Genomic DNA, 72,089 nt, shown 5'->3' with positions numbered 1-72,089 from the left:
TTGGATGTGTTGAAATCTGCCAAATATGAGGGGGCAGTGATTAGAGAGAAGAAGCCGCTGTAAACTACATGCTGACACACTTCATATTAGAGGGCCTAGATAGGCCCCCATCAATATTTGGGGAAAGTCAAAGAGGAAGTTGAGCAATAGTGCCAGAGAGAAGGCTTAGAAAGAACAGGAGCAGCAAGGAATGCTTTCTTCCTTCTTTCTATCTTCCTTCTTTCCTTTTCTTTCTTCTTTCTTCCTTTCTTTCTTCCTTCTTTCCTTTCTTTCTTCCTTTCCTTCCTTCCTTCCTCCCTCCCTGCCTCCCTCCCTCTTTTCTCTTGTCTTTCTTTCTTTCTTTCTTTCTTTCTTTCTTTCTTTCTTTCTTTCTTCTTTCTTTCTTTCTTTCTTTCTTTCTTTCTTTCTTTCTTTCTTTCTTTCTTTCTTTCTTCTCCTCTTTCTTTCTTCCTTCCTTTCTTTCTTCCTTTCCTTCCTCCTCCCTCCCTCCCTCCCTCCCCTCCCTCCCTCCCCTTCCTTCTTCTTCCTTCTTTCTTTCTTTCTTTCTTTCTTTCTTTCTTTCTTTCTTTCTTTCTTTCTTTCTTTCTTTCTTTCTTTATCTTTCTTTCTTTCTTTCTTCTCTTTCTTTCTTTCTTTCTTTCTTTCTTTCTTTCTTCTTCTTTCGTTCTTTCTTTCTTTCCTTTCTTTCTCTTCTTTCTTTCTTTCTTTCTTTCTTCCTTTCTTTCTTTCTTTCTTCCTTTCCTTTCTTTCTTTCTTCCTTCCTTTCTTTCTTTCTTTCCTTCCTTCTTCTTTCTTTTTCCTTTCTTTCTTTCTTTCTTTCTTTCTTTCTTCTTTCTTTCTTTCTTTCTTTCTTTCTTTCTTTCTTTCTTTCTTTCTTTCTTTCTTTCTTTCTTTCTTTCTTTCTTTCTTTCTTTCTTTCTTTCTTTTCTTTCTTTCTTCTTTCTTTCTTTTCTTTCTTTCTTTCTTTCTTCTTTTCTTTCCTCCCTCCCCTTTTTTTGGAGGGAAGGAGACATGGCTATTACAGGAATTATTTTGCATGACTATACATATTTTTAATGGGGTTTTGTTTTTATATTGCTTTCTCAGTGCATAGGGAAGGTGAAGGAGAAACAGTATTTGGAAATGAAAATAAATTAAAATAGAATAAAAAAGAAAGATTATGGGAAGAAAGAGTGGGTAATTCTATACTACCCATAAGGGAATGAAATGTAAATAGCCTGGAGAGGTGGGGAAAAGAGGATAGTAATAGCTAGCGTTTCCATAACATTTTAAAGTTTGCAACGTGCTTTATATACCTTATTTCATTGATCCTCCTGACAAATATGGGAAATTAAGTTGATAAGAGTTCTAGGCCTAGAGTCAAGAAAATTCATCTTCCCTGAATCAAATCTGATCTCAGACACTTATTAGCTGTATGTTCCTGGGCAAGTCACATCACTCTGTTTGCCTCAGTTTCCTCATCTGTAAAATGAACCGGAGAAGGAAATGGCAAAACACCCCAATATCTTTGACAAGAAAGCAATGAAGAGTCAGACGTGACTGAATAATATGAAACCCAAACTGTCATATTTTTCTATAAAGGTATTAATTACTATAGGAAGCATCAGTTCTATGTGACTTTTCCTTGGCACTAAATGGGAACTTAATACATGTTTATTGATTGAGTGATTTTTAAAGCAGGAGTTCTTAACCTGGAATATGTGAACATATTTTTTTTATCATTGGTTTTCTTTATAATCCTCCATATTTTATTTTATGAATTTAATGAAAACATTAGTCTGAAAGTATACATAGGTATCAGCAGACTTCCAAAGAGTCCTCGATACCTCAAATTTGGGGAACTCTTGCTTTAAATGCTCATTACCCATTATTATAATTTTCTTTCTGTTCTTTGGTTGCCCAGGACAGTGATCTCCAAAGTGTGGAGGGCATAGCCACTGGGAACTCAAGCAGCCCATAGCCTGACCGGAGACAACTCAGGCCTGTGATCAGTTTATTAGACAGTTGTTCAAGGCAGGAAGGACAGCTCTCAAAGTCTGATTCTTGGAAGTTGCTTTTGGCTGTGTTTTATTTTTGTACCTACACTCTCTAAATGTTTTTAAATATTTTGGATTGGATTAGCATTTTACCTGGGCAGGGAGGGGCAGGGAATATTAGGAAAAGGCTTCCATGGTCTCTACCCAGTGATTGTTACATTTAAGTCTTGCAGGGGATTCTGGGACTCAGATGAGAGAAGCTTTATTTCAGATATCTATGCTTTTTCTTTTAGAGGAACATCCAAATTTCATCCTGACCTTTACTTTGTCACCACAGTTACACATTGTACACTTCAATTCTGAGAAATATCAAAGCTTTGAAGAAGCCCAAGACAAGCCTGATGGATTAGCTGTGATTGCAATCCTCATTACGGTAAGCTGAAGTTGTTCATTTTTTTTTACCATGGCTGATTGAGCTTGACAGGCTAGCTTAGGACCTGAAAGAGCTCTTTATTTCCCTTTCCCTGTTCATTCTTTTTGAGATAGGACTAAATTTATAGTTCCCAGAAGTTTTAGACCCTGCTCTGGGGTCATTTCTTTCCCCATTCCCTGCTTAACACCACTAGCTCACCCCTTATTATCTATTTCAGTGAACCATTGAAATTTGGGGTCAGCTTTGAATCATGTTTGAAGGACAGAAAGTAACCAGTCCTATACACAATGATGGTGATTCCAACATGGTCTAAAGTTAAACATGAAAGCTTTGTTAGAAAGATTGGCCATTTTCTCATGTTCTAGTATATATAAAGGGGAAAAGTGGAATAAACATTTATTAAACTCCTACAACCTTGAGAGGCAGGTGTTGTTAATTATCTCCATTTCACAATGGAAAAAACAGGCAGACAGAAGCTAAGGGACTTGCCCACAGAATCACAAGTGGGAAATGCTTGAGGCTGCATTTGAACTCATTTCCTGCTTATAGGTCCAGTGCTCTAGGACTACATTACCTAATTATCTCTAGTCCTATGTATGATACATGTGGAGGGCTGTGGAAGTGACACTGGGTGCTTCCTCAAACCGTTGATGACCACTCATATTTTCTTTCCACTTAATCCCCACCACTTCGTAGCCAGCAACAGAGTTCTCTTATAATACCTTGGACCTGGGGCTACTGTCTCTTTTACACCTTGGTGACATCTCTCCAGTTCCCAGTTTCCTCACAAAGACACTACTAAAGGCCCTGGGATGAAGCAAGAAGAGCAAATAAGAACAAACTCCATCATTGGGGGAGGGGGGGAACAACAATTATTAAGACACCGTGCTAAATGCTTTACAAAGATTTTCTTATCTCATTTGATCTTCATAATAATTCTTTGAGGCAGATTTTTTTTTTTGTCTTTCAGAAACTGAGGCAGACAGAGATAAAGGGATTTGCCAGAATTCAAATTTGTACCAGAACCTTAAGGTTTTGGTGCAAATTTGAATTCAGGTCTTCCTGATCCCTGACGCAGGACTCTTCTGCACTATGGTGCCCCATTATTGCTTCTAGGAGAAAGAGCTGAATTTGTCCAGTTTAATATTGCTTAAAACAAGCTATCTTAGTACTGATGAGGATGAGATAGTAATACCTAGTTTGAAATAAACATATGATAAATTTATAAGGGCCATTCTCTTTGGTAAAAGGCAGATTTATTTAGGGGAAACAGGTCACAGACAAAATTAGGAAGCAAAAATAAGTACCAGGAGTGGCAAATATGAAATAAAGTTGGGAGAGTATATAGTTAGACTAACCAGAGTTAGCCAGAGTAAGGAGAAAGATGTCATTAGAGGGAAGGCATCATGAGGAGGGACCTGAAAATGATTTAGCAAAGATATTCATCATAAGCAGGTTTTTTATAGGGGAAATTCAACCTTGGAGTTATTTCTTAGGCAGGAACTCAGAGGGAAGGAAGGGTCTGGAGCCAGATGGAATGCACCTGGCTGACCCGGTCCCAGACCGGTCCAAAGATATGCTAATCAATGCCTCAAAAGGTTTGATTATACCCAGAGGTTGGGGGATGGACAATGGGGGTTGATAAAGAATTCCTTCCTAGATAGTCTGGGAATTATCCTTTCTGATAGGGAAAAGACTAAGTCACATCATTGCCATTTAATAATCATTTATGGCTATTCTCCTTAGGGCAAGAAGTGTAGAAGGCAATCTTTGATCATTTAATACCCCTTTCCCCATGCAAGTCATCACTCTGAGAGGTAATCTGGAGAGGTGGCCAGAACCTTGTGGTCCAATTCATATCTTGCTTTGGCTACTTAGAGCCATAAGATCTTTTTTTTTTTTTTTTTTAAATTTCATTAAAGCTTTTTTATTTTCAAAACATATACATGGATAATTTTTCAACATTGACTCTTACAAAACCTTGTGTTCCAAATTTTCCTTTTTCTCCCTACCCCCTCTCCTAGATGGCAAGTAATCCAATATATGTTAAACATGTTCAAATATATGTTAAATCCAATATATGTATACATATTTATATAATAATCTTGCTGCACAAGAAAAATTAGATCAAAAATGAAAAAAACGAGAAAGAAAACAAAATGCAAGCAGCAACGAAAGGAGTGAAAATGCTATGTTATGATTCACATTCAGTTCCCACAGTCCTCTCTCTGAGTGTAGAAAAACCATAAAATTTTGAGAAAGTCAATGTCCTTCTTGAATGATTTATATCCCAGAGATAAAGGTTAGGATCAGTATAAAGAATGCCTTTGAATCATTTTGTAGCTAGAAAGTGCTTTGTGAAAACTTTTTTTAAAAAATAAGCTTTTGTTCATATTTTGTTTCTTTTATATCACTTGGTGTGGTACGGAAATGGTGAGGGCTCACCATTTAATAAAAAAAGCTGGAGAGAGCTCTAGAGAAAAGCAAAGTTTATTGTACATTCTCGCGAGAAGGGCATCCCACCTTTCGAGCAGACTTGCAAAACACCCCCTCCAACCACTGACCCTCATCCTCATTGGCTGAGAGTCTTACATTCTAAACGTGAGATCTGCCCATGAAATTGAACTTGACCAATAAGTACATAGTTGCCCATATTTGGCTGAAATAGGGAGATGATATCATGGGAGGGGAACACAATTATGCCCTTGACTCGATGTTTAGAGTTCTTCAGGCCTACTCAAACTCTGAAGTAGATGAAGCCTTACTCTATTTTCACAACTGTCTTGAAAGATCTCACCTCATCTCATTCAACTTCCCTACCCAGAGAGTTATTCAATATTACAGACAGTAACTTTTTCACAGAGGGATAAAAAGCATAACTAATCAGTACATTGAAAAAGCCCCCAAAGCTGTGCATTATGGATCTTCCACCTTCAAGAAGATCTAGACTGGCTGGAACTATGCCAAAAAGTTATCAAACTGTGCATACCCTTTGATCCAGCAGTGCTACTACTGGGCTTATATCCCAAAGAAATACTAAAGAAGGGAAAGGGACCTGTATGTGCCAAAATGTTTGTAGCAGCTCTTTTCGTATTGGCTGGAAACTGGAAGATGAATGGATGTCCATCAATTGGAGAATGGTTGGGTAAATTATGGTATATGAAGGTTATGGAATATTATTGCCCTGTAAGAAATGACCAGCAGGAGGAATTCAGAGAGGCTTGGAAAGACTTGCATGAACTGATGCTGAGTGAAATGAGTAGAACCAGAAGATTGCTGTACATTTCAACAACAATGCTGTATGAAGATGTATTCTGATGGAAGTGGAAATCTTCAACATAAAGAAGATCCAACTCACTTCTAGCTGATCAATGATGGACAGAAATAACTGCACCCAGAGAAGGAACACTGGGAATTGAATGTAAAATATTAGCATTACTGTCTATCTACCCAAGTTACTTGTATCTTTGGAATCCAATTCTTAATATGCAACAAGAAAATTGGATTTACACACATATATTGTATTTAGGTTATACTGTAACACATGTAAAATGTATGGGATTACCTGTCATCTAGAGGAGGGAGGGGAAAATTTGAAAAAATAAATACAAGGGATAATGTTATAAAAAAATTACTCATGCATATGTACTGTCAAAAATTGTATAATTATAAAATTAATAAAAAATTTTAAAAAAGATCTAGATTGGGGGAGTTTTCTCATATTGAATTTGAATTCTGCTTGATCTTTATAATCTTGTTACATTTACTTTTGACTTTTTATTAAGTCATTGCTGTATTTACATTGTTGCAGTCAATGTTGGATATAGTTTTCTTGGTTCTGCTGGCTTCATTTTTCTTCAGTTCTTTTATGCTTCTCTGTATTAATCATACATTGTAAACTCTTTTAAAAATATTTGTTTATTTTTCACACCTCTGATTTCATTACCCTGGGCAGGTTTGATTGCCTGAGGCTAGGGGGTGAGGGGAGTGGGAAGGGAGGAAGGGAAAAGTGTCTTTGACATATATTTCCTGTTCTTTACCATTCTGCAGTGCCACGGAACTCTCTCACTATTCTGCATTTTTCCTATAGGCTGAAAAAAATAATAAGAATATATATTACGAGAATCTTTTTTCCAATTTGCACAAGATCCAAAATCCAGGTAAGTTAAAATCAATTCAGCTTCAGGGGAAGAGAAATTAGCCTAAGGGATACATCAAAGGAAAGTAGAAAAGAAATAGGGCATAAAGAATACAATTTGGAAATAAGGACCTATTTGAGGGTACCACCCATTTTGCATATTTCCTCTTCCTATGAAGTCCTTGGAGGAATTTGGCCATAAACTTTCATTATGGTGAATAGTTGTGTTTGGAAGTTAATGGGAGACAAAAAGAAATATTGTACAGGGGGAAAAATGCAAAGTTTAGAGTCAAGAGTATTTGAATTCTAATCCTGCCTCATTTACTACCTATATGAGACTGGGCAAATTATTTAATTTCTCCAGATCATGGTTTCCTTCTCTATAAAATGACAGTGACCTAGGTGACTTCTTTTTTTTATTATTATTATAGTTTTTATTTACCAGATATAGGTATGGGTAATTTTACAGCATTGACAATTGCCAAACCTTTTGTTCCAATTTTCCCCCTCCTCCCCCACACCAGATGGCAGATTGACTAATACATATTAAATATGTTAAAGTATAAATTAAATACAATATATGTATACATGTCTAAACAGTTATTTTGCTGTACAAAAAGAATCAGACTTTGAAATAGTGTACAATTAGCCTGTGAAGGAAATAAAAAATGCAGGCGGACAAAAATAGAGGGATTGGGAATTCTATGTAGTGGTTCATAGTCATTTCCCCGAGTTCTTTTGCTGGCTGTAGCTGGTTCAGTTCATTACTGCTCTATTGGAACTGATTTGGTTCATCTCATTGTTGGAAAGGGCCACATCCATGAGAATTGATCATCATATAGTATTGTTGTTGAAATATATAATAATCTCCTGGTCCTACTCATTTCACTTAGCATCAGTTCATGTCAGTCTCTCCAGGTCTTTCTGAAATCTTCCTGCTAGTCATTTCTTACAGAACAATAATATTCCATAATATTCATACAGACCTAGGTGACTTCTAATGATTGTCTTAGACTGCTTGACATGAAATCTGCTCAGTCTATTTCTTCATTCTTTCTTTTCGTCATATTCTTATTAGTGGTATTCATCTTTACTCTCCAGCATCTTTGTCATTTTCTGGCCAACAATGACTAGCCAACAGAGAGGTAAAATTCTAGTAGAATGTAAGTTCCTTGAGGTCAGGACAATTTTTTTTTTTTTTTTTTTGGTCTTTGTAGCTCCAACCTGTCTGGCACATTGTAGGCCATTTACATTTTTTTTTTTTTTGTATTGAATTGAATCCATTTTGAGCTAAACAAATTTTAAAAAGCTTTTAGTACCTCAAAACAACAACAGAACCACTATCTTAGCCTTATTGCTTATAGTATACAGTCACAGCCAACATTTTCCCCTTTCCCAAGAAGTATTTCCTCAGATTACCACATTTCTCTGGGACTCAAACCTAGATCAACAGATACCCTGGAACTTATCACATATGGTATTCATGGCTTAGAGTCCCCTTCATTCTTAAGGCCAGCCCAATAGAGTTATTTTCTTTCTTTGATTCATTGAACCTTTCTTGTCATAAAGCGAATTTATTACTGCCAACCATTGCTCCTAGTTATATCTTCGGAAACAGTTGTTGAGTCATTTCAATCATGTCCAATTCTTCATGATTCCCTTTGGGGTTTTCTTGGCAAAGGAGTTTACCATTTCCTTCTACCATTCATTTTGTAGATGAGGAAACTGAAACAACAGGGATCCATAGCAAATAACTGAGGCTGGATTTGAATTCAGATCTTCCTGCCTTTATTTTATTTTATTTTAATTTTTTTATTTTTTTGCTGAGGCAATTGGGGTTAAGTGACTTGCCCAGGGTCACACAGCTAGGAAATGTTAAGTGTCTGAGGCCAGATTTGGACTCAGGGTCCTCCTGACTTCAGTACTGGTGCTCTATCCCCTGCACCACCTAGCTGCCCTCTGCCTTTATTTTATCATTTTAGTTCTGCCTGACTTCAGAATTGGCACTCTATCCACTAGGACTGATTTATTTATGCTTCTATATTACAATCTTTTCGATTTTTGATGATAGCTATTCTATCCCTCAAAGTTGCCTCTTCTCTAGGCTAAATATCCCTAATTTCCTCAGTTGCTCCTCTTGATTTCCTCTGCTTTCTTAGAGTCTGAGCTAAAATCCCATCTTCTACAGGGAACTTTTCCTAACTCCCCTTAATTCCAGAGCCTTCCCTCTGTTGTTGCCAGTTTATTTTGTAGATAACTTGTTGGTACATGGTTGTTTGCATGTAGTCTCCCCATCAGAACGTGAGTTCCTTGAAGACAGGGACTGACTTTTTTTTTTTTTAAATTCCTAGCACATTGCTATTGTTATTATTTGATCATTTTAGTCATGTTCAACTCTTTGTGACCCTATTTGGGGTTTTCTTGGCAAAGATACAGGAATGGTTTACCATTTCCTTCTCTGATTCATTTAACAGATGAGGAAACTGAGGCAAACAGGGTACAGTGACTTGTCCAGGATCACAAAACTAGTTAGTGTCTGAACTCAGATCTTCCTAATTCCAGGCCTGCATCACCTAGCTTCCCCGGGCATTTAACAAATATTTATCGACCAACTTACTAAAATGGATGTCCTTCACTATTCTGAGCAGCTTTCTTTGGATTTATTCCAGCTTATTTGTTTCTTAATTTGAATTATATTTGAAAACTGATGTTCTAAAGAACTCAAAGCACTTGGCCATTCTCCTTGTTGGGAATAGGATGTGAAGGTGACAGTGGTTCCTTACAATATTTCAGTGATAATCTTTGAAGGGACAAGGAGCACTTAGCGATTTAACTTACTAGAAGAATAAAAAGCAGATCAGGGATAGTGTTTTTATACCACAAAGGAAGGGCAGTCAAAGCTACAGTTCAGCCTCAAGACCTCCTCTGTGTAGTTTTCCCAACCCCAGGGCCATATTGGCCAGCCACCTGTGCTTGTCACGGATCTACTGAGTGGTTCAATTTATCTCATTTCCTGTTTTTCTTATAGGGGAAAATGTAACTCTGACCTTCATTGATGTCCAGCATATGTTGCCCTGCAACCTCAAAAGATACTACCGATATTATGGCTCACTGACCACTCCTCCCTGCACTGAAAATGTCATCTGGACAGTTTTGGCAGAACATGTCTTCATTTCTACAGAACAGGTAAGCATTTGCTCCCTTGCTGTTATCTTTAACAAACTTCCACTGATGGTTTTGGAGAGTGTAAGGAATGAATTCATTTATTCCACTCTATCCTCTCATTCTTTGTGATGTTTATTTCATTCACTCAATCAGAAAGTACTTTTTAAGTACCTATCATGTACCAAATACTGTGCCAAGGCTGGTTATACAAAGAAAGGCAAAAGCAGTCCCAGCTTAGCCAACCCTTGACAGAGTTCTTGGTGGTAATAATGGTTTGTTGACTGTCAACAAGGAGCTCACTGTATATATATGGAGAAGGGCTAGAAAACTGTGCATAATCTTTAACCCAGCAACACCACTATTAAGTCTTATTCTAAAGACAATGAAGGAAAAGGAAAAAGGACCAATTTATACAAAAGTATCATTTATTTAGTTCACAGTGGTAAAGAATTGGAAATTAAAGAATATTCATAAATTGGGATGGCTGAGTAAGTTATGGTAAATGATTCTGATGGAATACTATTGTGTAATAAGAAATGACAAACGGGACACTTTCAAAAAACAAAAACATGGGAAGACTTACATGTACTAATACAAAATGAAAAGAGCAGAACCAGGAAAACATTATATACAGTAATAGTAACATTGTACAGTGATCCACTGAATGGCTTAGCTGTTTTCAGCAATACATTGATATAAAAGAATCTAAAAGACTTATGATGAAAAGTGCTATTTGACTTCAAAGAAAGAACTGTTGAAGTCTGTATGCACATTGGAGGATACTTTCTTTTGTTCCTCTAGTATTTTGGGGCTGTTTTTTTGGCTGGGGCAATTGGGGTTAAGTGACTTGTCCAGGGTCACACAGCTAGGAAGTGTTAAATGTCTGAGATCAGATTTGAACTCAGGTCCTCCTGACTTCAGGGCTGGTGCTCTATTCACTGCACCACCTTGCTGCCCCTATTTTAGTTTATTTTTTAAATATACATTTTCTTTTGTAGTATGGTTAGGATGGAATGTTTTGCTTAATTGGACATACATAATCTAAATCAAATCACTTGCCACCTCAAGAAAAGAAGTAGAGGACAGAGAGGATAGATGTAGTACAGTATTGCTAGATTAAAAAAATGAACACTTTTGTAGCCCTTTGGGTACAGTTCAAAATTGTTCTCCAGAATGGTTGGGCTAGTTTACAACTCTACCCATGGTACATTAGTGTCCCTATTTTTCCACATCCCTTCCAGGATTTGTCATTTTCCTTTTCTATCATGTTAGTTAATCTAAAAAGCATGAGGTTGTCTTCAGAGTTGTTTCATATTTCTATTGATAATTTTGATTTTTTTCTTCTGAAAACTGCCTGTTTATATCTTTTCACCATCTATTAATTGAAGAATAGCTCTTATTTTTATAAATTTAAATTGGTACCCTATTTATTTGAGAAATGAGATCTTTATCAGAGAAACTTGCTGGAAATTTTTCTCTGGGTTTCATGTTTTCCTTCTAATTTTGGTTGCATTGATTTTGCTTGTGCAAACCTTTTTTGATTTAATATAATCCAAAATAACTATCTTACCTTTCATGATCCCCACCGCCTCTTATCTGGTCATGAACTCTTCCCATATCCATAGATGTAACAGTAATTTTTTCTACATTCTCCTTATTTTCTTTTTTCCCCCTGAGGCTGGGATTAAGTGACTTGCCCAAGGTCACACAGCTAGGAAGTGTTAAGTGTCTGAGACCAGATTTGAACTTGGGTCCTCTTGAATTCAGGGTTGGTGCTCTATCCACTGCACCACCTAACTGCCCCCCCCCTTATATTCTTGTGATATTACCCTTTATATCTAAACCATGCCCCCATTTTAAGCTTATCTTGGCATATAGTATGAAATACTGGTCATGTCTAGTTTTTGGCCAGATTGCTTTCCAGCTTTCCCAGCAGTTTTTTTTTTTTTTGTCAAATATTGAATTCTTGTCCCAAAATTTTGTATCTTTGTTTTTATCAACGATTAGGCTAATGTGACCATTTACTTCTGTATATTGTATACCTAACCTATCCTACTGATTAATGTTGCTATTCTTAGCTAGTATCAAATTATTTTGATAATTACTACTTTTTTATTTATTTTAAAATTTTCATTTCTTTGCTGAGGCAATTGGGTTTAAGTGACTTGCCCAGGGTCACACATCTAGGAAGCCTTAAGTGTTTGAGGTCAGATTTGAACTCGATCCTTGTGACTTCAGGGCTGGTGCTCTATTCCACTGCACCACCTAACTGCCCTCTGGTCATTACTACTCTTTTAATTTGTAGCTTGAGATCTGGTATGCCAGATCGCTTTCTTTTACTTATTTTTTTTTAATTGATGCCCTGAATATTCTTGACCTTTTTTTCACCTTCAAATGAATTTTATATTGTTTTTTCAGCTCCATAAAATAATTCCTTTGATAGTTTGACTGTCATGAGACTGAATAAGTAAATTATATTAGGTAGAATTGTCATTGTTAGTATGTTGACTCAGATTGCCCTTGAGCAATGAATACTTCTTTAACTGTTTAGATCTATCTTTTATTTGTATGAAGAGAGTTTTATAACTATGTTATGTTTATATAGTTCCTATGTATGTCTTTCTAGATAAACTTTCAAGTATTTTATACAATATGCAGTTACTTTAAATGGGATTTACTTTAGATGGGATTGTCTATTTCTTCCTGCTGTCTTTTGGTGGTAACATGTAGAAATGCTGATGATTTATGTGGGGTTTAAGATGTGTTCAGGGAAGTCTACTACCTCCGGGGTGAAGGCTGCTGAGCCTTTTACAGGGCTGCTTTCTACCTTTGGTGTCCACCTGATCCACCTAACTCTCACCTGTGGCTCCAAGAAGCTGTATCACATACAGTGGACATATCCCAATAAACCATTTTGGCAGATGGGCTAAACCAGGTTGAGGGTAACCAAAGGATCTCAAACCCTGAGGATTCCACCTCAGGAATATATAGACTTCCCTGGAGATGAGAATAATTGTTCCAACGGCCATGAAGGCAGGTGAAGCAGGTGTTGTGGAGTACTTAGAGCCTGGTTAAACATCAAAGACACAAAGGTCATCTGATGCATCTTGAGTCATTACCAGTCATCTTGACTCTGTCCTGCCACTGGACGGTGGTGACTTTATTTTTAATTTTTATTATTATTATTATTATTATTATTTTTTTTTTTTTTTGCTGAGGCATTTGGGGTTAAGTGACCTGCCCAGGGTCACATAGCTAGGAAGTGTTAAGTGTCTGAGACTAGATTTGAATTCTGGTCCTCCTGACTTCAGGGCTGGTGCTCTATCCATTGCACCAACTAGCTGCAGTGGTGACTTTAGAAGAGAGAATAAGACTGATGCAATTCTGCCTCACTTAAATTCAACTTATACACGAATCAAAAGACATTGCCAAATTATTTTACCATTTCTACCTATTTCAAAGCCTTGTAGTGATACATGAGCAAGAGAGCAGCCCGTGTGTCACTAGCAGCCCAGGCCAGAGGGTCCTTTTGTCACTGGACATAGCAGTGGGATTCGGCAGCCCCCTGGTCTAAGTAGCCTTTTAAGGATCAAATTGCTCACCTCCATGTATGAGGAAGGGGCTAAAAAGGGTGTGCTAACAATTTTCTGCTTACCCAACTCTGGCCTGATTACCAGAGCAGGCAGAAATCCCACTCTGCAGTCAAAACACTAAAAAAAATGTACAAAATCTTCTGAAAGCTGATTCCTCTTACCATTGATACATGAAATCTCTGTACACTTATAGATTTTATTTTATATCCTACAATTTTGTCAAAGTTGTTAATTGTTTCAACTAATTTTTTAGTTCATTCTCTAGGGTTCTTTAAGTATATCATCTGGTTTTTGAAACTCTTTTCTCTATTAAGAATCATGGTGACATGGCTCAGCCCAGACCCTCAAAGTAAATGGGTGGATGGGTAAAATTTCTAAAACTCTGTTCTTGGGAATTGATTTTGTGGTAATCCTTTGGAACCTAAAGCAAACATTAGCATCAGCAAATGTGATTCAGGAAATTCTGACCTCCAGGCCCCAAATTTAAAGATCTTTAAAAAAAATTATATTTATTTTGTTAAAAATAAAAATAAAAAAAAAGAAAGACATAAAAGGAAAATAAAAACAAAACAAAGCAAAACAGAACATTGTAATGTGCCCAGTATACCATCAGGGAGGATTCAAATTATACAACAATAAATTTTCATTTCAAAAAAAGATATATAAAAGTAGAAGAAATTGTAAGTGTACATCTTTTCTTTGTTTCCTTGTAGATTGTTCTTTTGTTCTCTGCTGTGTATTTTTTTTTACTTAATACTTTTTCTCCTTTCATCCTCCTCACCTCCCCCAAGCAGACATATTTATATATACATATATAAATATATGCATGCTCACATGTATACATCCCCATATTTATACACATACATATACATTCACACCCAACCATAGACCTGCACACATATACATAAATCTATAAAATACATATATAGGATTATATGCATATATATATATATACACATATACTCAGACATGTATATATATATATATATATTTACTTATCCATACGTAAACATGCATCTAAAATAATATTACTTGGCTGACATATAGTATAGATTTCTCTCTTGATTAAATCTTTAAGTTTGACTTTGTTTAAATCTGTGATTACCAGATGTACTTTTTTTTTCTAATAAATTCTACTCTAGATTTTTTTTTTTTTTTTTTTTTTTTGGCGAGGCAATTAGGGTTAAGTGACTTACCCAGTCACACAGTTATAGTAAATGTTAAGTGTCTGAGGCTGGATTTGAACTCAGGTCCTTCTGTCTCCAGGACTGGAATTCTACTGGTGTACCATCTAGCTACCCCAAATTTATTTTTCTTGATTATGCCTAATTTTTTTAAACAATGGTTTTATTTTATTTTATTTTTTCCAGTGAATGGGAGTAGGAGAGAAAAATAAATGTTTGATAATTGGGAAAAAATTAATTTAATTAAACGCCCTCCCCAGAAATAGCCTATATTAAAGATATAAGGATTCATTTCTCCTAGGTTGTTAACAATCTCATGACTAGGTCAGTAACAAGTCCCCAATTCCAGCCTGGAAGCTAAGTCCCATAATCTTCACTTTCCCTGAATAACAAATGTCTCTTATGTTTACTCTACAGCTGTATAAACTATTTTCACTCAAAGATAATTTTTCTCATTCACTTCAAAACAACTTTCGGCATGTTCAGCCTCTCAACGAAAGAATAGTGCAGTCCAGTTTTCCACCTGAAGAAGCTGAAGGTCAGTGAGAGCTGGAGCTTCTGGGTCAGTCCTTGGGGATGGAATTTTTTCCCTTGGAATTTATTGGTCATTAGGTATATTAGAGTAGTGGCTACAGCTGATCACACTGACAGTGCAAGAGGTCTCATTTTCAGATCCCGGCTGTTCTTGATCCCCAGGTTTAGACATAATGAATAGGTCTAATGAAATTAGCATAATGTGGGAAGGACTCTGGCACCCTATATAATCCTGAAATGAGGATATAGAAAAAGCTTTCATAGCTTCCTAAAATCTAATAATAAATTAAAATAATCAATATAAATTAATAAATTAAATAGGAATAGCAATACTATTATTATTTTGCAGGAGCACTAAAATAATTTATAATTAATAACAATTATTAATAGTAACAATAATTATGATCATAGCTAGCATTTGTCTTGTACTTTAAGATTTTCCAAATATCTTAAATAAATTATCTCATTTGATTCTAGTAAAAACCCTATGATGTAGGTACTATTATTATCCTGATTTTACAGATGAAAAAAATTAAGACTGAGGTTGTTTCCCAGGATCAAAAAAGTAATATCTCAGATGATACTTGAACTCATCTTCCTGACTGATTTCCAATCAATATTTATTAACCTCCTGCAATTTGTCAGACTTTGTGCAAAGTGATGGGGATACAAAGAAAAGTAAAGATAGTCCCTGCTCTCAAGGATTTCACAGCCTAATGGGGAGGACAATATGCAAAGAACCATATACAAAAAGGCTGTAGACAAGACAAATTGGAGATTGGTGGACAGAAAATTAAAGGGGATTAGTAAATGCTTCTTGAAGAAGATCAGATTTAGCTGAGATTTTAAACTTTTTTGGTTGTTCTTCCCATCATCAAAAAATTTTGAGAGTGCATCCCCAATATAGAAATCCTTATTTGCAAGTTATATACATGTGTGCTAATAATTATAAACATACAATTTAGAGAAATAGAAATTATAAAGAAAAAGACACAGATGAAACAAGCTTTTGTCCTGGAACTTTAAGGAACTCACTATTGTTTATTGAGTCAGATAATGACATGTCAGATCTCTCAGGAAAATGACCTTGACAGCTGAATGGAAAAGGGATTTAAAAAGTAGAGCTGAGACAGGGAGATTAAATAGGATATTTTAGTAGTCTAAGGCAAGAAGTACTGAGATTGGAAGTAAGGTGGAAGCTCTGAATGGTGATAAAGAGTGTGTATGAGGGTTATGAAAGGAAAAAAAAAGACAGTATTGGCATTGGAGAGTATTTGTGGGGTAGATGAGGAGTTGAGGATGATGTCAAGGTTATAAGTCAGGGTACTTGAGAAAATAATGCTGCCCTGGACAGTAATAGAGGAATTTAGAAGATGGGAGGATTTGGTGAAAAGGGGAAAACATCATGTTAATGAGATCTGTGATGCAGATTACATGTACATCGACCTGTTTTTTCTCTTCAACATACTTATACTGCTGAAAAGGAAGTCAATTGGTTCGCTGCTCATGGTCCAAGTCACATTCCAAGCAGCAATTTAAAAGTCATAGAACCAGCTCAGAGGAAAGATCCTAGAGGTGATTTTGGGTGAGTGTCAGGGTTGAGGGGAAGGGTAGGGTGTGGGTATGGCTTGTGTGATGGGGTGTCCCCAAAGGTGCCAGTGGAAGTGACAGTCAATGTTTCTGGGTGGGAGTTAAGTTATAATTGCCCAGGGGGACAGAAGGGGAAAGGACAGGAGCAGGGAGGAATTGGAACCTGTGTTTGGAGTTAATGAGTAAGGGGTGAAGTAGGTAAATGAGTCCTTCTACTGACCTTGCTATTGGGAGAATCATGGTTTGCAGCCATCCTCCCACTCTTTCCTACTGGTTTACCAAAGTCCTTTGGGGTTATACTACCTCCATCCTCTGACCTGGCCCTGTCTTTAAAGCCTTATGTCACCTTTAATGTGATTAGGATCATTTTCTGGGGGAGGGAAATTCTGTCTCTGCCAAGAAAGCTCCTCAGTATGTTGAAATTCCCCTGATAAATGATTACTCTTTTTCTAGACTATTCTGAAGGTACCAATGGTGTTTTTCTAAAGAAAAAAGCCTCCAAATAAACAACAACAACAAAAAACAAAACAAACAACAACAACAACAAAAAAAAAAACAAACCACAAATCAAAAGCAAGCAAACAAAAATCAAAGAAGAAAAAAAAAAGCCACCCAAAATACTACTCTACAGTTTAAATATGGCACAATAGAGACAATCCTTATCAGAAGTAAAAAGATGCATTGAAGACAACCGTCATTAGCCATCAGCTTAGATGCCAGTCCATCATTTCCTTCACCATAAAAGCATTGCTTGCTCTGATTCTTTACTCAGTTTCTTATCTATATAAAACTCCTTCTTGGATTACTAATTTTGCATATTTCCTAGATAACTCAGTAGAACTACTATTGCTGAAATGAGCAGATGATAGAATTAAATTATGCCTGTAGGGATTTAATAGAGATATAACTGATGAATTAAATTGAAATCAATCACTTTATGAATATCAGTTTTCTTTTGCTAATATCAACTCTCAACTAATCTGTGCTTCTTTTATGTATTGAGATAATAATAAAATTATTTGATGCTTAAAAATTGTCCTTTTATATTTTTTTCCTTTTTCTCAAATATCTTACTTCTTGAGATATACTCAGGGACAAAACAGCAGAGAGATGAAAGGAAGGGAAAAAAAGGAGAGAGTGGGAATAAGACTAAAGGATATGAAATATAGGGATATTAGAGACTGATGAGTGTGTGTGTGTTATAATGGGAGAATAAAAAGATAAGATTCCTGAAGGAAACAAAGGGAATGGGGATAACGTCGTTCAATTCTTTATTATAATTCTGTAAGAGGTGAAGGTCAATTGAATAGATCAATCATATCACTTCTATTCCACTTAAAATAAGTGTCAAGATGCTAAGTCCTGATACATTTATCAGGTTAGAATACATCAGTTGTTCACTAAATGTGAACAAGGCCTGGATACCTCCTTGAATTAATCAAGGACAAAAAGTCTATTCTAATTATGACCATAGACATGTGATCCTTTTTCTTCAAACTGCATCCCCAAATCCTTTCCTGTACATTCGAGGCTTCAATCAGAAGATATTTTTTCTTTTTCTGACTTTTTTTTTTTTGCATATATTTTTTATACATTTTTAAAAATTAATTTTATAATTATAATTTTTTGACATTACATTTTTTACAGCATTCTTCTTTTCTGAATTTTTTCCTCCCTCTCTCTACCCCCTCCCCTAGATGACAGGTAATCCCATACATGTTACATGTATATCCTAAATACAATATATGTGTGTAAAATTGAGTTTCTTGTTGCATGGAAAGAATTGAATTCAGAAAGTAAAAGTAATCTGGGTAGAAAGACAATAGAACAATTCCCAGTGTTCCTTCTCTGGGTGTAGCTATTTCTGTCCATCGTTGATCAACTGGAACTGAATTAGATCTTCTCTTTGTTGAAAATATCCACTTTCATCAGAATACATCCTCATACAATATCATTGTCAAAGTGTACAATGATCTCCTGGTTCTGATCATTTCACTCAGTATCAGTCCATGTAAGTCTCTCCAGGCCTCTCTGTATTCATCCTGCTGGTCATCTGAATTCCTTCTATTGTATCTATCTCATTTATTCCCTCTTTCCTTTTATGTAGATAGTTTTCATTTACTTTCTTCTTTTCTCCCTCTCAACATTTTTTTTTTTTTATAAAAAGGATACCTAGTCACAGTTACAGGATAGAGAAGAATGCTTATAGTAACTCATAGATCAGAGCACAGACCACAGGGCAGTGACCACACCTTTCCTTAGATTGTACCACTGTAGGGGGCAGCTAGGGGGCGCAGTGGATAGAGCACCAGCCTTGAATTCAGGAGGACCTGAGTTCAAATCTGGTCTCAGACACTTAACACTTCCTAGCTGTGTGACCCTGGGCAAGTCACTTAACCCCGGCCTCAGAAAAAAAAAAAATAGATTGTACCACTGTGGAAAGACCTTAACCTTCCAGACCTCCTAGAACAAGCTCTGAAAATAGCACAAAAAGCCAGAAGCTTTGGAGAGTGCCCCCTCTGTCCCGGGAGCAGGGTTCAACTTTGTAACATCCACTCCTGGCAGTTACAATTACTAGTCTGTCCTAGGCCCAACAGAGTACCTTTGACCACTGACCTTTGCAGTGTCAACTCTACCCGGCTCGCCTCTTCTGAGGCCTTCAAAAGTCTCTGGCCACGATCTCTTGAATTTATAGATTAATAACCAGTAGCGCGCTCAAGAACAGCCACGTGTAATCTTAAAAGCCTTTATTATACCTACTCACATAATGCCCTGACTTAATGTCCTGACTTGTTAGCTCCCTAGTGAACACCTGGTCTGAAGACCCACATGTTCACTACCAAACTCCTTACCTCTCTGGGTTATCCATCAGCTTGGCTCAGCTACCCCAGCCTAGGGAGCCAGGTTAAAGAGAGTGACTGGCTGCAAACAGTGGGCTTATAAAGGGCCTGTGAGGTCACACACACAGCCAACCAGTGAGAGAGCCGTCACCCATTATGAAGCTATCTCAATATGGCTAGGATTCCACCCACAGGGCAGTCCTATGTCCACGGAAATTACTTCTGAGCCACTCAAATCTCCTGTTGCACTGTGGCCGCCCATTTAAAGGGACCTTACACAATTTTATTTTTTAAATAATAGCCTTTTATAAGGGATAGAGCTAAGATGGCAGAGAGCACAAAGGTCTTTGTCTAAACTCTTCCTGATTTTCCTCAGAGGATCACCAGATCAAGCTTCTGAATGGGTTTTAGAATGACAGAACCCACAAATATTTGGAGTTTAACAAATTTCCAGCAGACGATATTTTGGAAGAACTTCAGAAAGATCTGTCTCAATTGGTCAGGGAGTGTGGGATTGAAGCCCAGCACAATTACAGTATAGCACAATGCAGAGAGACCCAAGGTGGAGAGGCTTTTGCAGGCTGGGGGAATCTAGTGGGAGTCTTGTAGCTTTTGCTACTCTCTCCTGGTTCAGAAGCCAGTGGATCAGCAGACTAACTGTGAGACCTCCGACACAATTACAGAAGGCAAATAGCATAAAAAGTGGGGTTTAGCCAAGCCCATCCAGCATGGAGGAAGTCAGCAGTAACAGTCTCAGGGCAGTGTGAAGCCGCTGTCACTTATAGAAGAAGCTTGGAACAATCTCCCTTTTGCCCTAAGAACACACTTCAATCTTTAAAAATGAGCAAAGAACAAAAAGAGCTCTGATCATTGATAGCTATTATGGAGACAGGGAGGAGTAAACCTCAAACCCTGAGGACACTAAAGGAAAAACATGATGAAGCCTCAAGGAGTGATATAAGTTGGTCTCCAAGACTCTCTTGGAAGAACTCAAAAAGGATCTTAAAAGAGAGGAGAAAAATGGGGAAAGGAAATGGGAGCTCTGGAAAAGGAAGCACAGAAGTTGTCTGAAGAAAGCTACTCCTTAAAAATTAGTTTTGGTAAAATGGAAAAAGAAAACAACTCCCGGAAAAAAAATTTTTTTATGAAATGAAAAAATACAGTGAACAAAACAACTCATTTAAAAGGAGATAAAAATGATAACTGAAGAAAAGAATTCACTAAAAATTAGAATTGAACAAATGGAAGTGAATGACTGAATGAGACACATCAAGAATCAGTCAAATAGAACTAAAAATATGAAAAAATAGAAGAAAATGTAAAAAAACTCATCAGAGAAACAACTGACCTGGAAATTACATCTAGGAGAGATAATCTAAGAATTATTGGACTTCCTGAAAAAAAGAGCCTAGATACCATTTTTCAAGAAATCATCCAGGAAAACTGTTCTGATATCCTAAAACCAGAAGATAAAGTAGCCACTAAAAGAATTCACCAAACATCTACAGAAAGAGTCCCCAAAATGAAAACTCCAAGGAATATTGTAAATAAATTTCAGAATTATCAGATCAAGGAAAAAATATTGTAAACTGCAAGAAAAAAACAATTCACATATTGAGGAGCCACAATCAAGATTGCCCAGGACCTAGCACTTTCCACCTTAAAGGACTGAAGGGCCTGGAAGCTGATATCTCAAAAGGCAAAGGAACTTGGATTGCAGCCAAGAATCAACTATGCAGCTAGAGTGGGCATTATCTTTTTGGGAAAAAGGTGAATATTCAACGAAATAGGGGATTTTCATTGATTTTTGATGAAAAGGCCAGAGCTGAACAGAAAATTTGGTCTTCAAATACAGAACTCAAGAGAAGCATAAAAAGATAAAAAGGGAAGAAAACAAAACTATGTTTTTTAAAGGTTAAAATATTTATATTCCTATATGGGAAGATGATATATTTAACTCCTAAGAATGGTATCTTTGTTAGGGGTATACTTAGAGGGTGTAAGTATAATTCAATTTTACTGATGATGATATAAAAAAGAAAGTAGGGGTGGAAAAGGGATTGTACTGCAAGAAGAGGGAAAGGGAGGCAAAATGGGGTAAATTACATTACATGAAGAGGCAAAAAAGACCTATTACAATTCAGGGAAAGAAGGGAGAGGATGAGTATTCAGTGAACCTTAATTATTTATTGGATTTGACTGAAAGAGAGAATATCAGACAGATTTAATTTAATATAGAAACTTGTTTCATCCTATAGGGAAGTAGGAAGAAAAAGGGAAAAAGAAAAGGGGAGGCTAAAAGATAGGAGAACAGAAGTAGAAGGAGAAAGGAATAAAAAAGGCTCCGGGAGGGACTATAAAAGAGGAGGGCAGATTGAGGGAAGTAGTGGTTAGAAGCAAAACACTGGGGAGGAGGGAAAGGGGGAAAGGAAAGAGAAAAATATAACTTGGGGAAAATAAGATGGCAGGAAATATAGAATTAGTAATTTTAATAGTGAATGTGAATGGGATGAACTCTGCCATAAAATGTAAGTGGATAGCAGACTGGATTAAAATCCAGAATCCTTAAAAATTCATTATTTGGAAAAAACTGTTGGGAAAACTGGAAATTAATATGGCAGAAATTAGATATGGATCCACACTTAACACCATATACCAAGATAAGATCAAAATGGGTCCATGATTTAGGCATAAAGAGGGAGATAATAAATAGATTAGAGGAACAGAGGATAGTCTACCTCTCAGACCTGTGGAGGAGGAAGGAATTTATGACCAGAGGAGAACTAGAGATCATTATTGATCACAAAATAGAAGATTTCGATTACATCAAACTAAAAAGTTTCTGTACAAATAATACTAATGCAAACAAGATTAGAAGGGAAGTAACAAATTGGGAAAATATTTTTAAAAGCAAAGGTTCTGACAAAGGTCTCATTTCCAAAATATATAGAGAACTGACCCTAATTTATAAGAAACCGAACCATTCTCCAATTGATAAATGGTCAAAGGATATGAACAGACAATTCTCAGATGAAGAAATTGAAACTATATCCACTCACATGAAAGAGTGTTCCAAATCACTACTGATTAGAGAAATGCAAATTAAGACCACTCTGAGATACCACTACACACCTGTCAGATTGGCTAAGATGACAGGAACAAATAATGATGAATGTTGGAGAGGATGTGGGAAAACTGGGACACCAATACATTGCTGGTGGAGTTGTGAAAGAATCCAGCCATTCTGGAGAACAATTTGGAACTATGCCCAAAAAGTTATCAAACTGTGCATACCCTTTGACCCAGCAGTGCTACTACTGGGCTTATATCCCAAAGAAATACTAAAGAGCGGAAAGAGACATATATGTGCCAAAATGTTTGTGGCAGCTCTTTTTGTTGTAGCTAGAAACTGGAAGTTGAATGGATGTCCATCAGTTGGAGAATGGTTGGGTAAATTATAGTATATGAAGGTTATGGAATATTATTGCTCTGTAAGAAATGACCAGCAGGAGGAATACAGAGAGGCTTGGAGAGACTTACATCAACTGTTGCTGAGTGAAATGAGCAGAACCAGAAGATCACTGTACACTTCAACAACAATACTGTATGAAGATGTATTCTGAAGGAAGTGGAAATCTTCAACATAAAGAAGAGCCAACTCACTTCCAGTTGATCAATGATGGACAGAGGTAGCTACACCCAGAGAAGAAACACTGGGAAGTGAATGTAAATTGTTAGCACTAATATCTGTCTGCCCAGGTTACATGTACCTTCGGAATCTAAGGCTTATTGTGCAACAAGAAAATGGTATTTACACACATGTATTATATCTAGGTTATATTGTAACACAAGTAAAATGTATGGGATTGCCTGTCATCGGGGGGAGGGAGTAGAGGGAGGGGGGGATAATTTGGAAAAATGAATACAAGGGATAATATTATAAAAAATATATATAATAATAAATAAAAAATAAATAAAATAAATAAAAAATAAATAAATCCAGAATCCTACACTATGTTGTAACATAGTTTACAAGAAACACATTTAAAGCAGAGGTAATGATCCTAATCTCAGATCAATCAAAAGCAAAAATCTAATTAAGAAAGATAAGGAAGGAAACTACAATATGCTAAAAAAAAAAAAAAAAAAAAAAAAAAAAGGTACCATAGATAATGAAGTAATATCAGTACTAAACAGATATGCACCAAGTGGTATAGCATTCAAGTTCCTAAAAGAGAAGTTGAGTTGCAAGAAAAATTAGCAAAACTATACTAGTGAGGGATCTCAATAATGCTCTATCAGAATTGATAAATCAAACCACAAAATAAATAAGAAAGAAATTAAGGAGGTAAATAGAGTTTTTTAAAAGTTAGGTACGCAACAGGATGATTTCAGAAAGGCCTGGAGAGACTGATGCTGAGTGAAATGAGCAGGACCAGGAGATCATTATATATTTCAACAACAATATTGTAGATGATCAATTCTGATGGAGGTGGCCCTCTCCAACAATGAAACAATGAGATGAAGCAAATCAGTTCCAACAGAGCAGTAATGAACTGAACCAGCTACACCCAGCGAAAGAACTCTGGGAGATGACTATGAACCACTACATAGAATTTCCAATCCCTCTAATTTTGTCCACCTGCATTTTGGATTTCCTTCACAGGCTAAATGTACACTATTTCAAAGTCCAATTCTTTTTGTTCAGCAAAACAACTGTTTGGTCATGTATACATATGTTGTATTTAATTTATACTTTAGCATATTTAACATGTATTAGTCAATCTGCCATGGGGGGGGGGAGGAAGAAGGGGAAAAATTGGAACAAAAAGTTTGGCAACTGTCAATGTTGTAAAATTACCCATGCAGATATCTGGTAAATAAAAACTATTAATAAAAAAAAAAAAAAGTTAGGTATGATAGAGCTTTGGAGAAAACTAAATGAGGATAGAAAGATACTTTTTTTTTCTCAGCAACATACGTAACCCTCACAAAAATTGACCATGTATTAAGGCATAAAAACCTCAAAATCAAATCCAGAAAGGCGGAAATAGTAAGTGCATCTTTTTCAGATTATGATGCAATAAAAATTGCATTAATAAAAAGCTAGGAAAAAATAGACCAAAAATTAATTGGAAACTAAGTAATCTAATCCTAAGGAATGAGTGAATGAAACAACAAATCATAGAAATAATCAATAATTTTATCCAAGAAAATGACAATAATGAAACAACATACCAAAATGTATGAGATACAGTCAAAGTTCTTAGGGGAAATTTTATATCTCTAGAGGCTTACTTGAATAAAATAGAGAAAGAGAAAATCAATGAATTGGGTATGCAACTAAAAAAGCTAGAAAAAGAACAAATTAAAAACCCCCAATTAAATGCCAAATTTGAAATTCTGAAAATAAAAGGAGAAATTATTAAAACTGATAGTAAAAAAAAACCAACAAACTAGATAAATCTTTAGTTAATTTGATTAGAAAAAGGAAAGAAGAAAATCTAATTGCTTGTATCAAAAAGGAAAAGGGTGAACTTTCCACCAATGAAGAGGAAATTAGAGCAATAATTTTAGGAGCTATTTTGCTCAACTGTATGCCAATAAATTTAATAATCTGAGTGAAATGGAGGAATATCTACAAAAATATAGATTGCCCAGATTAATAGAAGAGGAAATAAATTACTTAGTCCCATTTTATATATAAACATAAGGGGATACAGATTTTTGTACAGTAAAAACAATTAAATAAGGCTCACTAATTAAAAGAAAACAATTAACCAGGATACAACATTAGGTAATCTTATTTCTAGTTGGATTGGAGGAAAGATTAGAGACTTTCTAAATTGGGAGAGGAAGAGTGAACAGGTGCAATTTCCTAAAATCAGAAAAAGAGGTGTCCCATTACCCAGGTTTCTATATACAATCAAAGGAATATGGAAATAATTTGTTCATCAATATGGGGCCAATTTTCAGATAAATATGGGTTGCTTGAAACATGTAATTGTGAGAAAAGTCCCAACACCAGTCTTCAGATCTGACAAAGTTTCTGGTCAGCATAATTTAGGTCCTTAATTAAAGGTCTCTAAGTAATAGGTAGAGGTGGTCCAAGTTTTCAGCCACACAAGGTTAGGTTCAAACAATACAATCAAGTCCTCTCACAATCCCAACAATTGAGTAAAGTTTTCTCATAAGATAGAAGTTGGATTAGATCCATAGTTGAATAGAAAGAGAATTGAGTTAGCTCCAGAATTGAGTCACAAGATGGAATCAGTATGGTTTACTCAATTCCTGCTATCACTTTATGTTCTAATCTTCTCAGTTCCCTTGCAGAAAAACTACATTTTGCTAAAAGGTACCATAGACAATGAAGTAACATCAATACTAAATATATATGTACCAAATGGCATAGCATCCAAATTGTTTTTTTAAATAATAGCTTTTTATTTTCAAAATATATGCAAAGGTAGTTTTCAATATTCACCCTTGCAAAATCTTGTGTTCCAAATTTTTCTCCCTCCCTTCCTCTGTCCCCTTCCCTAGACAGCAAGTAATCAAATATGTTAAACATGTATAATTATTCTACACAAATTTCTACATTTATCATGCTGTACAAGAAAAATCATATCAAAAAGGGAAAAAATGAGAAAAATAACAAAAATCAAGCAAATAACAAAAAGGTGAAAAAATTATATTGTGATCCACACTCAGTCCCCACAGTCCTCTTTCTGGGTGCAGAAGCTCTCTCCATCACAAGTCCATTGGAATTGGCTTGAATCACCTCATTGTTGAAAACAGCCATGTCCATCAGAATTGATCATCTTATAATCTTCTTGTTTCTATGTACAATGATGTCCTGGTTCTGCTCATTTCATTTAGCATCACTTCAGAACTTTCTGAAATCATCCTGCTGATCGTTTCTTATGGAACAATAATATGCCATAATATGCATATGCCATAATTTATCCAGCCATTCCCTAACTAATGGGCAGCCATTCAGTTTCCAGTTCCTTGCCACTACAAAAAGGGCTGCCACAAATATTTTTGCATATGTGGGTCTTTTCCCCTTTTTTTATGATCTCTTTGGGATATAGACCCAGTAATCGTTGGATCAAAGGGTATACCCAGCTTAACAGCCCTTTGAGCATAATTCCAAATTGCTCTCCAGAATGGTTAGATCACTTCACAACTTCACCAGCAATGTATCTGTGTCCCAGTTTTCCCACATCCCCTCCAACATTTATCATTATCTTTTCCTGTCATCTTAGCCAATGTGAAAGGTGTACAGTAGTGCCTCAGAGTTGTCTTAATATGCATTTCTCTGATCAATAGTGATTCAGAGCATTTTTTCATATGACTAGAAGTGGTTGTAATTTCTTCTTCTGAAAATTGCTTGTTCATAGCCTTTGACCATTTATCAATTACCATCCAAATTCTTAAAGAAAAAGTTAACTAACTCATTTAACTAAACAGTAAAACAATAGTTCTGGGGGACTTCAACTTTTTCCTCTCAGAACTAGATATATCTAAGTAAAAATAAACAAAAAAGAAGACAAAGAGACAAATAGAATTTTAGGAAAGTTAGAAAAAATCTGGAAAATTGAATGGGAATAGAAAGGAGTAAACCTTTTTCTTAGTGGTAGATGGCACCTATGCCTCACAACCCAAAGTAGAAAAGCAGAAATACTAAATGCCTTCTCTTCAGATCATAATGTAATAAAAATTACATTTAATAAAGGATTGTGGAAATACAGGCTAAAATTAATTTTAAACTTAGTTATTCTAAAGAACAAGTTGATCAAAGAATAAATCATAATAATAAACCTACAATCTCATTAAAGAGAATGACAACAATGAGACAACATAGGAAAATTTATGGGATACTATCAAAGCAATACTTAGGGGAAAATTTATTTCTCTCAATACTTAACCTATCTATATGTTTTTTATATATAGTTGTTTTCATATTGTCTCCACCATTCTGAGCTGAAACTCTTTTTTGCCTTTATGTCTGTAGGGCTTAGCATATTGCTTGGCGCATATTAAGTGCTTAATAATGCTTGTTCACTTAACTTGGTCCATTAAGACCATGTAGCCAGCAGTCATGGCCCTCTGTATTACTTGACTTTGATACTCAACTTCTCTGAAGCTGACTTAATTTCTAGAGACAGATGAGCTGGAGTCCTGGGCTATGAAGGTTATGAAGGAACCTTCCTTCTCCATAAAAGGAATGGAGGAGGCCAATTTGAGAGAAAGCCAGAAAGTTAAGGTGGTTTCAGATAGTGAAGGGCACCTTGAACTCTTGGCAAAAGAGTTTGAATTTTATTCAGTAGGTAGCAGGGAACCATTGAACAGCCTTGGAGGGTGATGTGGCCAGATTTATGCCTTAGAAAAGTTATTCCAGCAGGGAACTGGATTGGAAGGGATCCATTATATAGTTGATGGAAAAACTAATAAGGGAATGTGGTAGCCAAGTGGAACTGACAACCGAGAGGAGGGTATCACCGTGAGAGGGGTTATGAGAGATTACTCGGTAACGTGAGATATGAGAGATGGAAGGATCATAGAAAACTCCAAGCTCACAAATCTGGGGATAGAGTGAATGCTCTGATGCTACAGGCAGAGGAAGTGAAGTCAGAAGGAAGAAAATGTTGGGTGTGGGGGAGTGGTGGAGAAGAGAATAAGCTTGGTTGGGCTGTTGAGTCCTCACTAGGAGGGCACTGTGGGAACTGGCCATGCAGGTCTGGACCTCAGAAGAGAAGTCGGAACAGGAGATACTGAGATATCAGTTAAAATTGCAGGATCTCTGAGTAGAAAAAGATATCAGAAGCCATATAAGGGTGTGAGGGATGTAGAAGACCCTTACCCAAAATGACTACTCAGAGATCATTCAGTAGAAGACAGAAAAGTTGTTTATTGCTAACCTCTGGGGGATGAGCTGTCCCATCATGAGATAAGAAAGAGAAATCTCCTGGTAGGAGAGCTAAAGAAGTAGTAAAGATTCATAGCTTTTATAAAAGAGATTACATCACAAGGAAGAGAGCATTGAGAAGGGGAGGGAGAGGCAACTAATTGCTTGTTGCTATTCCGAGAGATTGGAATGGAAGTTTCTGTTACAAAGGATTCTATCATAAGTTGGGGAGCATTGAGAAATAGGTGCCCTCTCCCCTTAATTGAATGTTAGACATGGGTGCCAACAGACCTTCAAAATTTAGATTACTAAGTGAACAGCATTCGACTAATAGTCTAAATATTGATAACATTGAATAGTGATAAATGTCATCATTTCAGGTTAAGAAAATATATCTAAAGTTTAAGTAAATATTGGCTAACACACAACATACTTATGCAGGTCACAGAGACATAGAAATAATGAATAATAAAATACAGAAAAAGAATTTAAAACATTCTGGTAAGTTCTTCACCTTATCTCTCCATTCCTCACAAGGATATTGTCCTTGCCTGAAAAGAATCCCCAGTTTCAACATCCCTACAATGGGCATGAATAAGTGCCAGTTGACCTGATGTGACATGGAAGTACTCCTGTGCTTAAATAATAGAAAGACAATGAGAAACAAAGGAAGGAGTCAGAAAAGGAAAACTAGGGAGCTAAGAGAAGAGTCCTGAGCAGGTTATGGAGGAGAAAATCCCATAGACCCAAGTGCTTTTTGGCTACCAGTGAGGAGAAAAGATGAGCAGCTCACTACTGAGATGATCTTCTCTGAAGGGTAGGAAAAGGTTGCACGGATGGTTGGAAGCATTAAAAATTTGTTTCCTTGGCAGAAGTTGGGTATGGGCAAGAATTGAAGTCTATTGTTTCTTCTTTTTTCTTGTCTGGGATTTCCACCTTATTTCTTTTGGCAAAAATCCGGTTGATTTCCACAAATGTTTGGCCCTTGGTTTCCGGAATAACCACATAGACGTAGATGGCAGTGAGAAGGCAGATTGCAGCGAAGATGAGGAAGCTGTAAGCACCAATGCCCTCCTAAGGCAGGGAACAAGAAACAAAACACCAGGATATTTCCATCAACTCTTTCTAGGAGGATAAAGCCTTTTGTCTCATTAGAAAGAGGGTCCCAACCTGTAGGGCAGTCGACTCCTCTGGGGAGTTCGAGAATTTATATATGTTGTTGCTATATAGTCATATCTGACTTTCCATGATCCCTTTTGGGATTTTCTTGGCAGAGATGCTGGATCAGTTTACCATTTCCTTCTGCACTTCCTTTTATAGATGAGGAAACGAGGCAAACAGAGTGAAGTGACTTGCCCAGGTTCATGTAGTTAGTACATGTCTAAGGTCAGATTTGAACTCATAAAAGTGAATCTGCTGATTCCAAACCCAGTGCTGTATCTACTGTGCTACCTGACTGACCATGACAAGTAGTTAAATGATGATGATGATGTGATAACTCATTTATATCAGTTGCTAAGGTTTGCAAAGTGTCTGACAAATATTATTTTGATTATCCTTATGACAACCCTGAGAAATCAGTGTTATTATAGTCTACACTTGATAGATGAGGAAATTGAGTCTTACTGAGATTAAGTGTCTTTAGTTAGGGTCATACAGCTAGTAAGTGTTTGAGGTTGGATTCAAATTCTGTGGTTCCTAATTCCAAGTCTAGTCCTTCAGAGGCAGCCAAGTGGCTCACTGAACCTGGTATTCAGGAAGATCCAAATTCAAATTTGCCCTCAGACAAATTAGATATGTGACTCTGGGTAAGTCATTTAACAGCTGCCTCCTTCAGTTTCCTCAACTATAAAGTGGGGATAATAATGATGTCATCTGCCTCCCAGAATTGTGGTGAGGATCAAATGAGATAATGTTTGTAAAGCACTTAGCATGGTGTCTAGTATATAGTAAGTGTTGAATAAATGCTTCTAGATTAACTGATTAAAGGCTGGAGAGAGACTTTACTCACCTGGATGAATGGAAACACCAGTCCTATAATGAAATTGGTGAGCCAATGGACAGTCCCATCCACCATGAACGCAGCCGGCCGGGAAGATTGCAGGAATATTTCAGTCCTTATTACTGAAGGAACAGGACCTTAATGGGTAGAGAATAGAAAGAGAGAGAGAGGTAGCAGAAGAAATCACAGATGGATTCTTCTCCAGCATCCTATTGGGGTTCTTGCATCTTAGCTCAAAACTGAGACTCCTGGGAGAGTTGAATGTATAGGAAACCAAATGGCACGATGGATAGTACTTCTGAGCTTGAGGTTTGGAAGATCTGAGTTCAAATGCCATCACTGACACTGTGTGACTCAAGGCAAGGTAATTGCTTCACTTAGAGCTGTAATGCATCTCAGGGGTCCTTTGTTGACAATCAAGGAAACTGAGGCACAGAGATTTTCATTGACTGGCCCAAGTCTTCAACACAATAAATGTCAGTGACAAGTCTGAACTCACGTTTTCTGATTACATAGCTATTTGCTCCCTGTACCTGCCTTTGTTATTTATTATCTTATTTATAACTGAGCCTTGGTTTTTCCACTGCCATGCTGCCACTTAGCTGTGAACCATTGTTCCATTCACAAGTTCACAAGAGCAGGGAAGCATCCACAAAGGCTTGTAAAATGCAATTCCAACCAGAACAATGATTTCCATCTGGACAGATTAAGGGTGTCGTAGACGCCATTATAGTCCGTGTTTAAGAGCAAATGCTGCCACCTTGTGTGGAATAGTGATGCAACAGGAGAATGTCTATGGTAACCAGAACCATTATGGTCCAGAAGGTCATAGCAGGATTATAGCTTTGGAAATGGAAGAATCCTCAAAGATCGCCTTCTAGAGCGACAGCTGACAAGTCATGGCCCCTGCCTGAAGCAGGTTAAATATAATCGGGAAAAAATAACAAGATTAAAAAAATACAATATAATCTTAATTTATAGTTTTGTATTTCAATGGGAGATCCCACTCATTTTAGACCAAATTTCTTATTTGACAGAGAAGGAAACTGAGTTAAAAAGAGGCAAAATGACTTGCCCAGAGTCACACAACCAGGAAGTGATAGAGATTTTCAGGATCACAGACTTTGAGAGCTAAAAGGGTCCTTAGCAATGATCTTCTCCAGCTTATTCCTTGAAATGAATAGCTGCTCTATTCAACAACCTCTTCCTGAAGACCTCTGATGTTGGGAAATCCACTCTTCTCATGGCACTCATCCCATTTTTTGTTGTTAGGTCATTTTTCAGTCATGTCTGATTCTTAGTCTCCCTATTTCTTGGGAAACATACTAGAGTATTAGTCATTTCCTCCTCTAGCTCATTTTTTAAAAATGAGGAAACCAAAGCAAATAAACTGAAGTGAGTTGCCCAGATTTACATAACCAGTGTAAATCTGTGGTCAGATTTGAACTCATGGAGATGAGTCCAGTTCATTGCTCTTTTATTGTACCATCCACCTTTGTTTATCCTTAAAAAAAAAAAAAAAAAAAAAAAAAAAAAAAAAAAAAATCTAATTCTTGGGAAGTTTAGAACCCAGATTATCTGACTCCAATGGCATTATTCCAGTGCTCTTATTTGACAGATGAGGAAACTGAGGTACATGGATGTTAAATAACTTGCAAATCATCATCTCTCGGTGCAGTTGAGTCTTTGATCTCAAACAACCAGGCTTCCTATAGTCTGCTTTTCTTTCTTGTTTCATGAGGCTGAAAACTGTTGTGAGATAGTCCTTGGTAATGGAGAGTTTAAGAGGATGAATAATTCTAGGTAATAAACCAAATCAACAGTGTTTAGAGCAGGAGTTCTTAACCTGGGGCTGAACTGGTGGATAGATTTCAGGAAAATTCAAGACCTTGGGTGAAACAATTTACTTCTTGGTTTGTTTTCAATCCTATTTTATTTTTATGCGTTTAAAAACAGCAGTCAGAGAAGGGATCCCTAGGCTTCATAAACCTGCCAAAGGATCCATGACACAAATGCAATATGTTAAGAGTATCTGTTTTAGAGAGTTTTTACCCCAAACCTGGAATGGTTCTTTCTTTACAATTCCCCATTAGAATCTTTAATTTCCTTCAAGGATCAATTCAGGTCCCCTCTCCTATCAAAAGTTTCTCTTGACTTTCTTTTCCCCCTTCCCTCCTTCTTCAAATTATTTTGTATTTCTCTGTTTATGGCATATTCCTATGGGAGAATGTAAGCTCTTTGTGTACAGGGGGAGTTTTAAAGATTGGGAAGTTTTTCCTTACATTGAACCTAATTTTATTTGCCTCTGATTTCTATCCATTGTTCCGTTCCTCAGGAATCAAACAGAACTAGTCTGCCTGAAAATTAACTGAGTCTCCAATCCTTAATTTTGTCTTAATAATTTCCCAGCAGCCAACACCGTGCCTTGCATCAAGTAGGTGCTTAATAAATGCTAATGGAATTGAACAGTTGTTTTGTTGTTACACTTGTGTCCAACTCTATGGAAATTTGGGTTTTTCTTGCCATTTCCTTCTCCAGCCCGTTTTATGGATAAGGACCTGAGGCAAACAGTCATACAGCTTCTGAGGTTAGATTTGAATTCAGGTCTTTCTGGGTCCAGGCATAGCGTTCTATTCATTGTGCCCTCTAGCTGCTCTAGTGAGGAGTACAGATGTGCAAACATTGGAGACCTTAGCAGACAGGAGCATTCTCCATAAAACAGAATCGCCAATGATAGCCGCCAAGTCACTGGGCAGAACCGCACAGCATCCAAACTTTGGTCCCTCTTTGTTGTCTGTCTGAGAAGGGGATGCTGGAAGATCTCCTTTTTGTTGATGGAACCATGGAGAGCTCTTGGACAAAGAAACTATAAATTCCAATATGGAAAGATTCCTTCCCTCCATGGCCCAAAATGGATTCTGGGCTTGGAAATTCCTAATTACATGTTGGCAAGTTACAGTTTTGGAGAGATTTCTGCAGTCAGGGAGGGGTTAAGGGACTTGCTTAGGGTCACTAGTTATTTGAACTTAGGCCTTCCTGATTCTAAGGTCAGCCCCTTTGTCTGGGATTTCCAGGTTTTCTGTCTCTATGATTCCTAGAAATGGCATTGGTTGGGTTACTGGCCTCTCTGGAGTGAGAGCCCATCCAAATACTTACTGGGCCCTGTGGAGTGGCCTGCGATGTAGGAGAAGACACAGATGATGCTGAGATAAGACAGCTCTGGAACCCTGTTCTGTGGAGAAGAGGAAGGGATAATTCTAGCTGCTGGGTTAGCAAAGGGGAAAAGGAACCAGGCTCCCTTAAAAGTGAATCTGCAAGCCCAGCATAGTTCATTCATATGCAAAGAACCTGAGGGTTTTTAGGGGATTGATGGGAAAATTTCCCATCAGCTTCTTCTTCCTGGAAACAATGAATCTCTTAATGCAATCTGAGATTACTTTAGCACCAACAGCACACTGCTGACTCATTGAATTTGAATTCCCACTAGAATCCCTAGATCTTTTTCAGATAACCTGAAGTCTGATATCTGTATTATCTTTCTCTTTCCTTCTCTCTCTTCTTTCTTTCCTTCTCCCTCTTTTTTTCCATCTTTCTCTCCCTTTCTCCCTCTTTCCCTCTTCTATTTCTCTCTCTCTTCTCTTTCTTTCCTTTTCCCTCTCTTTTCTCCATCTTTCTCTTCTATTCCTTTCATTCTCTCTCTTTTCTCTCTCTTTTCTCCTCCCTCTTTTCTCTTCATCTTTCTCTCTCTTCCCCTCTTTTTCTCCTTTTTTCTCTTTTTTCTTTTTATCTGTTCTCTTTTTCTCTTTCCTTCTCCCTTTCTTCTCTTCATCTTTCTTTTCTGCCTCTCCCTCTTTCTCTCACTCTATCTCCTCTCTTTTTTCTCTCTTCTCTCTTTTCTTTTCTCTCTTCTTTCCCACTTTCTTTTTCTCTTTCCTTCTTCCTCTCCTCTATCCATCTTTTTCTCACTCTCCTCTCCTCTTTCCCCTCCTTCTTCCCTCCCTCCTCTTTCTCCCTCCCTTCCTTACTCTCTCCCGCTTTCTTTCTCTCTCTTACACACACATACACCCCTCTTTCTCCAATCTTGAACTTGCAAAGCTAAAAAACTAAATCTTAATATTCATCACTATTAAATTTCACTTTATTAGATTCGATGCAATTTTCTAGACTAAGAACATTTTTGAGTCTGGTTTTGCCATTCTATGGGTAACCTATCCCAGCTCTGTATCATCTGTAAATTTGATAAAGATGTCATCCCTGTTTTTATTGAAGTCATTGATAAAAATACTAAGCAACACAGGACTGAGTTCATATCCTTAGAACTTACCCCTGGAGGCCTTCCAGACTGATTTGGAAGTATTAATGGCTATTCATGTCTATCTTAGGCAAGGAATAGCAAAGAGGTCAGTGCTATTTCAGGCAGAGTTATTTTATATTTGATTCTGAAAATGACAGAGAGTTAGTGGAAAGCTTTACATAACATCGTTCAATAATGATTCAATCAGTTCTGAAATCCAATACAGTTTTCTCATCAAGCTCACATCTCTACATCTCTTCCACAAAAAGGAGCATGAGATGCTTTATTTATGAATGCTGTCTTTTTAGCTGGGTGATTCTGGGCAAATTCTTTCAAGACTTTAAATTCTCATTTTCCTCACCTGTGAAATGTAGATGATAATACTATGGAAAGTGATTTGTAAAATATTGATAAGCTATAGAAATGAGTGGTTATGATCACTTATTGTTATTTTTATTACATTTAATTAATAAAATTTATTTTAAAATGTATTAATATTTTATTATTTATTATACTGCTTATTATTGATCTAATATTATCTTATTCTCATTTAATTATAATTGTTATTCATTTTTTGAAAAACGTGCTTATTATTGTTATTATTCATACAGAGTCATTACATTTTAGTGTTGAGTGAACAGGGAACATGTGTATTTAAATATCAGGTGTTTCCTAAGAGAAGAGTATATTGGTAAGGTTTTTCCAGGGTCCAGGAGTTTTCCAGGGCCCGTTTTTGTTTTTGAATCCCTAATGTCTAGTATGTAAGAATCACTTAATAAATGCTTGTTGATTATGTTTTGCTCTACTGCACACATATAATTTATATCAAATTTCATAACTTCTCAATGAGGGGGAGGGAGGAAATTTGGATATGCTTGCCATGTTGCTCTATGGCAATTTGATCAGTGGAGCTGGAGAACATCACATCCTGAGGAGGGTTGGAAAGGTCTCACTTCTCTTTGCTTTTCTGCCTCTTCTTATTCCTGAATGGGACCTTTAAATGCAAGCAGTTCTAGAAAACCTCATGATGAAGAGCCATCCTATTTCTCACCTGGAAGATGAGAGCCATGGTCAGCACTAGGCAGGCTGAACCACATATTCCATAGCCGATCAGCAATAGGAAACGTCTCCCTAAGATCTCCACAAGGAAAGCCTGGGAAGATAAGGTGGAGTTAATTAATTCCTTTTGAGGACTAGGATATTCTATTCTAAGGAGAGTTAAAGTTTGAAACTGGAGATTCCGGTTGGGTGAACTATGGTATATGAATGTTATGGAATATTATTGTTCTATAAGAAATGACCAACAGGAGAAATACAGAGAGGCTTGGAGAGACTTACATCAACTGATGCTGAGTGAAATGAACAGAACCAGAAGATCACTGTACACTTCAACAACAATACTGTATGAGGATGTATGCTGATGGAAGTGGATATCTTCAACATGGAGAAGAGCTAATCCAATTCCAATTGATTAATGATGGACAGAACCAGCTACATCCAGAAAAGGAACACTGGGAAATGAATGTAAACTGTTATTTTTACCTTCTGAATCCAATTCTTCCTGTGCAACAAGAAATTCGGTTCTACACACATATATTGTATCTAAATTATACTGTAATATATTTAACATATATAAGACTGCTTGCCATCTGGGGGAGGGAGTTGGGGGAGGAAGGGAAAAAATCTGAATAGAAGTAAGTGCAAGGGATAATGTTGTAAAAAATTACCCATGCATATGTACTGTCAAAAAAATGTTATAATTATAAAATAAAATTTAAAAAAAAAAAAAAAAGAAAGAAACTGGAGATTCCTAGAATACTTTAGTGGGGACTCCAGTCTTTGCCCAACTCTAATCCTTCCCATTGTTGCCTAATTCATCTTCCTAAAACACTTTGCTTTTTATCATGTCACTCCCCAGCTCAAGAATTTACAATGACTCCTTATTATCTCCCTATTATTCACTGATCTTCACCAACCAGACCATGTGGGCTTTGCCTATCTAATCTACTTTTCTACTATTTTCCAGTATTCATGCTCTGTTCCTGTTCAAGTGGTCTGTCTGTTCCTTGTCCCTTGCATAGGCCATGTTTATGCCCTCTTACCTTTGTACCTCAGTTCATGTTGCCCAGCATGGTTTTTGTTCCTCTTTCCTCCCCGCTCTCCCACATCTTTCATGGTACCCAGATGGCTCTAGAGGGGAAACTGAGGCAGGTGACCTGGCACAGCCCTCCTTCACTTAAATCCAATTCATCATATGTCATGGCGTCACCTCCCTGAGATCATGGTCCTCTTCCAGAGCAAGGACAAACAACAGCAATCTTTCACATCCCAGTTCAAGCCCAAATTTCCCACTGGATGAAGCTGCATTTCAGTGAGATTCTTTTTTCCTCATATCAAGAGGATTAAACATCTTTACAATTTCATTTTTGTTTTTGAATCCCTAGTGTCTGGCATGTAGGAATCACTTAATAAATACTTATTATGTTTTACCCTACTAGACACATATAATTTATATTAAATTTCTTAACTTCTCAATGAGAGGAAGGGAAGAAATTTGGAACTCAAAATTTTAAAAAGTGAAGTTAAAACTGTTTTTACATGTATTTTGAAAAAAAATTAATTAGTAAAATGTTTGTTGATTATGTTTTGCTTAAGTGCATATGTATAATCTAAATCAAATTTCTTGCCTTCTCATTGAGAGGGGAAGGAGGAAATTTGGAACTCAAAAGTTTAAAAAACAAAATTAAAAATGGTTTTGACATGTAACTGGAAAAAAATAAAATTATTAATAAATACTTGACTGATTGACTGATATAAGGAAAGATTATTTGCCTCCCAAGTCTACAGTTTTTGTCTAACTTTTGTCTGGTTTCTTCTCAGAGACCCCCCAAATATAGGGGATACATAAATATATAAATATCTGATAGGGACCAATAATCCCTGGCTGCCAGGATCCTGTTATCTCTAATATAGATGTATTTGAGAAGGTAGAGAAGAGCTCAGAAAGCATGGAGTTATTATTTCTGATGTACTCTTAAGATTTTAGGCAACTTAAAGCACAGACTGGTGTACAAAACTTTCCCAGGGATATGCAAAATCTAGGGGAACAGAAATCCAGACACCCAGGAAGATCTTTTAAGAATAGGTGGTGCAGTGGTTAGAGCACCAACCCTGAAATCAGGAGGACCTGAGTTCAAATCTAGCCTCAGACACTTAAGACTTCCTGGCTGTGTGACCCTGGGTAAGTCACTTAACCCTGATTGCCTCAGCATAAAATTAATTAATTAATTAATTAAATTTTTAAAAAATAGCCTCTTCCTCCTCCTACCAAGCTGTACTGCTCTGTAATGGAGAAATTATAAGTGGCCTAAGTCAGTAAAGTGAGCTCCCCAAAATGGCCAGGTGAAAGAGCTCCCAAGGGTAGAGGCTTTTGGTTAAAGAGCTTTTGTCCACAGTCTGCAGGCAACTTCAGAGAAGAAAAGAGGCTGGTTCCCTCCTTAGGGGTATTAGCAGTGACTGCTGCCTTTCTGATCCCACAGTCCCACCATTCTGCCTCCTTGACTCCAGGCAGAGAAAATGACTTACCGAGATCATTGTCATCATGACGTTGAGAATGCCGACGCCCACAGTCACATACTGGGAGTTGGTGGGATTCACACCTGCTTTGGCGTAAATCATATCTGCATAGTAGTTGATCTGGAACAAAAGCACAGGTGTGACATTAGTGGAGACCCAAGGTTATGGGCAACAAGTTTTATTTCTTGATTTAAGGAAACAAAAGGGGCCAAGAACCTAGGGAAGAGTTAGTCCAGGAACTGGAAGGAGGAAAGCTCCATCTTCTGTACTTGATTTTGTCTTCTCGTTCTAGGTCACCCAAATAATGGTGGCCGGGAGGATTGCTGTAGGAAATGTGTCATCCCTTCTCCTCCTTCTACCTCCCATAGCCCAAGACATTAACATCTGACACAAAGTGGAATGGCTCTGGGCTTTGTTCCAGCTCTAATGATCCACTCTTCCTCCCTTCCCAGAATCCCACACACCGCATTGATGCCGGACAGCTGCTGGCCAGCCATTAGGACAATGATGGAAATGAGCTGCCACCTCAGGGGCTTGAAGGTAAAGAGGTTGATCACAGACAGGCGACCTTCAGCTTTCTCTGACTGGTCCTCCAGGCGCATCTCCTCCATCTCATTCTCCACATCCTCCCAGCCTCTCAGTTTTCTCAAAGCTGCAGTTGAGGACAGAATAATCAGACTGGACCCAGGCTCAGAATGGAGACAAAGCAGATATCCAGACTCTTCTCCCTCCTCTCTAGGGTAGCTTTCTCCAAGAACTTCAATTCAAAAGGCATTTATATGCCCAGATATGGTGGGTGCTGAGGACCCAAAGACAAAAAGGAACCCATATTTCATTGGATTTGAAGGGAGAAAAAAGTTACACGAATATTTCCCCACCATCCTTATCTACACCATACAAGTTGGGAATGTTCTCCGCTCTGACCAAGTCCCCCTGTCCAGTAGCAGCTTCAGGCTTTGGAGAGAAGGACAGGGAAAAAGAAAGGGGGGAGGAAAGTTCAGAGTGGGCAGAGCTCTATCAGAAGTCAGATTAGGAAATGAGAATGCACCCTGGGTACCTTTTCTGGCCTGGTCTTCATCGCCTTTCTGAATCAGCGTGTACCTGGGACTCTCTGGGAAAAATGGCAAGGAGAGAAGCTGGAGAACTGCAGGAATTCCTGTGATTGCCAGGAGCACAGGCCAGCCTAGGGGAGTCAGGAAGAAGGAGCAGCATTAAGGTTGGGAAATTACTTCATGTATGTGTGTGTGTGTGTGTGTGTGTATATATATATATATATATATATATATATATATATATATATATATATATATGGGTATATCTATCTATCTATGTATCCATTCATCCATCATCTATCCATCTACCCATCCATCCATCCCCCCACCCACTCATCCATCCATCTATCCATCACCTATCTACCAATCCATCTATCCATTTATCTATTTATTCATCCATCCATCTTTCTATCTACCCACCTATTCATCTATCTATCTATCTATCCATCCATCCATCCATCCATCCATCCATCCACTGTCCATCCACCTACTCTTCCATGCATCTATCCATCTCACTACCCATCTATCTATCAATCTATCCATCTAACAGTCCATCTCTCCATCCATCCTTCCATCCATCATCTATCTATCTATTCATCTATCAGTCTATCTATCCATCCATCCATATGTCCATGTATCCATCTATCTAAGAGGAGGGGGGAGCCAGTCTGGCAGAGGAGTGGGGGCCAGAGGTGGGATGCTCTGTGTGAGCAATAACCAGAAGGCCAGCCTGGACTACAGAATGGAGACGTCTGGAAAAGTACTGATATCTGACCTCCTCCTTCTGGCTCTAAAATGATGCTCATCGGAAGCATCGGGGATCCAGTGAGTACCTTCTACTACTCCCCACTTTCCTCCTCCTTGACCCACTCAGATTTACCTTCAGGATTCCCCAGAATGGACTGGAGGCTGAAGATCTGTGCTAGAAAGATTCCCATGATGACAAAAACCTCTGTCATTGTTCCTAATGTGCCCCTCAGGTTTGGGGGTGCCAGCTCCCCCAGGTACATGGGCAAGGCACTGTAGGCTATACCTATATAAGGAAAAAAAAAAAGACAGGAAAGAAGGGGTTTGTGGAAGGGGGAGAGGCAGGGCAGACACAGAGACAGAGAGGGACACACACATGCACACACAGAGACAGAGAGACAGACAGAGAGAGAGAAATTAGTTCTGGGAGGCATATGAAGGTCAAAACTCTCATGGGGAATTGGCTAAACTCACCTTCTTTTATATTTTGAAAGAGACAGATCCTCCATGTCAGTATAATAAAAATGACAATGTTACCGAAATTACTTATTCAGTTCCATACTACTCAAACTATCAAAGGATTGCTTTAGAAGGCTATAAAAAATAATGACAAAATTCATCTGGAGGAACAAAAGGTCAAGGTTCTCAAAGGAAATAAAGGGGGGAAAAAGAAAAGGAGGAGAGGGCTAATAGTATTAGATGTCAAACTATACTCCAAAATGATTAAAATTATTTGGCATTAATTTAAAAATAGATAAGTCAATTAAAGAAACAGATTAAGTATATAATAAAAGTAATAATTAATTTTACATATTGCAATGTTATCTCCTCTGATTTTTGCAACACCTCTGGGAGATAGGAGCTCTTATTACAGATGAGGAAACTGAGGCACAGAATAGTTAAATGACTTGCTCTAGGTCACATTCATAATGCATGATCTGAAATGGGGTTTGAACTCAGGTCTTCCAAGTCCAGCCTTCTCTTCAATGCACCACATAACTGTATAATATAAATAGTTATGTAAATAAAGGAGAGGAGCAAGAAAAGGAATACTTTTGGTAATGATGGATATGGTTCATGATCAGACAAGGGATAAAAAAGATCATTGAAGATAAAATGTACAGTTTTGATTACATAAAGCTGGAAATTTTGTACAAACAAGATCAATATAGCTAAAAAGGACAAAGTTAACTATGGAAAAAAATTGTAACAAATTTCTCTGATAAACATCTTTTATTCAAATATAGAAAGAACTGATTTAGATTTCTAAGAATGACTACCAGCCACAATTAGATAAATGGTCGAAGAATATGAACAGACAGTTCTCAGAGCAAGAAACTCAAACAATCGACAGCTATATTAGAGAAAAGGCTGGAGAAATGCATTCAAACAATTCTGTGGTTCCATTTCACATCATATCATATCATTGGAAAGCATTCTAAATCTTTGGCAAAGGTTACAAAAGAAAAATGACATTTATTGGAAGGGAAAGAAGAAGATAGGCAAACTGGTATACTTTCTTAGAACTATGAATTAATCCAGCCATTACGGAAAGTAATTTGGAATTATGCCCTCAAAGTTGCTAAACAGTGCAAATCTTTTAGCCAGTAATCTTGCTAGTGGGCCCAACCTTCAAAGAAATCAGAGAAAGAGAAAAAAGATCTATATGTACAAAAATATTTATTACAGCAGTTTTTTTTTTGCTTTTGGGACAGAAGATTAGGGCAGGGAGAGAGGGACCCTAGTGACAGAATCACATTCTTCCCTCCCTTCCAAAAAGAGTAAGTTATTGGGTCATTGTTTAAAAGAGAACCAAAAGAAGTTCAGAAGGAAATAGAAAAACTTTAAAAGTAACATTTCTTATTTCTCATAAGTTATTATATATTGTATTATAAAGTAATACAATTCTATTATTATATTATTTACCAAAAATATATATTTTACACAAAATAAGCTGTATGGAATACAGAATTTCATTTTCACATGTAACCTTCTTCTGTTCTAATCTGTTTTGTATGTAGACAATTTTGGGGGGAGGTTTATTAAATTCAAAGGGAAAACTGAAGAAAAATTTTAAATAAGTAGTTCTTGAGAGGTCCTTCTGAGAGTTGATAAAACTCTTACATTAGATATTCCTTGGTTCCAGATTAGTTGGACTGTGATCCACGTACCTGCACAGATTCCCACCATCACCCGGGAAAGGATGATCATCTCAAATGACTTGGCAACTTTGCTGATTCCCATCAAGATGGCAGGGACAATGGCAAAGATGTCATTGATTAGCAGGGTCCTCTTTCTGGAAAGAGAGCCAATCAATTATTTGTTTGGGAAAGAAGGGAAGGCTGGCCGGGGTAATTCTCCCTAGGGTGGGAGTAGGTGCTGTTTCTGGAATTCTAAGCATATTGGAAATGGAATCTAGGCAGTTTTGGGAATGTTGGTAAGGACAGAGTAATGGAATGGGAAGGAAGGAAAGGGGTAACTGGTCTTTGGGGTTGACTTTCCATCTATGGTTCCATCTAAACTCACAATCTATCTGCAATCCATTTCTTTTTCATTTCAAATTTTCGTAATCTTTATCATTCTTCAAGAAAAATGAGAGGATTGGACTAGTTTCCTAGATAGAATGTAAGACAATTTATGTCTTTTTTTTTATCTCTAGCACTTAGCAATAGTGGAACATGGGTAGGTGTTTAATAAATGTCTGCTGGATTGAGTGATCTGTGTATACATATGCTAACCCCTCCTTAGTAGAATGAAAGCTCCTGGAGATTCAGTCTTTTAGTCTGGGTCAATAGTATGTCTTTAGCATCATCTTAGAAAATGGGACAGGGGCTAAGTCTGGGGTAATGGCTGATCTTTCTACAGAAATCTTGGAGCAGATTGGCAAAGTCCCACGAAAATATTGCTTAAATACTTCCCTTCCTCAGCTCCTGAGTGGGAACACAAATGATCTTTGCATAGATCACTTTTCCTAGACTCCTTTGCCACAAACAGAGCTTGCCTAGCTCAAGAGCTTGATTCTTGTTCTCAAGAACTGAGATATGTTAAAGAGATAAGAAATGGATTTGCCCTTTGGGGTGTGGGAATATGTTTTCTTAGATATTGTCTAATTCCCTCATTTTACAGATGAGGAAACTGAGGCTCGAAGGAGTTAAATGACTTGCCAAAGGTCATACTGTTGGAGAATCAATAGAACGTAAATCTTATAGTAGAGGATACACAGTGAATCTGGAGGTCCCAGAGAAGTTGGTAGCTTCATTCATATTCGTCACCTATAAAATAGGGCTGCCATTGGGGGCAGCTAGGTGGCTCAGTGGATAGAGCACCAGCCCTGAATTCAGGAGGACTCGAGTTCAAATTTGGTCTCAGACACTTAACACTTCCCAGCTGTGTGACCCTGGGCAAGTCATTTAACCCCAGCCTCAAGGGGGGAAAAATAGGGCTGCCATTTAGACAATCTCATGTATTTCCTGAAGGTCTTATAGAAATTAGAGCTCCCGCTATGACCTCTTCATAAATGTGAGTTATTATTATAATATAATTATTAGTAATCTTTCTGTGACCATTTCATTTCAACCTAGCAGCTCAGGTCCTACGTGAGATAAGGAAAATCTCTCTGGGCCATCTTGGATAAAGGCTAGGTACGTGCCAGATGCTGTGGCTGAGGATATAAAGAAAGGGGACCAAAGTCTAATGGGACAGACAACATATGAATAATTAGCAAACTATAGACAGAATGAATTGGAAATAAACAACCCAGAGAGGGCTCTGGAATTAAGAGGGATCTGGGAAAAGTCTTGAAGAAGGTGGGAATATACTTGAGGGTTGAAGGAAATCAGGAGATGAAGATGAGGAGAACACTCTAGGTGGCAGACACAGCCAGGGGAAATGCCCAGGATTATTTTATTTGAGAAAAACAAAAAGGTAAGTGTTACTGGCTTATTGAGTATATTGAGGGGAGTGAGGTCCAAAAAACTTGTAAAAGTAGGAGGGAGCAAATTATAAAGGGCTTTCAAAGCCAAACAGAAGGTTTTCTATTTGCTCTTGGAGGCCATAGGGAGCCACTGGGCTTGACTGAAAAAGGGGATGATGGTCAATTTGACAGCTGAGTGGAGGATGGACTGGAGTGGGGCTGGGGTAGGGGGAGATTTGACGTCTATTCACATTGTATTAGTCCAAGGATGAAGTGATGAGGGCTTGTACCAGGGTGATAGTATTGTCAGAGGGGAAAGGGAATGAATAAAAAAGATATTACAAAGGTAAAATGGAAAGGGGCAGCTGGATGGCACAGTACATTGAGGGTCGGTCAGGAATCAGGAGAGCTCAGCTTCCTGAGTTCAAATCTGGCCTCAGACACTTATTAGCTGTGTGACCCGGGCAAGGCACTAAACCCCAGTTGTCTCACCAAAAAACAAACAAAAAAACAAACAAACCCAAAAAATATGAATCTGTGCAAACTGATGAGAGAGAAGAGGAGTGAGCTCAGATCAAAACTTTGGGAAATACTCATGAGGAGAGTAAGAAAAGAACCAGGAGAGAATAATTTCAAGGAAAAGGTGATGGATGGTGTCAAAGAGAGATAAGGAAGAAAGGACTCTGGATATGGATATTAAGAGATCTGTAGTAACTCTGAAAAGAGAAATTTCAATTGAATGATGAGGTTAGAAGCCAGACTATGAGAGTTAAGAATAGAGGAAGAGGAAGAGAAATGGAAGCACCAACTTCTCATGATTATTTAGCCAATAAAGGAGGAGAGCTATGGGATGATAACTTGTGTTTTTTGGGAAGTGAAATCTGAACGAATGAAAAGTGAATAGGAATGAATTATGGATTTTAAAATTTTTTTATTTTGCTGAGGCAGTTGGGGTTAAGTGACTTGCCAAGGGTCACACAGCCAGGAAGTGTGAAGTGTCTGAAGTCAAATTTGAACACAGCTCCTCCTGACTTCAGGTCTGGTGCTCTCTATTCACTACACCAAATAGCTGCCTCCTGGATTTCATTTTTTAAAGCAGAAAAAGCAGTTTCATTACTTCCAGCCACAAGAAACACTTCAAATTCAGGCCTACTTCCTTTAGGAACTAGTATATAGTTGAAACTACTAGTCCTACTTTATGAATAGGTAATACTTTAAAGTAACTAGTAGCTGGGTTTCACATTCAGCAAGTGTGCTTAGATCATTTAAAAAGTTTATTTAGAAGGGCAATATTGTTCAACGAAGAATTGTGAATGACTTTGCTATTCTCAGCAATAGAGTGATCCAAGACAATCCCAAAGGACTCATGATGAAGCACATTATCTGCTTCCAGAGAAAGAACTGATATTATTTGAATACAGACTGAAGCATGCTATTTTTCACTTTCTTTCTTTTTTTTTTTTTTGAGTTTTCTTGTGCAAAATGACTAATATGGAAATATTTTACATAATTACACATATATAACATATCTGATTACTTATCATTTCAGGGAAGGGGGAGAGAAGAGAGGGATAGAATTTGGAACTCAAAAGTTCAAATAAAAATGTTAAAAAATGAAAAAAAAAAATTTGCTTAAGTATGAGGAGCTTTTGTGAAGGTAAGATAGATTTGTAATTAGCCTACATAATAAGTCTGACATTGGGTAAATCACTTTCTGTAGACATCAGTTTCCTCATCTACAAAGTGATTGGACCAACTAGATTCATGAGCCTATGGATGTTAAGAAATTTAGGGCCAGCCTTAATTATTAGATAAAACTCATTTGTAATTATCAGGACTAGTGATACAAAATAAATTGGCTTTCTGAGTAAGTCTTGCTTTAATGGATGGATAAGATGCATCTGTTATTAGCAAAACTATTCACAAAGAATCTTGAATATACTTAAGTACAAAAAATGGTTTTCTGAGTAGAGCCTGCTTTAAAGTATTAAAAATCGTTTTCTCAGTAGAGCCTGCTTTAATGAAGGGGTAAGATTCATTTGTTATTAGTAAAAATACAAAGAATCTTGAATACATTTTAGTACCAAAAATGGTTTTCTGAGTAGAGCCTGCTTTAATGAAGGGGTAAGATTCATTTGTTACTAGCAAAAATATTCACAAAGAATCTTGAATATACTTTAGTACCAAAAATGGTTTTCTGAGTAGAGCCTGCTTTAAAGTATTAAAAATGGTTTTCTGAGTAGAGCCTGCTTTAAAGTATTAAAAATGGTTTTCTGAGTAGAGCCTGCTTTAATGAAGGGGTAGGATTCATTTGTTATTAGCAAAAATATTCACAAAGAATCTTGAATATAGTACCAAAAATGGTTTTCTGAGTAGAGCCTGCTTTAAAGTATTAAAAATCGTTTTCTGGGTAGAGCCTGCTTTAATGAAGGGGTAAGATTCATTTGTTATTAGTAAAAATACAAAGAATCTTGAATACATTTTAGTACCAAAAATGGTTTTCTGAATAGAGCCTGCTTTAATGAAGAGGTAAGATTCATTGATACTAGCAAAAATATTCACAAAGAATCTTGAATATACTTTAGTAATAAAAATGGTTTTCTGAGTAGAGCCTGCTTTAAAGTATTAAAAATGGTTTTCTGAGTAGAGCCTGCTTTAATGAATGGACAGGATCCATTTATTATTAGCAGGACTACTCAGGAAGACTCTTAAATATACTTAAATACTAAGTAATGAAATAGAATAGAGCCTGCTTTAGTGAATTGATAAGATCCATTTGTCAGTAGCAAGACTACTCACAAAGAATCTTGAATATACTTAAGTACTAGAAAAAAAGGTTTTCATGAATGAGGTCTACTTTAATAAAAGGTTATAACCCATTTGTAATTAGCAGCGTTATTTTCAGATAAACAACAAACAGGGACTTATGTTCTTGGAAAGCTGATTTTTAAACAAATCTTACAATTTGAGTCATAGGATTTTTTTTTCCATATCAAATTCTTTCTTCAGGACACAAAGATCAAATGAGATGTAGCCCCATAGATTTATGAATTCCAAGATAGAGTCAGTAATAGAGGATCCCTTTATCTCCCTGATCACTTTCTGTAAGCATGGACTGGGTTTGTTTCTGGAAGGACCCTGACCTATACCCCTTTCTTTATCAGGAAAATGGAACATCTGGCAAGGAATGAGTTTGTATGAGGATAGCAAAGTACAAAGTGTTATTATTGTTTATTATGTAGTAAAATAGGAAGCTATGACTCCTGGGGAGAGTCAGAGCCAAAATCTGGGGAGGGCAGCAGTGTCAGAAAACAGGACCCCATAGGGAGTGGCCACAGTTGTGACAGCTGTAATCAGTAGGTTGCCTGACTGGATAATTAAAGCCTATTAATAAATATTTAGTGAGCATCTGCTCTTGGGCAAGGTGCCTTCAAGAACATTGAGTTTGAAGGTTATACTTATAGTGTATGCATGGAAAATGTCTTTGTCAGAAGCATCATATTAGAAAGGAGGGATTAAAAGGACAACGACTGTGTTGCATTTTACATGCAATAGAGATAGCATCTATTCAGAGCAGTGGAAAGATACTTTTGGGGAGAAACATGATTGGAAACAAGAAAAATATTGGCTGGAGAATGTGGATGGGTTTATTTCCCACTGTGGAGAGAAAGTTGTAAAGTATGAGCTCCCTGGAGGGCCTCTGGGTCAGCCAGAGTCAGGATATATTAAAGTCTTTGGTCTTTAAGGGGAGAAGTGAAGGACACAGAGGAGCAAAATCCTGGATTTTGGAGTCCAGAGTCACCAGCCTCTCTTCTCCTTGTCCTGCAGCCAAGTGCCACTGGCCTCCACCCTCCAATCCTTTTCTAAGATTATCTTACCACCAAATATTCAGCAAGCATCAATGGTGAGAAGAGCCATTTATCCAAATATATGCTATCTGATTCAAGCATACCTTTTCAGAGTTTTAGCCCTCTACAGAAACTGGAGGGCTTTCACAGGGAACTCCCTGAGTGGAGAGGAAGTCAGAAAGCCTGGGTTCAAATCCAGTTGTCCTGCTTAGCTTGCAGGACCTTGGACAAAACATTGCCACTCTCTGGGCCACAGCATGGACTGGACAGATGGCCTTGGAGGTCTCTTTTAGCCCTAAATCTAGAACTCACAATCCTCCTATAGAAAAGGTTTGAGAACGCCAAATCCCAGGATGCCAGTCCATTCTCAAGTACCTAGGATACTAAGAATGCAATGTCAGAGCTGGGAAGGCCCTTAGAACCCAGGAGGTCAGAGCTGGGAGGGCCCTTAGAACCCAGGAGGTCAGAGCTGGGAGGGCCCTTAGAACCCAGGAGGTCAGAGCCGGGAGGGCCCTTAGAACCCAGGAGGTCAGAGCTGGGAGGGCCCTTAGAACCCAGGAGGTCAGAGCTGGGAGGGCCCTTAGAACCCAGGAGGTCAGAGCTGGGAGGACCCTAAGAACCCAGGATGTCAGAGGCAAGGGGCTGCAATGATAGAGGAGGAGGCTGCAAGATGAAACCGCTCAGACGGGAGTAGAAGCCTTATCTTCTGATTCTCAAGAGTAAGGCTGTGCCTATTGGCATGTATTGTTTGCCTTTTACATATACCGAAACTAAAAGAAAACATGATTTAGTTAGATGAATGGGAACAAAGTAGCCCAGCTCCAACTTACCTGCCACACCTGTCCACCAGGGGGCCCACAATGAGCGCTCCCAGAAGGCCCCCCAGAGGAAACATGGACACTGTGATGGACCAGAGAAGCAACAGGAAATTCTCATCCATGTACTGGCCATAGCGTTCAAAGTAGGTTTCATTGTAAAATGACTTCAAGACCTGAAAAACACCCCTAGTCTTGTCATTCCAAAGGTAATCACATGACTCAGGAAAATGAAGATTCAAATGAGCCTAAATTCCCCACATGGCTGACTGAGGTCATGGCTTTGTGCTAGGGCTTTGCAAGGAAGAGGGTTTTCAGTCTGTAATAACCCTGGAAAACACCTAGCTGAAAAGTGAAAAGCAGAGGTATAGAAAGTGGAAAGGCTTTCCCTTTCTCTTTGCCCAAGATTTCACCAAAATTGTAGAATATTGGGGGGCTTTGGAATCCTCCCATGCCTAGGTAAGAATCCCTGTGCAATGTACCTCAATTCCAGACTTCTCTGCGTACTGGATTGTTGAGATACTCCCCCACCTTTACTAGCTTCCCTCTATCTTTCTTTCCTCCCTTCTCTTTTCTCTCCTCTTCCATTTCCTTTCTTTCCTCCTCCTCCTCCTCCTCCCCTCCTCCTCCTCCTCCCCCTCCTCCTCCTCCTCCTCCTCCTCCCCTCCTCCTCCTCCTCCTCCTCCTCCTCCTCCTCCTCCTCCTCCTCCTCCTCCTCCTCCTCCTCCTCCTCCTCCTCCTCTTCTTCTTCTTCTTCTTCTTCTTCTTCTTCTTCTTCTTCTTCTTCTTCTTCTTCTTCTTCTTCTTCTTCTTCTTCTTCTTCTTCTTCTTCTTCTTCTTCTTCTTCTTCTTCTTCTTCTTCTTCTTCTTCTTCTTCTTCTTCTTCTTCTTCTTCTTCTTCTTCTTCTTCTTCTTCTTCTTCTTCTTCTTCTTCTCTTCTTCTTCTTCTTCTTCTTCTTCTCTTCTTCTTCTTCTTCTCTTCTTCTTCTTCTTCTTCTCTTCTTCTTCTTCTTCTTCTTCTTCTTCTTCTTCTTCTTCTTCTTCTTCTTCTTCTTCTTCTTCTTCTTCTTCTTCTTCTTCTTCTTCTTCTTCTTCTTCTTCTTCTTCTTCTTCTTCTTCTTCTTCTTCTCTTCTTCTTCTTCTCTTCTTCTTCTTCTTCTTCTTCTTCTTCTCTTCTTCTCTTCTTCTTCTTCTTCTTCTTCTCTTCTTCTTCTCTTCTTCTTCTCTTCTTCTTCTTCGTCTTCTTCTTCTTCTTCTTCTTCTTCTTCTTCTTCGTCTTCTTCGTCTTCTTCTTCATCTTCTTCGTCTTTGTCTTCTTCCCTCTCTTTTCTGTCTGTCTGTCTCTGTTACTCTCCATCTCTCTACCTCTATCTCTTCCCCTTTCACAATCTCTTCTCTGTCTCTCTTTGTCTGTCTCTGTTTCTCTGTGTCGTTCTTTCTTTCTATCTCTGTCCCTCTCTCCTTTCCCTCTGTCTTGGTCTCTCTCTGTCTCTCTGTTTTTCTCTCCTTCTTTCACAATCTCTTTTCTGTCTCTGTCTCTCTCCCTCTTCTCTCTCACTCCCTTCCCTGTCTGTCTGTCTCTTCCTATCTATCTGATGACTTTCAATTTCCTTTACCAGTCATCATTAGTATATTGCTCCCCAACTGAAGTTTCCCCCACAGAGTTGAGTTGTGCTCTCTGTAGTAGAGTCTGCTTGGCAGTTTAGTTCGATACAGGACCTCAGGATCTGGTACCTTATCTTGCCAGGTGATCTTCAGAATCTTCCTAAGACAATTTAAATGGAAGTGATTGGGTTTCTTGGTATGGGTCTGATATACAGTCTTGGGAGGTGACTCTCTTATTTATGGAGCCATTGTTTAAAGTCCCTTTGGAATTCTTTTTGGGAATAGAATGTAAATTCCTTAAGGGTTTGAATGAGGGCCTAATTTTTATCTTTGTTGTGTCCTCAGTGCCCAGTATAGAGTCTTTCACTGTATGATAGAGGAAATTTGGTGTGGGGAATTCCTGGTGTGAAAATTCCCTCTGCTAGTACAAGCTGGCAATTCACAGGATAGTAGGTCCAGAGCTTCTGGGGACCCATAACTCATATAATTCAAAGCTTTTATTTTGCAGTTAACCAAGAGAAGATCTGTGAGTGGTTTGCCCAGGGTCACCAAGTAAGAAGTATTAGAGGTAGGATTTGAATTCACATCCTGATTCTCTGATTCTAAGTTCATGCTCTTTCCACTGTGTTAGCACATAGGCCCTAATAATTATGACAAAGTCTTATGAAAAGTGGAAGTAGCTGGACTCATTCAATCCATAGGGGTCAGAGGTATGATGGGGACAAATCAAACCGACAAGCATTTATTAAGTACTTTCCATGTGCTGAGAAGTGAGCTAATGGTTAGTAATACAGAGATAAAATAAGGGACTGGTTTTGCCTTCAAGGAGCTTACATTCTTTTTCAGGAAAAACTAAAAAAAAAAAAATAAAAATAATAATATATATATATATATATATGTATATATATGAAGGGAAGAATGGCATTAAGAGTGAAACTAATACTTGGGCCCAGATCTTTTTTGCTCCAAGGGTACTCCCCCTTATTTAGTCCTCCATGCTGGTCCTATTTTGTATATACAGTAGGTATTACATAAATGTTGGAGTTGAACTCCTTGCTTCCAGAATATGTTGTACATTCTTGGGCATATCTACGGCAGGAGAGAGTCCTTGGAGGATGGGTTTTATTTTTTTAAGTAATCAGGAATCACGCAGGGCAAAGTCTGGTGACAAGCAAGGCTTTTACTATTTTGGGGGTCCACAAACAGATGTGGATATTAAGTAATAGACAAATTCTAGTAATGTCAGCTCCGTGAGAGAAGGAATTATTTTGTTCTTTCAACTTATGTCCCCAGGATCCTGGCACACAGAAGGCTCTTAACTAATGCTTGGCAATGGTACCTGTGTCCTGTGCCCTCTTCAGGAAGGAAGAAAATATACATTAATCAAATGCCTAGTATATACTAGCCACTGCACTGAGGGCTGTACAATTATTATTTCATTTGATCTTCACAAGAACCCTGGGGAGCAAGGTGCTATTATTATCCCCACTTTACAGATGTGGAAGCTGAGACAGGTAGCAGTTAAGTCATTTGCTCAGAGACACTCAGTAAGTTTAAGAACTCAGGCCTTTTTCACTCCAGGCTGGTGCTTTAGCCCCTATGCTTTAGCTGCCCTGTCAGAGCCCATCTGGAGTATTGTGTTCAGTTCTAGACACTGATAAACTAGGGACTATCCAGAGCCTGCTCAGTCAGGGTTGGTGAAGGAGAGGGTATCAGAAGGTTGGTCAGACCCTTGGGCCCCGGGGAGACGTTATCTAGGAGTAAATTTAGGTTGGTTGTCAGTATAAACATCCTGGCAAGAGTGGCTGTCCCAAAGTAAGCTAGGCGGCCTTGGGAAGTCCTCAAGGCATTCATTCCAATATTCATTCACACTTTAGTTTGCAATTATCTAGGATTGAACATTTTGAATTGCATGCCTGGCAGGCATCTCAAAGTCAGCATGTTCAAAAAAGAACTTTTCCCAATTCTCCCTCCTCTGAACCTCTCTATTATTGCCAAAGGTACCATAATTGTTCGAATTTTAAAAAAATAATTATTCCAATTAGAAGGATCTTCCCCATTAGATTGTAAACTTCTTGAGGACAGGAACTGTCCTTTGGCTCTTTTTGAATTCCCAGAATTTAGCATTATATCTAACACATAGGAGTACTTAATAAATAATAATAATTATTATTATTATTTGCTGAGGCAATTGGGATTAAGTGACTTGCCCAGGGTCACATAGTTAATAAAGGATTTTTTTTTGATTGATTCTTGATTCCTGATGCCCAAATTTGCAATCTCAGTGTTATTTCAAACCCCTCAATCTCACTCACTGCAGATTTCTAAACTTTTACCAAATTTTGTCATTTTTGACTCCATTGACATCTCTTCCATACCCTTTTCTCTACTCATACTTCCACCGCCCTAGTTCAAATACTAATTATGCTCCATCTGGATCATTATAATAACCTCTGATTTCTCCCTATCTCAAATCTGTCCCCTTATCAATCCATTGTCCACAAAACTGCCAAAGCAAAACTGAGTGGTTAGCAGAGAGCACTGGATTAAGAATGAGAAGGACCTGAATTTAAATCCTTCTTTAAGCACTTAAAACTAGTTGTGTGACCCTATGTAAACCATGTGACCTCACAATCTCAATTTCCTCATCTGTAAAATGAGAATAATAATAGCACTTATCTCACAGGGCTTAAAAGTGATAAAATACATAAAGTATTTTACAAATCCATATACTATATAAATACTAGCTATTTTTCTAAAATATTACTAAAGCCAACCCTGTGTTTTAGGAAAATAGCTGGTATTTACATAGTATATGGTTTTGTAATATACTTTTCTGGGTACACTGAAACCTGCTACAGGGAGTTGTTTCCAACGTGAGCATTTAGACCTCGTAAATCATCAAACCCTACAAATTGGGGTTTTATCTTATTGTTTTGTGGATTGTCTAGATTTAAGAAGGTTATGGAGAAAATGTGAATAGTGGAGATTAAACTTAAAAGTATGTTGCAGTGAGTGTTAAAACACTCATCAGTGAACCTCTGAGTGCCTTTCCTGCTCAATAAACATTAATGGCTCCCTATGGCCTCTAAGATCAACTCTAAAGTCCATTTGCATTGGAAATTCTTCACACCCCAGCCCCTTCATAACTCTGCAGTTTTTTAATAGGTTGCTCCAGTCTAACACACTCCAAAGTCCAGTCATACAAGATTTCTTGCAATCTATCCTTGACACACACTCCTCCATTTCCACTTTCTATCCCACTGCACTGGCTTCCATGTCTGAAATTCTTTGCTCCCTTACCTTTGCCCCTGAGGATTCTTAGTTTCCTTCAAAACTCAGCTCAGCACCATCTTCTCCATGATGCCCTTGCTGATAGTCTCGCTTGAAATGCCCTCCCTCCCCAAATTACCTTGAGTTCATTTTTTATATATTCTTTATATTTTGTTGTCCACTCATTTCAATCATGTATACCCTTTATGACTCATTTGAAGTTTTCTCAGCAAAAATACTGGAGTGGTTTGTAATTTCTTTCTCCAGCTCATTTTACAGATAAGGAAACTGAGTCAAACTGAGTGAAGTGGCTTGCCTAGGATCATCCAGCTAGTAAGTGTCCAAGGCCAGATTTGAACTCAGGAAGATGAATTTTCCTGATTCAAGGCCTGGCACTCTACCTGCTGCACCACCAATTATCCCCTATATTCTTTTTATATCCTGTACATAACTGGGGAAGGGGATGAACATGCACTGTGTGCTTGGCTGCTGGTGCAATCCCCATCTGGCTGGGGATCCTGCTTCTAGAAAGATATGATGATATATAACAATGGAAAAATCGAATGGAAGCTCCCTGAGGACAGGCACTATTTCTTGACCGGTTGACCCATAATAGCATTGTGAAGATGAGTCTTTTGATTGGCTATGGAGTTGAAATTGATGTTTATCCAAAAGTGACTAACCAGCCATTGTGAGTTATTTTCTTTTTTGGAGCTTTCTTCCTTGGTTGTGTCTGAGAAAAAATGCCGTAAACCTCTGGAATATATCTATTAATTATGTCATCCTGGGGAAGGTCCCTTAATCTCTGCTTGCCTCAGTTCCTCATCTCTAAATCCAGGATAATACCTACCTCCCAGGTTTGTTGTAAGGCTCAAATGACATAATATTTGTAAAGCACTCTACAAATTGGAAAACTCTGATTATTATTCTTAGCTATTATTAGAATGTAAGCTTCTTGAGGGCAGGTACTGTTTCAGTTTTGTCTATATCCCCAGTGCCTAGCACAGAGCCTGTCACATAATAGGAACTTAGTCAATGCTTGTTGATTGATTGTTATAAAGACAAAAACCCCCAAACAAAGCTCTGCCTTCAAACTGCTTCTTGGGGGTTATGGGGGGTATGTTTCTTGGGAGACCAGGTATGTCCTGGTCAGTTATAGTGTGAACTAAATGCCCTGTGAGGTCCTTTCACATTCTGACAATGTGTGATTTTGTCTGCTGGGGTGACTCCATTCACTTCACCAAGTGAGCTTCCTAGCACTCCTTGCCACATTAACCTTGCATCATTGAAAGACTTCCCATTTATCATTGTTGGGTTGTTTGAAAGCAAGGACTTTGACTTCTGGGGTTACCTGTATTTGGTTCCCACTTCTCCAAGTGGCTACAGTGCCTTGAGCTCAGGGCACGAGGGTCCCTTAGGTTGAGACTGAGGTTCCCACTTTCCCCGAGTCCTTTCTTCTCCTTCTATTTTCTCCCTGATCTCAGGTCATCCCCAACCTGGGCCCCAGCCTACCCTGTGAGGTGTGTTGACCACTGCGATGTTGTAGCCATACTGGAAAGCTGATCCAAAGGCAGCTGCCAGGGTTGCCAGGGCCAGCGCAAGAGTGAGCCTCTGTAGAAGAAAAGAACCATTTCATCCAGGGCTGGGGGACACAGGACAGTTTTTTATCGTTTCAGGCTTATTATGGGAGCAGGGGAAGGGGAATGATGGAAGTCAGAAAAGTTTTTTCTTCCTTGTGCCTACAAAGCAACATTTATAGGGCCATAGACTTAGAGATCCTCCCACTGAGGGGTTCTGAGACTTTCTTGTGTCTGACAGTCTGGTAAAAGCAAAGGAGTTCTTCTTTTTTAAAAGAATAAAATAAAATACATATGTTTAGTAATAAGCAAATTATACTGAAATCCGAAAATGTAATCAAAGATAAATAAGCTATCTTTGATAGCTATCAAAAGATAAATAAAACAAGATCCTGGAGCCCAGGCTCAGAACTCCAGCTTAATCCAATGTCTCATTTTCCATAGAAGTGCACTGAGACAGGGAAAGTTAAATGACTTGACCAATAACAGCATTGGAATTCAGCATTGGAATTCTCATCAACATCCTTCAAATCCAGCACCTTCCCCTTGGACCATACAATCTTGATTAATCAATGATTTGACCATAACAATGCTGGAATTCTCATCAACATCCTTCAAATGTATTACCTTCCCTTCAGACCTCATAATTTTCCATGTCTTTTCATAGGTGCCAGAAGGATGCTACTCAGATTTTCCATCTTAATCCTCTTTTTTTCAGGCTAATTCTAGGGATACAGCTTGTCCCCTCTCCATGGACATATCAATGACCATAAAAAAGGCAAAGCAAACTTTCTTGGATTTTGGGAGTCAAGCAGCAGTACTCCCCCCAGTCTATGGTTGTGTACAGTGCATAGTGCAAATATTCTCTCATTTTTGTTGTTGTTTGTTTTGCAAACACAGGTGCATACAAATGATTGCTTTTGTAATTAAGTTGGGATGCATTGGGATGGAAGTGCCATTTCTTTCATTATCATCATTATCATCACAGCAATTATCACACGAGAGACAGAGAGACCTAGATTTCAGTGCTGTCCCTGATGTTTCTAAGCTGTCTGACTATGGGGAAATCTGTTAACTTCTTGACTATTGTTCCAGGTGTGCTGTGCTGGTGGGTTTCCATTGACGTATAATCACAGTCAATAGTTCTTGTTCTCAGAGTAATTGGTTTTTTGTTTCTTCCAGGATATTCTAATAGCTGAATGCAGAATGTCCTTCTCTTCCTTCCTTTAAAAAAAAAAGTCTTAATTTCAAGCAATTCCCAGAGAACTCTACTAGTATTAAACAGCCACTCATCTCGGTATAGGAGAAGGGTCAGATTTAAAGCCAAAAGTTTTAGGTTTGAATCCCAGCTTTGCCTGTTCCTACCTTAGACAAGTAATTCAATCTCCTCAGACTCCAATTTTCTTATCTGTAAAATGGGAGAATTGGGCTAATTGACCTCTGAGATTACTTTCAGTTTCAGAGCTAGGGTTCTACAATCCTGTAGGAAGCAATATATCTGACCCAAAGCCCTCAGCCTTAGCCTGGAGAAGTCCCTCAATCTGATGGAGAAGGGGCAAGTGCCCTGAACTTAGGACTTACCCCCTTTCTGGGTGGTTCAGGTGGCAAAATCTCTAGCTCTTGCTTTTCCATCCTTCTTTTAGCAGAGCTGCCCAGGTCCCCTGTTCCCCAGGTGAACAATCAAGGAATGCTCCCTGTCTCTGACTATTTCCAGTAGGATGGAGTCAGTGGTAGTTTATTACTCTAGGTAACATAGTCCATCTGTCCTATGGACCCTGCTGACTTTTCCCAGGAGCACACTTTCCTCACCCTTAAGGTTGTTGATAAGATATACTTGATGCTTTATCAATATGTTACACAGCATGAATTCTGTCCTTGGGTCCCTGGCTGAAAGGAAGTATGAGACAGCCCCAAAGCTGCCGCCCATCTACACATCATTGCCCACTGCACAAGAACAGTGTTCGGGATAGATTTCCGGAGTGCTGTCAAGGAGTACCTTAGAGAAGCCAGGCCTGGGAGTTAAGATAATAATCTTCTCTGTATATTATATGAGATCTCATAAATTCAGATTAATGGGATGTATGTACCAAAATAGGATCATAGATTTAGAGCTGGAAGGGACCTTAAAGGTTATCCAGTTCAATTTTATTATTTTATTTTGTTTAAGGTCACATAAGATAATGAACTGCAAAGCAAGGATTTGGTCTTGTGAATATTCATTCAATATTAAATAAAATTTTAGAAGGTACCTCCTTTAGGGATAAAAAAAATAAGACTCAGTTAATACCCTGATGGCGTTTACAGTTTTAAGGTTGGAGGGAAGACATGGTAACAAATTAAGATAGGAAATTAAAAGATATCATGGTGGGGTGATACAGAGAGGGGATAATGAAAGGAGAATAAAGGTTCTATGACAATTCAAAGGAGCAAACAATTTTGATTAAGAAGATCAGTCAAAACTTCATGGAAGAGATAGTTTCCTTAAGTCTTGAAATATTCAGCCTTTTCTTTTGAAAAAGGATGTTTTTGTTGCCTTCTGTTTTCATTTTAGGCTAATTTCCCCTAAGCACTCTGATTCTGAGCTCTTTCTTTTAACAAATAAAAGGAAACCAACCCAGTAATCATGGCTGATGGCGGATACTACATTAAGCATCCATAGTCCCCCACTCTTCTCCTGAGAGAGGTTTCATTATTTGTTTTTCAGAACTTATAATTCATCAGATTTCAAATGTCTTGAGTATCATAATTTACATTATTATAATCACTTCATATATTACTTTATTGATTCTACTTTTTCTGCTTTGCATCACTTCACATGAGTTTTCCCAATTTTTCTCCTCATGTTCCTTGTATTTGTTATTCCTACAGGATTTGTATTTCTGACATTGCATTCCATTAATATATCACAATTTGTTTTTTTAATTAATTTTTATAATTATAATTTTTTGATAGTATATATTCATGAGTAATTTTTTTATAACATTATCCCTTGTATTCATTTTTCCAGATTTTCCCCTCCCTCCCTCTACTCCCTTCCCTAGATGACAGGAAATCCCATACATTTTACATGTGTTACAATATAACCTAGATACAATATATGTGTGTAAATCCCATTTTCTTTTTGTACGTGAAGTGTTGGATTCTGAAGGTATAAGTAACTTGGGTAGATAGACAGTAGTGCTAACAGTTTATACTCCTTTCCCAGTGTTCCTTCTCTAGGTGTAGTTGTTTCTGTCCATCATTGATCAACTGGAAGTAAGTTGGATCTTCTTTATGTTGAAGATTTCCACTTCCATCAGAATACATCCTCATACAGTATTGTTGTTGCAGTGTACAGTGATCTGGTTCTGCTCATTTCACTCAGCATCAGTTGATATAAGTCTCTCCAAGCCTCTCTGTATTCCTCCTGCTGGTCGTTTCTTACAGAGCAATAATATTCTATAACCTTCATATACCATAATTTACCCAACCATTCTCCAACTGATGGACATCCATTCATCTTCCAGTTTCTAGCCACTACAAAAAGAGCTGCCACAAACATTTTGGCACATACAGGTCCCTTTGCCCTCTTTAGTATTTCTTTGGGGTATAATAAGCCCAGTAGCACCACTGCTGGGCCAGTTTGATAACTTTTTGGGCATAGTTCCAGATTTCTCTCCAGAATGGTTGGATTCTTTCACAACTTCACCAACAATGTATCAGTGTCCCAGTTTTCCCACATGCTCTCCAACATTCATCATTATTTGTTCCTGTCATCTTAGCCAATCTGACAGGTGTGTAGTGGTATCTCAGAGTTGTCTTAATTTGCATTTCTCTGATCAATAGTGATTTGGAACACTCTTTCATATGAGTGGAAATAGTTTCAATTTCATCATCTAAAATTGTCTGTTCATATCCTTTGACCATTTATCAATTGGAGAATGGTTTGATTTCTTATAAATTAGGGTCAGTTCTCTATATATTTTGGAAATGAGACCTTTATCAGAACCTTTAACTGTAAAAATATTTTCCCAATTTGTTACTTCCCTTCTAATCTTGTTTGCATTAGTTTTGTTTGTACAGAAACTTTTTAGTCTGATGTAATCAAAATCTTCTGTTTTGTGATCAATAATGATCTCTCGTTCTCCTCTGGTCATAAATTCCTTCCTCCTCCACAGGTCTGAGAGATAGACTATTCTCTGTTCCTCTAATCTATTTATGATCTCATTCTTTATGCCTAAATCTTGGACCCATTTTGATCTTATCTTGGTATATGGTGTTAAGTGTGGATCCATATCTAATTTCTGCCATACTAATTTCCAGTTTTCCCAACAGTTTTTTTTCAAATAATGAATTTTTATCCCAAATGTTGGTATCTTTGGGTTTATCAAACACTAGATTGCTATAGTTGTACCCTTTTTTGTTCTTTGTATCTAATCTGTTCCACTGATGGACCGGTCTATTTCTTAGCCAATACCAAATGGTTTTGGTGACTGCTGCTATATAATATAACTTTAGATCAGGTACACCTAGACCACCTTCATCTGACTTTTTTTTTCATTAATTCTCTTGAAATGCTTGACCTTTTATTCTTCCATATGAATTTTGTTGTGATTTTTTCTAGGTCACTAAAGTAGTTTCTTGGGAGTCTGGTATAGCACTAAATAAATAGATTAGTTTGGGGAGTATTGTCATCTTTATTATATTCGCTCAGCCTATCCAGGAGCACTGGATGTCTTTCTAATTATTTAAATCTGACTTTATTTTTGTGGCAAGTGTCTTGCAATTTTGCTCATATAATTCCTGACTTTTCTTTGGTACATGGATTCCCAAATATTTTATGCTCTCGACATTTGTTTGGAATGGAATTTCTCTTTGTATCTCTTGCATTTTGTTGGTGATGTATAAAAATGCTGAGGATTTATGTGGATTTATTTTGTACCCAGCAACTTTGCTAAAGTTGTGAATTATTTCTAATAACTTTTTATTAGAATCTCTGGGGTTTTCTAAGTATACCATCATATCATCTGCAAAGAGTGTATATCACAATTTGTTTAACCATTCCTTAATCAATGAGCATCTTCAGTCCTAACTTTGACTTGCTACTGAATTTTGATGATTTTGAAAGTGAGACTGAGGTTGATTATTTTGTGGAACTCTGCCTTACACACCACTCAAGATATCACCCCTGAAGTCATTGATCCTCTTCAAAACTGAAGGATAAATCACAACTATAAATCTGGCCTTCATCCCTTAGCTTATTGCTGTCATCTCCTCACATGCCTTCCTGTTTCTACTCTCCTCTTCCAATCCAATTTGTGCAGATATGGAAAAATAATCTTCCTAAGTCATATTGTTCAGAGCAAATCACTCCTCTATTCAAAAAACCTCTGTGGCTCCCGATTGCCTTGAAGAAAATATGGCTCTGAAAAAAAAGCATATAGCTTCAAATAGTGGCTTGTTGGAGCCAGCTCATATGACTTGTGAGAACCAATCGTGAAATGTTCAATATGAGCATTGTCTAGACCTCAGACAGAAATCAGCCAACTAAACTATTCATTTCCTACAAAATAAATTTCAGCCCTATGTTGAATCCAATTTTTATTAATTATCAATTAGCAAAAGCTAAATTTAGGGTGTTTTCTGTAATTTTATGAAATTTTCGTGGGATTTGATTTGTAGGAGAATTCCACAATTGGCTATAGTAAATATTGGGATTATCTTACCTTGCCTTATTTAAGTTCTCTAGAACTCACAATATCTCCCCACTGCCCATCACACAGAATCTAAATCCTCTCTGTCTAGATCCTCCAATGGCAGGTCTCTCTCTGACTAGCCAATCTTCTCTGCTTTCTGCTCCACCCATATTTCATGTTAACTTAATGGCTTTGGAATCACAGATTCTCAGAATTGGAAGGGGCTGCAGAAGTCACCTAGGCTAGTTTTGTCAAACAAATAAATAGGGACCACCGATCCATCAATTAAGTATTCCTGTGGGCTGCATACTGACTCAGTTTTAAAATGTAATATTACCGCTATTGTATTTTTATTTGTTTTGTTACATATTTCTAAATTTAATTTTATTTGGGCCACTGAGTGGAGTGCTATGAATCACATCTGTCCAGTCAAACTGGTCTGCTTGCTGTTCTTCACACAAAACAATCCCATCTCTCCTCTGTACAAGTGTACTTCATACCTAAAATATACTCTCTTCTAACCTTTCAAAAAAAAAAAAAAACAAGAAAAATAAAGTGCTTTTTTTTTTTTTTTAGTCTGCCTCCAATTGCACTCAGATGATCAGTTCTTTCTCTGGAAGTAGATAGCATTTTTCATCATGGGTCCTTTGGGATTGTCTTGATCGGAAAAGATGAGTCATTCACTGTTGATAATCGTACAATGTTACTATTATTATACATAATGTTTTCTTGGTTCTTCTCATTTCACTTTGCATTAGTTCATATGAGTCTTCCTAGGTTTTTCAGAAACTATTCTGCTTATTATTTCTTATAGTACAATAGTATTCCATTGCAATTGTGTATCACAGTATGTTCAGTCATTCCCCAATTGATGGGCATTTCCTCAATTTCCAGTTCTTTGATACTACAAAAGAGGTGCTATAAATATTTTTGTATATATATGTTTTTTTTCCTTTTTATTTGATGTCTTTGATATACAAATCAATTAATGGTATTGGGTTGTGATACAGGAGCCACATGCCAGTGGCTGCTGGAGGTCTAACTCAGACCTGTAGGATGGATCTCTTCATGTGAGAGAATGATGATGATACAAGGAGACTGAGAGCAGTTGCTGTTCTCTGACCTCTCCACTGAGAGGCAATTGATTTGTCTGACCTCTATCCTCTTCCCTCTCCCTCTAATTTATTTCATTCCCAGTCCAATAAGGAACAAAAGCTGCCCTGCAACTCCTTCAGATGTTACGATCCATAGCTAAGAGGGCTCTCAGAGAATTGACTGTCCCTTCACTTAGGCATGGTCCTTAACAGTATTGCTGGGGTAAAGGATATGCACAGTTTGACTACTCTTGGATGTAGTTCCAAATTGCTCTCTAGAATTGGGTTAATTCACAACTCCATTAACAGTGAATTGGTGTGCTAGTTTGCCCACATCCTCTCCAACATTTTCCTTTTCTGTCATATTAGCCATGCCTGATAGGTATGAGGTACTACTTCAGAGTTGTTTTAATTTTGAATTCTCTAAGCAATAGCGATTTAGAACACTTTTTAAATATGATTATAGATAACTTTAATTTCTTCTGAAAGCTAATTGTTCATATCATTTAAACATTTATCAATTGGGGAGGATGACTCATATTCTTACCAATTTGACTTAATTTCCAATATATTTGAGAAATGAGGTGTTTTTCAGAGAAATCTGAAAAAAAAATTTCCCCAATTCTCTGCTTTCCTTCTAATATTGACTGCATTGATTTAGTAATGGACTCTCAGATAGCGAGTGACTGATGTCCTGTAATAGCAGCCCAGTCTCAAAAAGGAGGGAAAGAAAAGCAAGAATTTTGAGATAGTATCTATCATTCAATAGTGATTGTATGATAAAAAGAACTCTTTTTCTTTCCAGCTTCTCTTTTCCATAATTCTTAAAAAAAAAAAAATTTAAAATAGACCTCAAAAGCCAAATTTAAAAGATATTACCAGCTGATAATCTCTGGAAAAGCTCCACAAAAACATTATCTTAGTAAACTGGGAACCTAGGGCTTTCTAAGCACACACACACACACACACACACACACACACACACACACACACACACACAAGAAGGCAGCTGAACTAATGTTGCTTATTTTGACAAATTTAGCTCATAGGAGACATGATGAAATGTATTACTCAGAACTCCATGCAAGTGAAGAACTACAGGTGCTGAATTCTGTGCTCATAATCATCTAATCATAGATATGTAGCTGGGAGAGACATTAGAGGTCATCTTGTTCAGTGCCTTCAGAGGAAGAAACTGAAGCTGATTTGGCTTACCTGTTTTATCTTTGTTATAAGGGAAGATTCTATGGTAGCAGTGGGAGAACTATGATATAAAAAGAAGGCATCAATAAAATTTTAATAAATAAAAATAAATTCAGCAAGAAGATCAAATGCTTAGAGCGAGTTTGAAGAATGTTTTTTCAAACTAAAGGAATGATCAATAAAAATTGTTGAACAATAAAGCTTTCAAAGTGTCAGTTTGACTAACTGAACAGAAAGTCAGCTTTTGAAATATGAAATATCTGGGTTAAATCCCACTTCCCACATCAAATTCCACTTCCTACACATATTGGACCCTGGATACAATGCTCAATGGTGGGTGTTAAGATCTCTGGACTTGGAAAGTTAGGAAGATCCAAGTTGTGTAATTCTGCGGTAAGATACAATCTCTGCCTTGGTTTTTTCATCGGTAAAATGGAGATAGTAATAACACCCACTCCCCAGGGTTGTTATGAGGATCAAATGAAATAACATTTATAAAGAGCTTACCATAGTACCTGGCACTTAGTAGGCACTATACCATATGTCAATTGACAAGTTAGTTAAATGCCAAATGGCAATGGAGTTCACTTTTTGGAGCTGATAGGCTCCTTGAGTGTGAAGGCAGGGAAAGACTTGCTTCCATCTACACTATAGAAAAATGGGATGGGGCAGCTTGGTGACCCAGTGGATAGAGCACTAGCCCTGGAGTTAGAAGGACCCAAGTTCAATTCTGCCTTCAGACACTTACTAATTATATGACCCTAGGCAAGTCATTTAGCCCAACTTTCCACTTCTTACTCCCCTCCCCCTGAAAATTACAAGTAGTTGGAATGGATCTATATAAGAATAAGGAAGTCCTAGGACTTCCCAATGATCTTGAAGTGAAGGAGATGGTGGTCATTTTAATCTGTGGCAACTCAAGCCGGACAGGATTAGTCAACTCCCCAGTAAAATGGTCCATATCAGAAAAAACCTTCCTAGCAATGAAAGCTTTCTGAAATAAAGGGGGATGTCTCTGAGGTAATGAGGTTCCCGTCAATGAAGTTCTGCAATGAGAATCTAGATGATTAGTCACCCAGGATTCCAAGAAGAGATTCATGTTTAGGCTTAGATTCAGCCCTTGAGGATGCTTGTAAGCAACGTCTTGTAAATTAATGAGTTAGTTGTTTGTGACCCCTGTTTGGGGTTTTTTGTTAAAGATTCTGAAGAAGTTGGCCATTTCCTTCTATAGATATTCTTTCTTATTCCAGACCCAAAGCTCAATCCATTAGGATACTTAGTTCTTTATCCCTAAAATCAAGAACATTGCCCCAAATGCCATGAATCTAGCTTTAGATTCAGGTCATCTGATCTCCCAAGCACCTTTTTTATTACACACTTATGTCTTCATGGTTGAATTGTTATTTTTAACTTATGGCTAAGAAAACAGGGAAACATAGCATTTTATTTGCAATTATAGCATCTGTTACCCAGAAACCAGAAGTGTTCAAGTGATGTCTAGAAACCAATGTCAGAGGGTTATTTCAGAATTCTGGGAATTACTAGGGAGACTTTTTAATGTTTTCTCCCTTTTAAAGATTAGTTTCTAGAGAGGAGAGGAAGAAAAGGGAATTTTTCCTGCTTCCCGAGAGTATTGGAGCTTCTGCTAACCATGTGCTGCTTTCTCCAGCTTGTCATCCTTCAGAGACCTCCAAAGGGTACATTTTGAACCTTCATCTATAAGTATTGGCCTGGATCATTCTCCTTCTTCATTTCTCTCTTGGTATCTCTAGTTTCCCTTAAGACTCAGCTCTAATCTCAAATATTCTGAACATTATAATTAATCAAATCAATTACAAAGGACCTATAAAGAAAGATGCTACTCACCTCCAGAGGAAGAATTGATAAATAGAAGTATGCATAATATAGTTTTACATATATATAATACATAAATATATCCACACACATATATCATATGTGTTGTGTATATGTGTGTATGTGTATGTATAAATAGTGGCTTTCTCTAATGAGGGGTAGGGAGACAGTTCAGAACTTAAAATGTAATATTCCATGACAATCACATACCACAACTGATGGGCATCTCCTCAGTTTCCAATTTTTTTGCCCTGAGAAGATAGCTGCTATAAATATTTCTTTGGACATACAGGTCTTTTCCTTTTTCTTTTCTAAAATCTCTTCCGTGCCTAGTAGTAATATTGTTAGATCAAAACATATGCATGAATTTATTGCCTTTAGTGTTTTTTGGTCATTTATCAATTGGGGCATGGCTCTTATTTTTTATTAATTTGACTCAGATATTAAATTCCAGGAGGATTTTTTTGGGCCTGAGCCCAATTCATATTTCTCTCTGAGGTTTTGCATGTAAGAGTTTCGACATTGTTATCCTCTTCTGAGTTTGTGTTTTGATCTTTCCTGTTGGCATAATAGCTTTCTATGGTGAAGACTTTTTATTTATTTGCTTGCTTATTTTTTAGCCTATTTCATGACTTTTAAAGTTCTGGGATTCAGAAGGCACTGTCCCAAGCTTCTTGCACTGGGGATCACTGGCAGCTTATTTGCTGTGCTAGTGGTCTGCTAAACCAAGACCTCAGGACCTCAGGACCTCAGCGCCTTGATTACAGATTTATGCTGGATTAGGGAGTCTCCTGCTAGTTTACCCAGACATCTCCTGGGCTGGGCTGCTCTTTTCCCCAAGTGAGATAAATCTGTTTTATATTTCTTCCAAATTATCTTGGACTGAAAAAGTGTTTTGCCCTGTTCTTTTGTAGGTTCTGTCATTCCCAAATTCTTTTAGAGTCTTGATTTAAGGTTGTTTTGAGGGAAACTGAAGAGAGCTTAGACAAATTTCTGCTTTTCCCCCACCATCTTGAATTCACCTTGACTTTTAACTTTCACCACTTCAAATGGGTGATTTTATTAAAAACTTCATTTTTATTTTTGAGTTGGCAAACTTGCTCATTTACAACTAAGTGGAGTAGAGAAAAAAAAAAAGAGAGGCATGATGTGCATAAGTTTGTGGAGCATTTGGTGTCCTACTAAGTGGTTCACTGGTCTTGTTCACTCTAACATTATGAAGATCTCTCTGTTGCATATTTTCACCGTTTGCCTGTAAAACTCAAGTTTTATACTACAGCTATGCCCCCAAAATATAATACAAGTCCTTTGGATTCTAAAGCTGAATTTGCAAAGGTCAACGATGAAGTTTACCGAGAAAATAAAGGTGTTCAATAAACTTAATATCAGAAAGTCTGCAGCTGCCATAGGCTTTGAATGTTGTGTTAATGAGTTAATGATTTGTTATATCTGCAAAAAGAAAGAATTTCAGGCTGGTGAGACCTTCACAAATTCCAATGCCATCAACTTGAAGGGCAGAGTGTCAGAAGTGATGTTAATACCTTACCAGAGTTGTAGTCTTTTGACAGTAGTGACTAAAGTCCTAGCAATCTCTTCTTCAGTTTTTAAAGGGCAGCTAAAGGAGAGAGGTTTACAGCAGAATAATATAGAGTACCATGTCTCATACTGCTTTCCAATACAATGTAAGATTCAAGTTAAAAATATTTTAGTTATAAGAATTTTATTTGCTGTATGGTCTTCATCATACTATAGATTTTATATGTTATGAAAAGTGAATTATTCTGAAATTAATTTTTTAAATTAACACGTTAGCATAAAGGATCACAGAATAGGGAGTTACTAGCATGTTACCAATTTTATTTTGTGTGCTGAATTTTATGGGTTATTTCATGGTTACCATGTTAGAACTAATATTTTGTTTTAAAAATTATATGTGATGAAAGAGTGTTCCAAATCACTACTGATCAGAGAAATGCAAATTAAGACCACTCTGAGATACCACTACACACCTGTCAGATTGGCTAAGATGACAGGAACAAATAATGACAAATGTTGGAGGGGATGTGGGGAAATTGGGACACTAATACATTGCTGGTGGAGTTGTGAAAGAATCCAGCCATTCTGGAGAGCAATCTGGAATTATGCCCAAAAAGTTATCAAACTGTGCATACCCTTTGACCCAGCAGTGCTACTACTGGGATTATATCCCAAAGAAATACTAAAGAGCGGAAAGAAACATATATGTGCCAAAATGTTTGTGGCAGCTCTTTTTGTTGTAGCTAGAAACTGGAAGATGAATGGATGTCCATCAGTTGGAGAATGGTTGGGTAAATTGTGGTATATGAAGGTTATGGAACATTATTGCTCGGTAAGAAATGACCAGCAGGAGGAATACAGAGAGGGTTGGAGAGACTTGAATCAACTGATGCTGAGTGAAATGAGCAGAACCAGAAGATCACTGTACACTTCAACAACAATAATGTATGAGGATGTATTCTGATGGAAGTGGAAATCTTCAACATAAAGAAGATCCAACTCACTTCCAGTTGATCAATGATGGACAGAGGTAGATACACCCAGAGAAGAAACACTGGGAGGGGAATGTAAATTGTTAGCACTAATATCTGTCTGCCCAGGTTGCATGTACCTTCGGATTCTAATGTTTATTGTGCAACAAGAAAATGATATTCACACACATGTATTGTACTTAGACTATATTGTAACACATGTAAAATGTATGGTATTGCCTGTCGTCGGGGGGAGGGAATAGAGGGAGGGGGGGTAATTTGGAAAAATGAATACAAGGGATAATATTATAAAATATATATATATATATAATAAAAAAAAATTATATGTGAAAAAGTGTATTCTCAGCAATCTCTAGTGAAAGATTACTATTTTGGGTGGTTGTAAAAAACCAAAGTCCTTAATTACTATTTTTGGTGGTTGTAAAAAACCAAAGTCCTTATAACATATGTTTACTCAAACAAAACAAATCCTTATATTGACATGGGTGGGGAATTATAGTAATAATGCCTCAATCTACACTCTGAGATCCCCAGCTTTCTCTCTGGAGTTGAGTAACATTCTTCATCATGATTCCTTTAGAACTATAGTGCATCCATTTAACATGTATGGGACTGCCTGTCATCTAGGGGAGGGGGTGGAGGGAAGGAGGGGAAAATTTGGAACAGAAGTGAGTGCAAGGGATGATGTTGTAAAAAAATTACCCATGCATATGTACTGTCAAAAAATTATAATTATAAAATTAATAAAAATATGTATATTTATAATAAAAAAGAACTATAGTGCATCATTGTGTGGATCAGAGATACTAAGTCTTTCACAGTTGATTATAATATTGCAGTTGCTGTATCAATTGTTGTTCTGCATCAGTTCATACAAGTCTTCCCAGGTTTCTCTGAAACCATTCTCCTCATTGTTCCTTATAGCCCAATAGTATTCTATTAATATGTGTATATATACATATAATCATAATTTGATCAGCCATTCTCTAATTGATGAAACAGGTGGACACCAAAGGTGGAAAGTAGCCCTCACCTCAGAGGTACTAGTCTTCATTGAGCACACTTGGGTTCTGAACAATGGACAACGCTCTCAAGCTTTCCCAATCACCAATGGAGTGAAACAAGAGTGTGCTTGTTCCTGTGCTTTTTATTTATTTATTTATTTTCCTGAGGCTGGGGTTAAGTGACTTGCCCAGGGTCACACAGCTAGAAAGTGTTAAGTGTCTAAGATCATATTTGAACTCGGGTCCTCCTGAATTCAGGGCTGATGCTCTATCCACTGGCCACCTAGTTGTCCCCACTCCTGTGCTTTTTAAAAGCATCATGTTTTCAGTCATTCCTTCAATGTCAAAATTCAGTTGTCCAATGCCTTCAATGAGGAGAAACGTGGAATCAAAATCAGTCAACATACTAATGGTAAATTCTTCAACTTGAAAAGGCTACAAGCCAAAACTAAAGTGGAGGGAATGTTGATGCAAATGTTTTAGTTTAATGATTATGCATGCAGGTCAGCTTCTGAAGGTGAGAGGCAACAGGGATTCTCTGCTGTTTGTGCTAATTTTAGCCCAGCAATTAACACCAAGAAAACGGGTCTTCCATCAGCCTCACCATCAGCCATCAGCTACAGTGAAGTTTTAAATGCCATGGATAAGTTCACTTGACAGGATACTTTCCAGGGATGTCCACATTGATAATGAGATGGACACACGCAGTACCAGAGCTAGCTCAATGTTTGGGAGGCTCCGAAGGAAAGTGTGAGAGAAGAGAGATATTAGACTGACTAACAAACTGAAGGTCTACAGAGCCATTGTGCTAATCTGATTGTTGTATCCCTGTGAATCTTGGATGGGTCTATTAGTACCATACCCAAAAACTGAATCACTTCCAGCGGAATCATCTTAGAAAGATTTCAAAGATCACCTGGCAGGATGAGATACCAGACACTGAAGACCTTTCTCTAACTAAACTGCCAAGCATTCAGACTCTACTGCAGAGAGCACAACTCCATTGGGCTGGCCATATTGCTCCATTGCCAAATGAATGCTTGCCAAAAAGATAATTTTATGGAGCACTCACACAGGGCAAGCGCTCAGGAGGTGATCAGAAAAACCTAGGACACTCAAAATCTCTCTTAAGAACTTTAGAATTGATTTATGACACGGGAGACACTGGCACGAGAACGCCCAACATGGCGCGCCCTCATTAGAGATGGTGAGTGCTCTATGAGCAAAGCAAGATTGAATTAGCTCAGAAGCAGTGTGAGATGCACAAAGTTAGAGTCCACCCCAAACATTCGTAGGGACTATTTGTGTCGGACATTCCAAGCTCATATTGTTCTAATCAGCCATACTTGTAACTCAGCTCTAGCACAGAGATGTCATTTTGGTCCTCTTCAAGAAGGAAGGACGACAACCATCTGCCAACCAGATGAAACAATAGGCTACTCCTTAGTTTCTAATTCACTGTCCCCACAAAGTGCTGTTATAATTTTTTTGTTTGTGTGTACATGGAAACTTTTTTTTTTAGGGTATAGACATGATCCTAGAGATTTCAATGCCTGAACACAGGAAAAATCTTTCCCTTGAGTCTTTGACCTCAACATAAAGGGAAGAATCTTTTTTGTTTTATTTTTACTGTTAAAAAATCTGTATTTTCGTTGTATAGGGAATTTGGGTAAAAAGTAAAGAAATTCCTTCTTCTAGTACAAATGGGCAACTGTTCTGTAATTGATAGTCTCAGAGAGTTTCTTAGGACACAGAATTTCAGTGATTTGTCCATAGTCACAATGTGTGAAAGACGCAATACTTGAACCTGGGTTTTCTTGATGCTGAAACCAGTTCTCCACCCAGGAGGCCACATAGTCTTGGCTAACCTAAGAAAAATAACAAAAAAAAAAAACAAAAAAAAAAACATTTGTGTACCAAATGTGTGCTCCCTATGTACAAATGCTAAGTACTTTACAGTGGTTATCTCATTTGATCCTCCCATAGCCCTGGAAGAAAGATACTACTGTTTTCTTCAACATGAAGCAAGAACAGGCCAGAACAGGGTGAAGGGGGATAAGCTTGGGGGCATGCTGCCTTTCCTAGAGAGGACAGATGTGGGTGGGATGCTGCAGAGGAGACCATTGAGCAAGCTTAGGCAGCAAGAGAGCTCTGGGATCCTAGGAATGGGGTGAGCCAATAAAAGGAGATCCATATCTCAGAAGCCATATCTCAGCTGGATTACATTGCCCCAGGCAGTGCGCTAACATAATAAGAGTGTCACTATTGAAATTGAGAGGGACCTGAGTTTAAAGCCTGGTTCTGACCCTCACTACTCCACTTAATTTCTCTGAACCTCAGGACTTATTTATCTATTAATTCACAGATGAATTGTAAGCCAAGCAAAGGAAAGGAGTTTCCACACTGGGATTTCATTACCCTTTAAAAAACCCATCCTAGGCCCTTTGGGATTCATTTTAGGAGGAAGAGGAAGCTGGGAAAATAGCAGTAGCTGCAGTTTTAGAACGGAGACTGGGAAGAGACTGCCCCAATTAGCACCCACTTCTTACAAGATCTTAAAAGAGGTGTCAGGAGCTATTCCATCATTAAAGTCATTAACAGTGAAGTCACAGATTGCTGTTTTAAGGAACATAAATACACAGAATTTGCAAAAATGGAAATCTGGTACAAACGATCTTTTTCTTCTTAAAGACTGTACAAGTCTTGGGGCTCAACTAATTGTGTGTGTGTGTGTGTGTGTGTGTGTGTGTGTGTGTGTGTGTGTGTGTGTGTGTGTGTGTGTGTGTAACAGAGAGAGATAGAGAAAGAGAGAAAGGAGGAAGAGACAGAGATAGACAGAGACAGAGAAAGAAGGAGAGAGAAAGGGAGAGAGACTGTAAGAGGATGAGATAGAGACAGAGAGAGAGAGGCAAAGAGAGGCAGAGACAGAGAAGTCGGCGGAAAGGGAGGGAGACCGAAAGACAGACAGACAGGAACAGAGACAAAGAATAAGGAGGAAGGGAAGGAAGAAGGAGAAAGAAGGGGAGGGGTACAAGGGAGAAGGAAGTACAACCCCATAGATGGAAATGAACCTTTTTAACTGTGATTGCTTTTATACATCAGTGCGCTATGTTTGCCCTATGATAAATATGCCTCTGCAAAGACTTTGGCCAGTCAAGGGAAGCATGACTGGGTTTCTGAATATCCCTTTAAAAGGAATATACCTCATGATTAGAGCCAAGGCAGGATGTAATAAAAACAAAGGGAATGGACAGAGGTGATAACTTCTATAATGGAGGCTGAAGATAATAAGTTGAAATATAAATGTCATCCCAAGTAATAACAGAAGACTCCACGAGATGGCCCCAAAGTGCCTGTCAGCCCAATCTTGGACAGAGTTGGTCTCAAAGTGTGGCTTTTGTTCCAGGCAGGAGAACCGTCTTTCTCTTGTGTCCAGGATCACAGGAAACAGGATTTAAACCAAACTAGAAGGATTGGAAAGAGATCCCCGTATGGAGTCAGGGAGACTTGAGTCTCACACCCAGTTTAACTTTAGGTAAGTACCTTAACTATATGAATTTCCTCAGAATGGCGGTGGGGAAATGGACTAAATCATTAGTGTCAAACTTGAGTAAAAATGAACCCTGCAGGCTGCTTATGGACTTAGTTAATATTAGTTAATATGT

The 72,089-nt window shown here is 37.8% G+C and overlaps 2 protein-coding genes across 7 annotated transcripts in view; one reads left to right on the top strand and one right to left on the bottom strand.

The window, feature by feature from the left end:
- CA6 (carbonic anhydrase 6) overlaps positions 1–17,646 on the top strand; it is a 43,385-nt gene extending 25,739 nt beyond the window's left edge. For all 6 annotated transcript variants that reach the window (XM_074307751.1, XM_074307753.1, XM_074307754.1 and 3 more), the window contains 6 exons: positions 2,314–2,409; positions 6,500–6,569; positions 9,576–9,733; positions 14,907–15,027; positions 16,508–16,608; positions 17,067–17,646. In XM_074307751.1, the coding sequence (XP_074163852.1) occupies positions 2,314–2,409; positions 6,500–6,569; positions 9,576–9,733; positions 14,907–15,027; positions 16,508–16,596 (534 nt within the window). In that variant the 3' untranslated portion in view covers positions 16,597–16,608; positions 17,067–17,646. The remainder of the gene's footprint in view (positions 1–2,313; positions 2,410–6,499; positions 6,570–9,575; positions 9,734–14,906; positions 15,028–16,507; positions 16,609–17,066) is intronic.
- A 9,782-nt stretch (positions 17,647–27,428) lies between these two features.
- On the bottom strand, positions 27,429–56,698 carry SLC2A7 (solute carrier family 2 member 7). Its single transcript, XM_074302569.1, has 12 exons — positions 56,648–56,698; positions 55,002–55,100; positions 48,627–48,787; positions 42,207–42,331; positions 40,169–40,321; positions 39,294–39,419; positions 38,701–38,888; positions 38,246–38,356; positions 35,712–35,813; positions 33,523–33,598; positions 30,376–30,503; positions 27,429–29,438 (listed from the first exon to the last, which is right to left on the bottom strand). The coding sequence occupies exons 1-12, from the start codon at positions 56,696–56,698 to the stop codon at positions 29,214–29,216; spliced, it is 1,545 nt and encodes a 514-aa protein (XP_074158670.1). The 3' UTR covers positions 27,429–29,213.
- Positions 56,699–72,089: the final 15,391 nt, after the last annotated feature.

This window comes from Sminthopsis crassicaudata, chromosome 3 (genome assembly GCF_048593235.1).
Source record: "Sminthopsis crassicaudata isolate SCR6 chromosome 3, ASM4859323v1, whole genome shotgun sequence".
NCBI classification, from domain to species: domain Eukaryota; kingdom Metazoa; phylum Chordata; class Mammalia; order Dasyuromorphia; family Dasyuridae; genus Sminthopsis; species Sminthopsis crassicaudata.
The sequence above is the reverse complement of the archived record's forward strand: the minus strand, read 5'-3'. Positions and strand labels throughout refer to the sequence as shown.

What these genes read in the sequence shown, in the direction of transcription:
- SLC2A7 (XM_074302569.1), bottom strand. Translation starts at nt 56,698, where the DNA reads ATGGAAAAGCAAGAGCTAGAGATTTTGCCACCTGAACCACCCAGAAAG. An exon ending in CTGGTGGACAGGTGTGGCAG is followed by an intron (nt 42,332 to 48,626) that starts GTAAGTTGGAGC and finishes CTCTCTTTCCAG; the next exon opens with AAAGAGGACCCTGCTAATCA. An exon ending in AGGCCACTCCACAGGGCCCA is followed by an intron (nt 30,504 to 33,522) that starts GTAAGTATTTGG and finishes CTACCCATTAAG; the next exon opens with GTCCTGTTCCTTCAGTAATA.